The 72,089-nt window shown below is 46.8% G+C and overlaps 1 protein-coding gene across 1 annotated transcript; it reads left to right on the top strand.

The window, feature by feature from the left end:
* Positions 1-25,286: 25,286 nt before the first annotated feature.
* On the top strand, positions 25,287-69,698 carry LOC115480991 (reticulon-2-like). Its single transcript, XM_030219975.1, has 5 exons — positions 25,287-25,499; positions 31,941-31,997; positions 33,251-33,853; positions 67,644-67,853; positions 69,670-69,698. Exons 1-5 carry the CDS (start codon positions 25,469-25,471, stop codon positions 69,696-69,698), a joined length of 930 nt encoding a protein of 309 aa, XP_030075835.1. The 5' UTR covers positions 25,287-25,468.
* Positions 69,699-72,089: the final 2,391 nt, after the last annotated feature.

Here is a 72,089-nt window from a genome sequence, read left to right as displayed (position 1 = left end):
TATTCTCTTGAATTTAATGCTTATTGCTTAATTAATTTGTCCTGTGAATCTGTATTGTGGTGCACTTCTCTGTCTTCTAACCTTGCCCCCCTTCCCAAAAAAGACAAAAACAACAACAACAACAAAAATACTCTCTTTCCTTTCCTGCCTAGCTCTGATAGAGGACAGGCTTTTCCAACTGCTTCTTGTCCTGTAGCATTCTAACTTTATAGAAAGGTTCTGCCAGTCCTAGGTAAAAACAAAAACTTTGTCTCCCAACTGGTTATAAATTTGCATTTTACATTGATGAAACTGCTATAATTATTGGGAATATTTAGATTTACTAAAGGAAAGTTATATTCTAGTGGAATTTGATAGTTAAATCAATTGAAAATTGTTTGATCAGACTGTATCATTTCTGGTCATACCTAGAGAACCTTTTTTTGATACAGCACTTGGCTGACCCACTGGGACTTATAGTCCCACCCACCCTCCCCACATCCCACCCACCCACCTAGGGTTTTCCAGTCATATATAGACAAGCTAAAACTCATTAACTTCACTCCTCAGTCATACACTGGCAATCTTGCAGACTGTTAACCCTATCATAGTACACTTATTCATACCCATTTCAACCAAGATGGTTCACGGTAGGCACAGGCAGACTACGTTATGTGGCACAGAAGCATCCACCCTCACAAGTGTTGCCCCTACAAAATTCTTTTGCTCCATTACAGCACTGTGATGTCCCTGAAAATAGAACTGAGGCAGAAGAAAAAGCAATGAAGGTGGAACAAAAAGATATGAAGGTTCTCAAAGAGAAAAGACCCCCCCCCCCCAAAGCACTAATGTTGAAACTCATACCAGGAAACTGTTGCTACTAGGGGATTCCATTATCAGAGGCATTAACTTTGAAACAAAGTTCAAGGGGCCATGCAAAGTGAAATGCCTTCCAGGCTCCTCAGTCACCAGGAGTACCGAGCAAATAATCTCTATAATCAGAGAAGAAACTAAGGAGTCAACACTGATGTTGTTATCCACCTGGGAACAAATGACTTGTCCAGTAATACCCCACTTGCCATGCAGAGAGCTTTTCAGGAGCTGGGAGAGGGGTTAAAACCTTTGATACAAAAAATAGCTTTCTCTGAAGTACTACCTACCTTTGGAAAGGGAGAGAAAAAATTACAAAGTACTGAGAATTTCAATAGCTGGCTCAAAGCCTGGGGTCACCAAGAAGGATTTAGGTATATAGGAGGATGGGGCAATACATGGAAAAAACAAAAGACTATATTGTAACGATGGGCTGTAGCTCACTGTGGCAGGATAAAAAATCCTTGGGGAGAAATTCAGACAATATATTTCTAGGCATTTAAACTAGAAGGCAGGGGTAGCATATGGAGGCAGTTCACTTCAAGTGGTCCTCCCCAGCTAAAGCTAAAGACAAGATGCGACAGTAAAAAAGAAAGCAATAAAAACAACAGTCTTAGCAAATCACTTCTTACCAACACAGCAGGAAGTGAGACTAAACAAAAAAACTAAACAGAAGATAAAAATTCCATTGAAATGTAGATGGAAAGCGATGACCAGAAATGCTAGCAATCTAAGCAATAAAGTTCATGACCTGCAAGCCCTGATGTTAGAGGCAGACTTAGACATTGTTGCAATCACGGACACATGGCTCAATGGATGCAAACGTACCAGGCTATAATCTAATTAGGAAGGAGAGAGATGGTCATAAAGGTGGAGGAGTAGCTCTGTATGTGATAAATGATATCGCAGTGACTGAAATGACAGGGGCCTGGGGAAAGGAAGAAGTGGTATGGATCACCTTAAAAAGAGATTATAGAACCTGTGTCCACATGGGTGTTGTCTACAGACCTCCGAAGCAATCGGAGGAACTAGATAAAGATCTGATTGTAGGAGTGACGGCTGGATCTGGCCTGCATCGGTGCCGGATCAGGACTGATGGGACTACCTCAACACCTGTGCATATTTAATCAAGGACTTTGGCTTCTTTATACTACAGTTCAAACCAGAGCTTTTATAGAATTTTTATATTCTCTTGCACTGTGCCTTAACTACAGACTGTCAGCTGATGCTGCAATAACTGTTTCAGACAGGATGCAGGGCAGTAGATAATCGCTTGTAACATTTAGTAGCCAAGGCTTGTACACAAAATCAGCCTGCACGTAGTCGCTACATGAATAAAAGATAATCTGGGAGTGTAGCCACCCCCACCCTGCATCTCTGAGCCTTAAGCTCCATTGAGCCTTATCAACTCTGTGAAAGAAGCATTGTGTGATTATGTGTGTGTGCTAGAACGGAGAGATAAGTTTCGTTTTCCCTGCCGGTATCATTTCAGTGTTATGACGTGTGTATGTACTGTAAGAACTACAAGAACTACAAACGTTTACTGCGCATGACAACTGTGATGTATAAGGGGCCTAATGCACAGGCCTGGAGGGGAGGTATAAATGTAAGTGTCAGCTGGTTTCTGACACACAGTATTCTGAGACGAAACTCAGTGCTCTACATTGCTAGCAATAAAGCTGTCCTGCTGGAACCATTTGCCTCTTGTCTCCTGATTTACTCTGCTGAGGGTCCTGTTACATCTGGCGAGCCAGCCAGGAGTATATAGAGGGAAACGGATTATATTCTTTCCCCTCCCCTGCCGCAGTGGGTCAGGTGATCGGCTCCACCCCGAGCGGGTGGTGAGTGGCCACCGCTGAGTTCAGCGTCCACCTCCGAGAGAGGGCGGATAGACGCCGGCTGGCTGGTGGCGGGGCTGTGTGGGTCCAGCAAGACACCTTTCTAGAACTCCGGAGGAGAGCGCGCCAGCAGGCCACGTCCGAAGACGGCGGACAGGCGAGTATACTCTGGGTAGTGACCGACCCGGTAAAGGGTCGAAGAGAGGCTTGATCTCCCTCTTAGCCAGTGTCTAGTACGGACTAGGTCCCGAAACCCACTAGGCTCTGCGAAGGAACCGAACGGGAGGGTTTCTTGTGGCGTGTGAAAGTTGAGTGAGTGGGCCTGCAGTTTCGGATCGGGCGACCGCATTCCGGTCAGGCCGACTGTTGACACTTTTGTGTCCGGTGGAGCGAGACCCCTTACTCCTCCACCATCCCTTTCCCCCTCTGTCTGTCTGCTATCCTTTGGCACTCAGGTTAGGATGGGCGGGGGTGGATCTACTCCGTTAGATTTAATGACTGAACACTTTAGCGAAGTGTTCGACCAGGAACAATGCAGTAGAGCCGGGATGATACAGCGATGTCAATTTATGTGGCCCGGTTTATGGAGGTTCATCGACTGGCCACCGGAGGGCTCATTCAAATATGAGAAAGTGGCTGCAGTTATGGATGTTGTTATAGTTGAGGGAAACCCAGGCTGTCCCGAGGATATCCCATATATGGAGGGGTGGCTTAACGTGGTCCGGAACCCTCCGGCCTGGGCCCAGCGTAAGGTAGAAAAGGCCGCCCTTATGGTATTAGGCCAGAGAAAGGGTCATAAGACCAAGTTGAAAGCCCAGGCCACGGCCAAGACTTTTAAATCCCCGGTTACACTGGCCGTCACAAAGGCCGTAGGAAACACCCCTACCAGTGTAGCCACGCCCAGCACCACTAGTACCCTCCCAAGACCCTCGAAGGATAGCCGAGATAAGGCCCAGGGCTCCCTAAATACTGGAAAGGGTCAGGAGGCCCCTACACTCAGTACGGCAGAGGCCTACGAGGAGAACCCGGCACCACCTCCCTACAGTCCCATATACCCCAACCTCGCGAATTTGGCCGAGAGCCAGAGTACCGCCGGAGCCTCCGCCCCAGGGTCGGATGCTGAAGGAACTTCCGAAACTGAACCCGCAGCCCCCGGAACTTCCAGGAAAAGTCAGAGGGTTACAAAACCGGTAACTCGATTTCCCCAGTCAAGCCCGATAAGTACCCTCCCTCCAAGCCAACGAGCGGATGTCGCCGACCTGTTTCCAATCTGACAATCAACGACGTACACTCCGACCCCGGAAGGCCAGCCCATTGAATCAACAGTTTACACCCACGTTCCTTTCTCCAGTGCTGACCTGTATAACTGGAAAGTGCATGGACCTTCCTACGAACAAAAGCCTGAGCAACTTGTAGAACTGGTGGAAGTCATAATATACAGCTACAACCCAACCTGGGGTGATCTCAGACAGTTGAGTGCCCACATCCTGACCACTGAAGAACGCCGCCTGCTACAACAGAATATGGAGGAAGCAGTCAGAAGAGCCCACCCAGACGAAGCGCAGATAGAAGATCGAATAAGAAGGGAGGTGCCCACCGCACGCCCCGATTGGGATTACCGGACTGAGGACGGTCAGAACCGCAACCGCCAATATCAGCAGGCCTATCTGACGGCCTTGAAAAAGGGAAAACAGAAAATAACTAATATGGGAAAGATCCACAACGTTGTCCAGCAGAAACATGAGAGCCCAGGGGATTTCCTAGAACGCCTTATGGAAGCATTTAGAAGACACAGCCCAATAAATCCTGAGGATCCAAAGAATGTCCCCACAGTGGTTATGAGTTTCGTTAGCCAGTCGGCACCAGACATCCGAAAATAACTTCAGAAGACCGAAGGATTTGAGGGGATGAGCATAAGCCAACTGAAGGCTATAGCTGATCGCGTGTTCGGATACCGCGACCAGGAAGAGAAATCTGAGGCCCGAAAAGAGGCAAGTAGACAGATGCGTGAAAATGCGGATGTGCTGGCTGCTGTGCTGGAGGAGCGCTTGGGGTCAAGGCCACGCGGCAGGGGAAGGGGCAGAAGGGGTAGGGGAACGAGGTCCCCTATAGGACGGAACCAGTGCGCCAACTGCCGACAAGAAGGGCATTGGTGGGCGGAATGCCCGGAGAAGCCACGAGACCAGAACCGAGAGGCGGTGGATGACGACCGCCCAAGAGGCCCCAGACAGGGGCAACGAGGCCGAGGCCGGGGCCACATCGAACAACAGGAGTGGCAGATGGCCATCGATGCGGCCCAGGGCTACTCCACATGAAGTGACCGGGAGGGCAGAGTCCCCACTGACCCTCTGGTGGAAATCCGGGTGGGGACACAACAAATGAGGGCCCTATTAGATACCGGGGCCCAAAGATCTGTTATCACCACTGCCATACCCCCTCCCACGAAAGAAACCATACCGATTGTGGGAGCCTCAGGAAAGTCCCTCACAGCCCCGCTCCTCAAGGAACGACATGTCCAAGTCGGAGGAACGATGGTGTCCCACCAGTTCATACATATCCCTGAGTGTCCAGTCCCCCTGATTGGTTGGGACCTACTGTGTAAGCTCCAAGCCACCTTAAAATTCAAGGCTACGGGAGAAGTAGAAGCCCAGTTCGAAGGCCGACCAGTAACACTTGTCTACCCTGTCCGAGAAGAATGGAGACTACACGCCCCCCCTGATCGCAGGCCCCGACGACTGCCGCTATTGCCAGGATACCCCTTTCGCACAGCAGAGGAGAACCCTCATGGCCGGAGTGCCCGGCGTGTGGGCAGAATTGAACCCCGGAGGATTGGCGGTTAACGCCATCCCCATCTGGGTCGAACTCAAACCAAATGCCCAGATCGTCAACCAAGGACAGTACCACATCCCCTATGCAGCCCGACATAGTATGCAAACGCACCTACAGATACTCCTTCAACAAGGGGTCCTTAAACCAGCCAGATCTGCCTGGAACACCCCATTGTTGCCCGTCAAGAAGCCAGGAACATCAGAGTACAGACCAGTCCAGGACCTGAGGAAGGTCAACAACCAGGTGGCCGACATAGTGGCCCTCGTACCCAACCCGTATTCCATTCTAGCCCAAGTGCCAGCCCAAACCAAGTGGTACAGTGTCATTGATCTGAAGGACGCCTTCTTTTCCATCCCTCTTGCTGCTGATAGTCAACAGTTGTTTGCCTTCACGTGGGAAGACTTACAAACCGGGAGCAAGCAGCAATTTACGTGGACCCGGCTCCCTCAGGGGTTCAAGAACTCACCCACTCTCTTCGGAGATCAACTTTCCCAAGACCTGAAGTCCTACCAGTGTGAGTACGGGCCTGTCGTCCAGTATGTAGACGACCTGCTGGTGGCCCGGGAAACGTACACGGAGTGTGCAGAAGCTACCCTCTACCTTTTGAAAACCCTGGAAGCCCAAGGGTACCGAGCCAGCCGAAAGAAAGCCCAGATATGTGAGATCGAAGTCGAGTATCTGGGATTTCGCCTTCGAGAAGGAACCCGAAGGCTCGGTACACCCCGGACCCAAGCTATCCGCAACCAACCCATTCCTGCAAATAAGAAAGAATTGCGTGCGCTACTAGGAGCAGCTGGATATTGCTGGATCTGGATCATTAATTTCGCTGTTTTGACCCAGGACTTATACACCAAGCTGAAGGGACCTGAGCTCGAGGGCCAAACCCTCCAGTGGGAGAAACACGAACTGAAGGCTCTCGCGGACCTCAAAGAGGCCCTCGTGGCCCCGCCAGCGCTCGGATTGCCAGATGTGACTAAACCGTTCCACTTGTTTGTCGACGAGAAGAGGGGTTTGGCACTTGGGGTCCTCACCCAAACAGTTGGCACCTGGCAACGACCCGTAGCATACCTTTCCAAGGGCATGGACAACGTGGCACGAGGGTGGCCGGGGTGTCTCCGAAGCATTGCGGCTGCATGTCTGTTAATACACGAGGCCAACAAACTCACCTTTGGCCAGACGCTCCTCGTGACAACGCCCCATTCCATCCGTGGCCTGCTCGAGAGCCATGGGCCCCAATGGATGACTAACTCCCGACTAGTCAAGTACCAAGCCCTCCTATGCGAGAATCCGGAGGTGCGAATCCAGGACACCACCAACCTAAACCCTGCTACCCTTCTCCCGGCTCCAGAACCACCACTCCATGACTGTGAAGAGATAATGGCCACTGTACATTCTAGTAGACCCGACCTTAAAGACCAGCCCTGGCAGGGGGGAATCACTTTGTTCACTGACGGAAGTAGCCAAGTGATCGAAGGAATTCGGAGAGCTGGCTATGCCGTCGTATCCGAGGATCATGTGATCGAAGAAATGGCCCTGCCACCCAGAACATCAGCCCAGAAAGCCGAATTGATCGCCCTCACCAGGGCCCTCCTATGGGCAGAAGGGAAAATTGTGAACATTTATACTGACTCCAAATATGCTTTCCTCACCCTCCAGGTACATAGGCCTTGTACAAAGAAAGAGGATTCTTAACAGCTGAGGGAAAAGGACTCGCAAACGCCACTGAGATCTGCCAACTGCTCGAGGCTGTATGGAAGCCAAAGAAGGTAGCTGTGATGCACTGCAGGGCTCATACAGGCCGGACGGACCCCATTGCCCGGGGAAATCAGCGGGCGGATGATGCAGCCAAAAAGGCGAGTCAACTCTCTCATTCCTCTGACCCCGTGCTTTTTGTCCATCTCCCCACAGAGGCCCCCATCTATGCCCCACAAGAAACCGAATGGGCCCGGCAGGAGGGCCTGGAATCGCGCAATGGGTGGTGGCTACTACAGGATGGCCGAATATGGATACCCGAAGCCCTGGCCTGGACAGTGGTCAGGGAAGCCCACAACCGCACCCACCTGGGCAGAGACGCCTTGGGACGCCTGCTCGAGAAGACCTATTACATCAACAAACTATCCCTCTGGACCAAGAATGCTTCCAGTAGGTGCACAACTTGTGCCTGGAACAACCCGCGGACAGGACCAGGTCCTGCTCCCGGTAACATCCTCCGAGGCACCAGCCCATTTCAAGTCTGTCAAGTTGACTTCACGCACATGCCCCCGGCCTGGGGCTACAAAGCTATCCTTGTGGCAGTGTGTATGTACACCGGATGGATTGAAGCCATACCCACCAGGACGGAGATGGCTAAAGAAGTTACTTCCTTACTTATTCACCACATCCTGCCGAGATACGGCCTCCCCAAACAGATTAACTCTGATAACGGGTCTGCATTTGCCAGTGAGGTGACCCAGCAACTCAGTACTAGATTGGGCCTCAATTGGAAGCTGCATTGCGTCTGGAGACCCCAGAGCAGTGGGGCAGTGGGGCAGTGGAGAGAGCCAACCGATCCCTGAAGAACCAGCTAGCTAAACTATGCCAGGAAGCCAAAGCCAAATGGCCCGACTTGCTCCCACTAGCATTGCTGCATCTTAGGTGCATGCCCAAAGCTACTGGTCTCACCCCTTATGAAATGATGTACGCCAGGCCACCACCTCTGCCTTCCTTTCCCGACTCCTTGCAGATACAGGGTGAGAGTTCCCTAGTAAAACAGCTGAAGGCCTTACGCGATGTAGTGCAGGACATCCAACAGTACACTGAGAGTGTAGGCCCCTTAGTCCTTACTAGCCCTACACACCAGTTTCGGGTGGGAGATGAAGTGTGGGTGAAAGAATGGGACGAGTCTGATTGCTTGAAGCCCAAGTGGAAGGGGCCCTTCCTTGTCCTCTTAACCACCCCGACCGCTGTTAAAATTGCAGGCAGTCCAGCTTGGATACACTGGACCAGACTGAAGCCGGCTGCAAAAACCAACAGCCCACCCGGGAAGTGGACAGCCCATAGCCACCCAGACGCTCCGCTACGGCTAACCCTGAAGAGGCGGTGAACTACTTCCATGCCTAGCCAACAGCTCAGCCCATGGACATTCTGTGCTCTAGGCTCACTGTTTATTGGAGCAGTTATCCTCAGCCTCGTCCTCTTCTTGCTGCAGCAACTCGGATACCTCTTCTCCCAACTATGATGCTCGGCCTGCTCCTCGTTCTCAACTCCTGCCCAGTCCCAGTGGAGATGACTCCCCTTAGCTCGAATTGTTCCGAGTGTCTGCGGCTGGTACGTCACGGAACGGCTGAAGGATATAACCTTACCACCACGCTCATCCACCAGTCCCTTCCCCCGGAGAAGGGCTGTAACCCCATCGCTTCCTGCGTTATCACCACGCCGGATGGCCCTATGCAACTTCACCGGTGCCTCCAGAAGAACCTCACTATCTGCCACAGCCCGGTCAAGCCAAGATATTACAACGTCACCCTTAGTGTGGGGCTTCCCCAGTACGTCATGTCTATGGGAGTCCAGGGAGACGGTATCTTGTATTACGTAAACTCTACCCTCGTTCTTGCAGGTGGAGCTCAAACTGTGGAAGTCAAGCTTGGTGCAAGGCCTATGCAAATGACCACAAGTATGTTTGCCCCCTTACTCTAGATGGAAGATATGGTTCCCCTTGGTCTTGGCTACCCTGTGCAGCAGACACCCGGACTTCAGGATGGGAAAGGGTATGCGCTTATACGGGGGGCGGATACCCCGGGTGTACTGGTCTGGGTGAATTTTGCAGAGGTCCCGGCAACACTGTCCTCTTGGACTGGCCTATCAGAGAACATGGGGTCCCCTGGAGAGAAACCTGGGCCCTCGGCATCGATGGGGCCGGAATGGATCCGCTTACTTACATCACCATACGCCAGAGCCTCGACGCTAAGCCTCCCACGCATTACCAGACTACGATCGTGGGATTCCAGGAAGTTTATGATGAGATTGCCCGCGCTGAGCACGTGGCTACCCAGTTTCCTGTTTCACCCGAAGCCTGGAACATGTTCCTGAACCTAGCCGAGAACATAGCCCTCTCCCTTGGGATTACTGTTTTGTCTGTGGCGGCACGGATATGGGGGAGCAGTGGCCGTGGGAAGCTAAGGAGATTACCCAGCACATGTGGGATGCCCTAAATTTCACCAACATCACCTTTCCTCACCGACCCCGTCCTTATGAGTGGGCACTGAGAACGAATATCATTGGTACTCTGTGTGCCAGTCGGGCTCCCAGTAAACGATACTCCGTCCCGGTTGGCGACTCGGCCTGCACGGGAGTTATCCTATACAACGGCAGCTCAACCACCTGGTGGCACACAAATAACCAGTCTATGCCGACACCCTTATGGACTGTACCTACTCTGAACAACACCTGGACACGTGGGGGTAACACCTCCATTCGGTGGATAGCCCCAGAAGGGTACTATTATATATGCGGTCGCAGGGCCTACGAACAGCTCCCTGCCCGCTGGTTTGGTACCTGCCATCTGGGCACAGTACGACCCAGCTTCTTCCTCCTACCCCTTCGGGTGGGTAAAACGTTAGGCATCCCTCTCTATGTCGAACAGGGGTATCGGAGTCGGAGGAAGCGGGTTGCACGAGGAACCAAAGTCCAGATAGGCGATTGGAAGGACACCGAATGGCCGCCGGAACGCATCGTCCATTACTACGGGCCAGCCACCTGGGCTGAAGATGGAACATATGGATACCATACCCCCATCTATATGCTGAATCGTATCATTCGGTTGCAAGCAGTGCTCGAAATGCTCACGAATGACTCTGCAATGGCACTCAACATCTTGGCTAAACAAAACACTAAACTGATTACTGCGGTTTACCAGAACCACCTAGCTCTTGATTACCTGCTGGCACAAGAGGGGGGGGGGGGGGTTGCGGGAAGTTCAACCTCAGTAACTGCTGCCTGCAGATAGACGATCAAAGTCAGGTCATCAAAGAGATCACCGACCGTATGGTCAAGTTGGCCCATGTCCCTGTACAAACTTGGAACAGCGCTTGGGACTGGACGTCCTCCCTTACCGACTGGCTGCCCAGTTTAGGAGGACTAAAAGGCATCCTTGTCATGGTGGGCCTTTTCCTTCTGTCTTGTTTACTAATTCCCTTATCTCTTCCCTTCATTTTTAGATGTCTTCGCTCCACCATGGAGACCATTGCTGACCGCCGTGCTGCTGCTCATATCATGGCCCTACAGATGTACTCCCCCATCTCGGTAACCGACTTGGATGAGGCAGATATTTTTTCCTCTGAGGAGACCTAAGGACCAACTCCCTTGTCACAGCAAAAGTCCGGCAACAAAGGGGGGGGGGGGGGGGGCTTCCCTAGGGACCCTCCGTCTCAACCCCGGCGAAGCAACCAACGGCTGCGCAAGGGCCTAGGGTCCTCTTCTTGCCTCCTCATGCTAACTCTCCTTGTCTCTCTTCTTTTTCAGTACTCTTGAAGTTGATACTTTCCACCGCAGCGGATTTCAAGTATCAAAAGGGGGGAATTGTAGGAGTGACGGCTGGATCTGGCCTGCATCGGTGCCGGATCAGGACTGATGGGACTACCTCAACACCTGTGCATATTTAATCAAGGACTTTGGCTTCTTTATACTACAGTTCAAACCAGAGCTTTTATAGAACTTTTATATTCTCTTGCACTGTGCCTTAACTACAAACTGTCAGCTGATGCTGCAATAACTGTTTCAGACAGGATGCAGGGCAGTAGATAATCGCTTGTAACATTTAGTAGCCAAGGCTTGTACACAAAATCAGCCTGCACGTAGTCGCTACATGAATAAAAGATAATCTGGGAGTGTAGCCACTCCCACCCTGCATCTCTGAGCCTTAAGCTCCATTGAGCCTTATCAACTCTGTGAAAGAAGCATTGTGTGATTATGTGTGTGTGCTAGAACGGAGAGTTAAGTTTCGTTTTCCCTGCCAGTATCATTTCAGTGTTATGACGTGTGTATGTACTGTAAGAACTACAAGAACTACAAACGTTTACCGCGCATGACAACTGTGATGTATAAGGGGCCTAATGCGCAGGCCCGGAGGGGAGGTATAAATGTAAGTGTCAGCTGGTGTCTGACACACAGTATTCTGAGACGAAACTCAGTGCTGTACATTGCTAGCAATAAAGCTGTCCTGCTGGAACCATTTGCCTCTTGTCTCCTGATTTACTCTGCTGAGGGTCCTGTTACATGATCACAGATATTCAAAAGTTGGGAAAGAAGAGAGAGGTGCTGCTGCTGGGAGATTTCAATCTGCCGGATGTAGATTGGAAGGTTCCATCTGTGAAATCGGAAAGAAGTAAAGAGATCGTGGATGCTTTTCAAAATGCTCTGCTCAGACAAATGGTGATGGAACCCAGGAGGGAGGGAGCGACGCTGGATCTGGTGCTCAGAAATGGGGATAGTGTGTCAAATGTTCAAGTGGGTGCCCACCTGAGCAGCAGTGACCATCAAATAGTTTGATATAACAGCTGAAGTGGAGGGTGGCCACTCAAAACTCAAAGTCCTGGATTCACATTCAGTAAAATGGGGGAATACCTGAGGAAGGAGCTGATGGGCTGGGAGGACATACGAGAAGTGGAAGGACAGTGGTCCAGGCTGAAAGAAGCTATAAATATGGCCGCAAACCTTTATGTAAGGAGAGTAAATAAAAGCAAGAGAATAAGGAAACCGATATGGTTCTCCAAGCAAGTGGCTGAGAAAATAAAGGCTAAGGAGTTGGCATTCATGAAATACAGAAAAGAAGAGGAATACCGAATGAAACTGAAAGAAGCTAAGAGAGAGATACGTCTGGTGAAAGTGCAAACGGAAGAACAAAATGGTTAGAAATGTAAGAAGGGGCGACAAAAATTTCTTCAGGTATATTAGTGAAAAGAGGAAGACTAAAAATGGAAATGTGAGACTGAAAGATGCTGCGAACCGCTATGTAGATAATGATGAAGAAAAAGCTAATTTGCTAAACAGATACTTTTGTTCTGCTTTCACTGAAGAAAATCCTGGAAAAGGACCACGATTGACTGGCAAAAGTACATATGAGAATGGAGTGGATATAGCACCGTTCACTGAAGAGAGTGTGTATAAACAACTTGAAAAGGTGGACAAAGCCATGGGACCGGATGGGATCCACCCCAGGATATTGAGGGAGCTCAGAGAGGTTCTGGCGGGTCCTCTTAAAGATTTGTTTAATAAATCCTTGGAGACGGGAGAGGTTCCGAGGGATTGGAGAAGAGCGGATGTGGTCCCTCTTCACAAAAGTGGTGATAGGGAAGAAGCTGGAAACTACAGGACGGTAAGCCTCACTTCTGTAATTGGAAAAGTAATGGAAGCGATGCTGAAGGAAAGGATAGTGAATTTCCTGGAATCCAATAAGTTGCAAGATCTGAGACAACATGGTTTTACCAAAGGTAAATCTTGCCAAACGAATCTCATTGAATTATTTCATTGGGTAACCGGAGAATTGAATCAAGGATGTGCTATAGACGTAATCTACTTAGATTTCAGCAAAGCTTTTGACATGGTTCCCCACAGGAGGCTCTTGAATAAACTTGACAGGCTGAAGATAGGACCCGACGTGGTGAACTGGATTAGGAACTGGTTGACAGACAGACGCCAGAGAGTGGTGGTTAATAGAATTCACTCGGATGAGGGAAAGGTGAGTAGTGGAGTGCCTCAGGGATCGGTGCTGGGGCCGATTCTGTTCAATATATTTGTGAGTGACACTGCCGAAGGGTTAGAAGGTAAAGTTTGCCTTTTTGCGGATGATACCAAGATTTGTAACAGAGTGAACACCCGGGAGCAGAAGCTAGAAGAATGGTCTAAGGTTTGGCAATTACAATTCAATGCGAAGAAATGCAAAGTGATGCACTTAGGGAGTAGAAATCCATGGGAGACGAATGTGTTAGGTAGAGAGAGTCTAATATGTACGGACGGGGAGAGGGATCTTGGGGTGATAGTACCTGAGGATCTGAAGGCGACGAAAGTGTGACAAGGTGGTTGCCGTAGCCAGAAGGTTGCTAGGCTGTATAGAGATAGGGTTACCATTTTGTGTCCTCTGAAAAAGAGGACACATACCACGCCCCCTGCCCCGCCCCATCATGCTCCTGCCACACCCCTGCCATGCCCCTTTCAGATCCTCATTCCGCCCCTATTCCACCCCCCCCCACCGTCACATACTCCCCTCCCCTGCCCCCCCCCCCCCCCACGTCACCTACTCCCCCCCTCCCCTCACTTACTATCTAGCCCTGGTGGCTAGAGTGCCTCCAGGATCAGGTTTGGGAACTACTGAAATAGTGCAAGCCCAGTTTGCTCTGAGCATCTCCCCTGCAGAGAAAGATGCCAAATCGTACACTTGAGCTGTGACCCAGAGGATACGGTGCAGCTCTGCACCTTTAAGGTGAAAAACGTAGTAACCAGGGGTTATGACTTTTACCTAGTTCAGGTCAGAACCCTCTGCCTAACCTGAGAAAGATGGTTCTGACATTTGAAAGCTATTCAAAAATGTATTAAATTAGAACATAAAATACGATACATTTGTATTGGCCTAATTTTTATCCCATTTATGACTTCCAGAGCTACTCCACAAACTAAGAGGTAGAAAGTGAGAGGACGTAGGTGGAGTGTAGGAGGGAAGAGATGACACCTCAATACCTGCCAAAGAAAGAAAACAGGGTCCATGCATTTGGCCCCCCCTCCTCCTCCAGCTGACACGGCGAAGCAGCACACGAAACGTTTCGAGTTTATGAAAATAACGCACTCACCAAGCCCCCAATGATCTCTTCTTCTCTCAAGTACAGCTTTTTGTCATTCCTTCTCCCGTCCGAAGCTACCAGTCCACCAGGAATCAGGTTAAATATCCATAACCTCCGGGAAAATAGAAAAATAATTGCACAGCAGAAAGCCTGAGAGCACCCGCCAAAAACAAAACTAGGTGGCGCAGCCTGGAAAACACAAGCTCCAGCCACTGGAGAGAAAGCAGAGCTGGTTCCCGCGCCGCCAGGGCCGATGGGAACTGTAGTCTAAACGGGGGTAGGCAAGGGACAGGCTCGGAGGAACAGGTGCCGTCTTACGACACCCAGAACGTTCCACGGGTCGTGACGCATTGGAAAGGCAGAGAGAGGACCGTGATGATGGGAGGTAATAGGCGCTCGCCCACCCGCGCCCACGTTTGTTCAGAAATCCAGACAAACGTGCATGCAGGCAAAATCCGCCGGTCGCCCTGGACATGCCCTCAAAAAGAGGACATGTCCGGGGAAATCTGGACGAATGGTAACCCTATATAGAGAGAGGTGTGATCAGCAGAAGAAAGGAGGTGTTGATGCCCCTGTACAAGTCGTTGGTGATGCCCCACCTGGAGTATTGTGTTCAGTTTTGGAGGCCGTATCTTGCTAAGGATGTAAAAAGAATTGAAGCAGTGCAAATAAAAGCTACGAGGATGGTATGGGATTTGCGTTGCAAGACATATGAAGAGAGACTTCCTGACCTGAACATGTATACCCTGGAGGAAAGGAGAAACAGGGGTGATATGATACAGATGTTCAAATATTTGAAAAGGTATTTTCTTATATGAGCACACAGCTATGGAACGCACTTCCAACCCACCTGAGAACGATCAACGAATTAACTAACTTCCGCAAATCTCTGAAAACTTACCTCTTTGACAAAGCCTACCACGAGAACCCATAATTAACCATAACACAACACCCTTCCAACTTTAGGCAGAATGTATCTCTCTACAACTACTTGATCAAATCCTCTTGTCTTCCTTGACTTCTTTGTAACACCAAATGCATACTTCTTTCTAACACCAAATGTATACTTCATCCTGTATGGCGATGCCACAACAGGTCTTTGTAAGCCACATTGAGCCTGCAAATAGGTGGGAAAATGTGGGATACAAGTGAAATAAATAAATTAATCCGCAAATGAACCTTTTCCAGAGACGGGAAGGCGGTAGAACTAGAGGATATGAAATGAGGTTGAAGGGGGGCAGAGTCAAGAAAAATGTGAGGAAGTATTTTTTCACGGAGAGTGGTGGATACTTGGAATGCCCTCCCGCGGGAGGTGGTGAAGATGAAAACAGTAACAGAATTCAAAAATGCGTGGGATAAACATAAAGGAATTCTGTTCAGAAGGAAAGGATCCTCAGAAGCTTAGCGGAGATTGGGTGGCAGCACCGGTGGTAGGAGGCAGGGCTAGTGGTTGAGAGACAGGGCTAGTGCTGGGCAGACTTCTACGGTCTGTGCCCTGAAAATGGCAGATACAAATCAAGGTCAGGTATACACATAACGTAGCACATATGAGTTTATCTTGTTGGGCAGACTGGATGGACCATACAGGTCTTTCTCTGCCATCATCTACTATTTTACCATCAGGTGAATTTTCGAAAGAGAAGGGCGCCCATCTTTCGACACAAATCGGGAGATGGGCGTCCTTCTCCCAGGGTCGCCCAAATCGGCATAATCGAAAGCCGATTTTGGGCGTCCTCTATTGCTTTCCGTCACAGGGTCTACCAAAGGTCATGGGGGCGTGTCGGAAGTGTAGTGAAGGCGGGACTGGGGTGTGCCTAACACATGGGCGTTCTCGACTGATAATGGAAAAAAGAAGGGCGTCCCTGACGAGCACTTGAGCAACTTTAATTGGTCCTTTTTTTGTTACAACCAAGGCTCAAAAAGGTGCCCGAATTGACTAGATGACCACCGGAGGGAATCGGGGATGACCTCCTCTTACTCTCCCAGTGGTCACCAACCCCTTCCCACCCTAAAAAAAAACATTTTAAATGTTTTTTGCCAGCCTCTATGCCAGCCTCAAATGTCATACCCAGCTCCATAACAGCAGTATGCAGGTCCCTGGAGCAGTTTTAGTGGGTGCAGTGCACTTCAGGCAGGTGGACCCAGGCCCACCCCCCCCCCCACCTGTTACATTTGTGGAGGAAACAGCGAGCTCTCCAAAACTCACCAGAAACCCACTGTACCCACATCTAGGTGCCCCCTTCACCTGTAAGGGCTATGGTAGTGGTGTACAGTTGTGGGTAGTGGGTTTCGGGGGGGGGGTTGGGGGGCTCAGCACACCAGGTAAGGGAGCTATGTACCTGGGAGCAATTTCTGAAGTCCACTGCAGCGCCCCCTAGGGTGCCCGGTTGGTGTCCTTGCATGTCAGGGGGACAAGTGCACTACGAATGCTGGCTCCTCCCACAACCAAAGGGCTTGCATTTGGTCATTTCTGAGATGGGCGTCCTTGGTTTCCATTATCGCCGAAAATCAGAAACGAGCAAGTCTCTAAGGACGACCTAAATTTCAAGATTTTGGTGTCCTGGACTATTATCGAAACGAAAGATGGACGTCCATCTTGTTTTGATAATATGGGTTTCCCCACCCCTCCATCGGGAATTTTTGTGAGGATGTCCTCAGCAAAACTTGGCCGTCCCTTTCGATTATGCCCCTCTATGTTACATCCAACTTATATTATAGCCCTGGATGTTTTTGTTTTGTTCCATTATGGCAGAAAAACATCCAAGTGTTAGGAACGGCCATTTCCTGCCCTTAACATGCCCCTGACACACACCCTTGTGATTTGAATGGACTTCTGATGGACTTCATAGAAAAACATCTAAAAATTGGTTTTGAAAATACCAATTTGAATGTTTTTGTGAGAAAAACATCCAACTGCAGATTTATGCCACATTTTGGACATTTTTCTCTTTTGAAAATGAGCCCCAAAGTTATTCAAAGTTGTTAAATCACAAGAGGATTGTGAAAAATTGCAAGAGGACCTTACGAGACTGGGAGACTGGGCATCCAAATGGCAGATGACTTTTAATGGGGGCAAGTGCAAAGTGATGCATGTGGAAAAGAGGAACCCAAACCAAGGTGTGAGCAAAATCCAAAATAAATAAAATAGTTACATGATGCAAGGTTCCACATTAGAAGTCACAGCCCAGGCAAAGGATCTAGGTTTTATCATTGATGATACGTTCAAACCCTCTGCTCAATGTGCAGTGGTGGCTAAGAAAGAAAAAGAATGATAGGAATTATTAGGAAAGGAATGGAAAACTGAGAAACTTATAATACCTTTTTATCGCTCCATGGTGCGAGCGAACCTTGCATACGGTGTGCAGTTCTGGTCACCACATCTGAAAAAAGATATAGTGGAATTAGAAAAAGTACAGAGAAGGGTAACAAAAATGATAAAGGGAAAGGGATGACTTCCCTATGAAGAAAGGCTAAAGTGGCTAGGGCTCTTCAGATTGGAGAAGAGATGGCTGAGGGGAGATATGATAGAGGTATGTAAAATACTGAGTGGAATGGAATAGGTAGATGTGAATTACTTGTTTACTCTTTCCAAAAATACTAGGACTAGGGGGCACACTAAGAAGCTACTAAGTAGTAAATTTAAAACGAATTGGAGATAATATTTCTTCACTCAACGAGTAATTAATCTCTGGAATGTGGTAAAAGCAATTAGCTTAGCAGGGTTTAAAAAAGGTTCAGATAATTTCCTAAAAGTCCATAAGCTATTATTAAGATGGACTTGGAAAACTCCACTGCATATTCTAGGGTAAGCAGCACAAAATCTGTTTTACTGTTCTGGGATCTTGCTAGGTACTTGTGACCTGGATTGGCCACTGTTGGGAAACAGGACACTGGTTTTGAAGGACCTTCGGTCTGAGTATGGGAATGCTTATATGCTTAGCCTATGCTTTCATTCCCATACAGTATTAAAATAATCCTGGCATGTCTTAGCTTTCTTCTGATAGCAGCCATGATCAGAATGACCTTGTGAATAACACCACAGTCTTCAGTTTCTCATTGGTTTTAGGCAGATAAAGACCATACGGCCTATCTAGTCTGCTCATCCATACCATCTACTCTCCCTGGACACAAATTTCTGATGTCACTAGTGGCATGGTCCAAAGAAATCATACATGTATGGGGTGAAAAGACAATGCGCTATATTCCATCAGTGTCTTAAACTGATGGCAGTCTCCCGGAGTTACATCTACAAAACAAATCTTGAGCTTCATCCTCTGATTTCATTCTGCAGTAACAGAGAGACATTAGGCTGTCTCTGACTTTGTTGGCCTAACATTTATCCTTTTCCTACTCAGTAGCTAGGACTTTAAAAGGTGACTCAAGGGAAGAGACTGGAAATGTAATTATCTGGTTTTTGCATGTGTTAGGTAGGAGAAGAGAAAGAGATTTGCTCATCAGCAAAATATGGATGAAAGACAAAAAGGCATTCTTACAAAGATCTCCAGCCCCATCCAATTCTGCCCATTTTCTCTTCCTGTTGCAATACTGGAGATGCCTCTTCAGCTTTACCCACGCTCTTCCAACCATCACTGAGGATCCTACGTATATGCCTGTTCTAGGCTTTTCTTTTCACTGGCCTGTTACTTTTGGACTTCAAGCTCAACTGGAACTGACTTCCATTGGGCTATATTGCCATGAACATGAAGATTCATAACTAGCATTGGTCTTCCCCTATTTACATCTTCATCTCTAGACTCCAATCCTTGAAACAGCAATCCTTGGAGCTTAGCTAATATGTATTCTAAGTCTAGCCACTAGGTGTCACCATTGTGCAATGGTTGAAACTCTCCTTCCGATGTCTCTGCAGCAACCCCAGTCAGCATGAGTTCAGAAAATCTGCTCAAGAATCAAACCCAAGTCTTTGCATGAAAGTTAACACTGAGCCACTGGGTCAGCCTTTCCCATGTGTTTTTCAGTTCGGATACCATGTGTGTATAAGTTTCCAGGGCGAGGACCCCCTCTTGAGCCCCCACCTTAACAGGGGGATGGTGCTGCCTGAGTCACCTACATACCAGTGTGACTACCGCACAGGGAGGGGGCTAGTGTTGGGGCTACTCCTGGGTAAAATCTCTTTGCCACAATCGGTCTGTAATTTTTCAAATATCATTTGGTGTGAAATACCAGCACTGCAAGTGGCTGACTTACCGGCAGGGGAGGAGGGAAGTGGAGCTATTTTAGTCACACCCTTCCCTTTGGGGGCCAACACTCAGAATCGAATGCTGTCGTTAGAGCTAATTAGCACTGAACTAGCACTGGCATTAATATGTGCAGAATGCTCAGAGTGCTTTAGTGCGCAGGAAGCAACACGCGTGCCAGAAATGGCTGCAAATTGTATTTAAATGTATTCAAATGGATGTTAACAAGGTAATATGTTATGCCCTCCCAATGCTTGGGGAACAGTGCACAAACCCTGCACTTACTGCTGAAAAAATAATGCCAGATCAGAGCTGGCATGGGGGGGGGGGGGGGTATTGAAGAGAGGATTTCTTGTGATTTTCTCTTTAAAATATGCTGGTTTTCATTTGTTTTGGAAGCGGAAGGAAGCCTGTGTAAACACTAGTATTGAGAAACAAATGTGTGTGAGTTCGAGCAAACCTGAATGTGAAAGCACACATTGGTTCATGTTTTCTGCATTTAAATATAAAGGGAAAATAAAAGGGAATGGGACTTGATATACCGCCTTTCTGTAGTTTTTGCAACTACATTGCTTGAATGTTTTCACTTATATACACTGTCAGCTAGCACATTTGCTTATTTCCGATCTGACGAAGAAGGGCAACCTTCGAAAGCTAATCAAGAAATGTATTAAGTTATGGCCAATAAAAAGGTATCATCTTATTTTCTTTTCCATGTTTTATTTTGTTTGATTTCTATTGATAACCTTAAGAGTGGACTAACACGGCTACCACACTCTGCAACTACATTTGAAGCGGTTTACATAGTATAAGCCTTTCAAATGGGAAAAAAAATTGAAAAGCTTATATTTAAAGAGCTGCGCTTACTGCAAAACCCTTATGCGCATTTCACAGGCTTGTTTCTCCCCCTTACTTTTGGTCTCACAGCATGTATATAATTTGAATGCCATTTGCTTTGAGCATTGAAGGTATATTTTTCTATGCTGTTCCTGCAGTATGGGGCGGGTGCTGTTCACTGGAACTTTGAGCATGGGGGCCTTTATCTTCTCTAGTACATTGCTGTGGTCTGGCCACTGCTTTGGTTATCTTTAATGTTATTCTGTATGGTTATAATTGTCACACCCAGCAGGAACCCGAAACCAAGCTAATTTGGCTATTTGTGGGGTAATAAATTTCACCTGGCGGTGAAATAAAGCTATTATGTAGGTTATATTTCCCAGCTTAGTAGCAATAAGACCCTTGGTGGCTTCCTGAAGCCTCAGCTGGAATGGCGAGGCTGAAAACAACGGTAGCCTGGTAAAAAGTTCAAGTTACTTAGCTTTCATGGTGGGTAGCAATGTGTGATTTCTTCAAGTTATTTATGTTCACAATGCAATTTTATCATCGGGAGACGATACATTCATTATGTTTAACCTAAGTTCTTGACAATAAACTAAGCTGCAGCTTGTTTATCTCCATAATGCATTATTAGTTCTTGTCATTGCTTGTTGTTTTGCTTCCTGACACGGTCCTCTGGGGGTCGATGCAGTTGTTACTTCACGTTCCTTCCTAATCCCCATTCCAATTTCCCTCCTAGTCTTTGCCACATCTTTCTCACCCCCTTTTCTCTGTTCTGCTCTGCCTCATTCTTTCCCTCCTACCCCTTCCCCTTGTGATCCCTTTTCATCTTCTGCCACACCTTTCCTCCCTTCCTTTCTCTTTGTGTGTCCCAAGGAGGGTTACTAGACAGGAGTGGAAGTGACGTCAGAACGCTGAAACCAATTAGGTCAGTCTAAGTTTCCCCTTCCCAGCGCAGCTGTCATCCCCGTTCACTCAACACAAAGCAAGCAAACCTATGAGCTGCTGCATCCACCTTGTTGTTCTTTATTGTTGGTAGCATTTTTATTTAATCTCACTTATATTTTCAAACATGCCAGCTTGTGCAGCATACGGATGTACACAGAGCAAGTATAATAACGGAATAACTTTTCATAGGTAGAGTATCAATAGAAATCAAACAAAATAAAACATGGAAAAGAAAATAAGATGATACCTTTTTTATTGGACATAACTTAATACATTTCTTGATTAGCTTTCGAAGGTTGCCCTTCTTCGTCAGATTGGAAATAAGCAAATGTGCCAGCTGACAGTGTATATAAGTGAAAACATTCAAGCATTACTATGACAGTCTGACAGGGTGGGAGGAAGGGGGTGGGTCGGAGGTATGCATGGGGACATCAAAGCATATCATTGATATTCTAACAGGATGGGTGTGGATAGGTGAGGGGTGGGGTGATCAACAGAGACATACAGCTTTATGGTTTATAATGGGCTAGGAACCCCAGGTCCTTGTTAAGTCCTTTCTGTTGGGTGTTAAAATATTCAATCATTCTGACTTCAAAGGTCTTACGTTCTTGTATGGTTTTAAAGTTACCTTTCAGTATTCTCACTGTGAAATCATACCTCCGACCCACCCCCATCCTCCCACCCTGTCAGACTGCCATAGTAATGCTTGAATGTTTTCACTTATATACACTGTCAGCTAGCACATTTGCTTATTTCCAATCTGACGAAGAAGGGCAACCTTCGAAAGCTAATCAAGAAATGTATTAAATTATGTCCAATAAAAAAGGTATCATCTTATTTTCTTTTCCATGTTTTATTTTGTTTGATTTCTATTGATAACCTTAAGAGTGGACTAACACGGCTACCACACTCCTCTACATAGGTAGAGTAGTAATTTGTTATACATCTTAATCAGTGGTCAGTTGGAGGGGCAAGTTACTGGGACACCCTAGCACGTGCAGAGATTTTTGTTTCTCCTGGTAATGGGTCACTAAAACAGACATCATGTTATGAGAATCAGGTGCTCAATATTCAGAGTTTCTATCTATTTATGTATTTATGACATTCATATCCCACATTTAAGGTTGAAACAAGGGAGCATTTGAAAGCTTTTTTATTTTTTTTCCTGTGCCTAGATCAAAAGAGAAAGATGGTTTGTGAGAACTTGCTCCTTCTGATTTGAAGAATGCAGTGATATATTATAACAATGCACTTAATATTGTTTATTACTATTATTTACTATTGGTTGATATGCAGCAGAAGTTAACCAAGTCAACTTCATGCTTTGTAATATAATTTTTAATAGCATTTTCTCAGTTATTACCCAAATACAAATAAAATTATAATGTTAATTATACGACCGTGTCTGCCTCTTATGGTAGGTAGGATAACCTGGTCCTGGAATTACCCAAGGCAGTCAGGCTTGTCAGGATAATGACAATGAATATTCATGAGAGAGATCTGCATACAGTGTAGGCAGTACTTGTTATGAAATGCTTTGAGTCCTACTGATCTGTACATCTGTAGTGTTATTGTGGCGGGTGGAAACAGGTGGGCTTATAGGGAAGGAGGGAGGTACAAATGCACTCAATCTGCAGCCCCTCATTACCTCTCTACCCTTATCTCCCCTTACGCTGCTACTCGAAACCTCCGCTTACAGGACAAATCCCTCCTCTCTGTACCCTTCTCCACCACCGCCAATTCCAGGCTCTGCCCTTTCTACCTCGCCTCTCCCTATGCGTGGAATAAACTTCCTGGGCCCACATGCCAAGCCCCCTCCCTGCCCATCTTCAAATCCTTGCTCAAAGCCCACCTCTTCAATGTCGCCTTCGGCACCTAACCATTATACCTCTATTCAGGAAATCTAGACTGCCCCAATTTGATTGTCTGCACATTTTGTCCATTAGATTGTAAGCTCCTTTGAGCAGGGACTGTCCTTCTTTGTTAAACTGTACAGCGCTGCGTAACCCTAGTAGCGCTTTAGAAATGTTAAGTAGTAGTAGTAGTAGAGTATGGGAGGGGAAGGGTTCTTGGGGTATGTCCTCTGGAAAAGTTTTTATTGTGCTATGTTGGATGGTTTACTGTTTTTTTTCTTGTTCTGTATGAAGCTTATCAACCAACATGTTTTGCTTTTAATAAAGGTGATTAAAACATAAAAAATAAATTTTGGATGTTACTGAATTCTATTAGTCTCACTGTATTTCCAGTTTTGGCACAGTATAAGCCATCACAAGAACAAAATATAAGAAAACCAATGGACTGCATTAGGGGCTTATAGCCCATTTAGTTATGTTTTAACAAATGAGAGATCTGTTGACCGAAAATCTTTTTATTATTTTGACTTATAAACAAACCACTTGTCCCTGAAACATGCTCAAACAACAGAATAATCCATTTGTTTATCTAAAAGGTAAACTTCTACAAAACAGATGAAAATGTGATTCCACCTGCCCCAATGAAAGGAGAGTTTAATTCTACTTCCATTTAATTTCAATATATTCCATCATCTTTATAACACCAGGCTTCCCAATGCAGATTACAACATAGTAACATAACATAGTAGACGACGGCAGAAAAAGACCTGCACGGTCCATCCAGTCTGCCCAACAAGATAAACTCATATGTGCTACTTTTTGTGTATACCCTACCTTGATTTGTACCTGTCCTCTTCAGGGCACAGACCGTATAAGTCTGCCCAGCACTATCCCCGCCTCCCAACCACCAGTCCCGCCTCCCACCACCGGCTCTGGCACAGACCGTATAAGTCTGCTCAGCACTATCCCCGCCTCCCAACCACCAGCCCTGCCTTCCACCACCGGCTCTGCCACCCAGTGTTGCCAGGTGGGCGGTTTTACTGCCCAATTGGGCGGTTTTCCGTGACCCGCCGCGGGAAATTTTTGCCCGCAGCGGGTCGCGGTTTTTTGGGCTTCTTTTTTTTCTTTTCCGTGGTTTTTCGGGCAGTTTTTTCGGCCGCGGGGGGCGGGGTTAGTGACATTTTGGGCGGGGTTAGTGACGTTTTGGGCGGGGCTGATGATGTGGGAGGCGGGGCCGATGATGGGGGAGGCGGGGCCGGTGACGGCGGGGGCGGGGTGATGACGCGGGGGTGGGGTGTCAGGGGCGGGGTTTGAGTTTGGGCGGGTTTTGGGCTGTTTTTACGCTGGATTGGGTGGGAAAAAATTTTTCCACCTGGCAACACTGCTGCCACCCAATCTCGACTATGCTCCTGAGGATCCATTCCTTCTGAACAGGATTCCTTTATGTTTATCTTTTTTTGGCTGGCTGAAACATAACCGGCTATGTCAATATTCAGTACTGGTCGGTTAAGTTTCTAGCAGCCAAATATAGAACCTGCTAGTTAAGCAGTCCGATTTGGCTGTTGTAAATTTAGGGGCCCCTTTTACAAAGCAGCACATGTAAGATGAACCATCAGGAAACAGGATAGTGTACTTATTTAGTTTTTAGTGTAGAAAAATGAGCACAAAATAGAGTTTAAAATTGCTGTTTCTACCAGCTATAATAAATTTTAAAGCTGTTTTAGTGCTATTCAATTGTTATTTCGTGATATTTATATCTACATATGGTTATCAATAGAAATCAAACAAAATAAAACATGGAAAAGAAAATAACATGATATCTTTTTTATTGGACATAACTTAATACATTTCTTGATTAGCTTTCGAAATGTATTATTTATTTATTTATTGCATTTTTGTACCCCACATTATCCCACCTTTTGCAGGCTCAATTAATCATAGGTTTGCTTGCTTTGTTTTAGTGAATGGGGATGACGGCCGCGCTGGGAAGGGGAAACTTAGATTGTTCTAATTGGCTTCCTCGACTACAATGGACTAGATAGGCTCACTTCCACTCCTGTTTATTAAACCTCCTTGGTGTGTCCGGCGAAGTCTGCATCCCTCCCCCACGCTGGGGGCGGGGCGGGGAGGAAGCCAGGCCCCAGCCCCCAGCTTGAGCCCCTAGTGGTCCGGGAGGAGGGAATGTGAGCTGCCGCTTTTCGCTGACGCCTCCCTGCTCTCTCCTTCTCCTTTCCCGACAGGTGCTGCCAGAGGGGCCCCGAGGAGGTGCGGATAGATGGGCCGCCCCACCACCGAACACCGCAGCGGCCATGGGCCAAGTGCTGGGCTTTGCCCACTGCAGTATGTGCAACCTTTGTCTTGCCGACCGCGCGCAGCGTCTCGTGCACCTCAGCGATGCTTCCCAGTGCTTGCACGCGCAACCGCCTCCAAGTCCTTGCCTGCCCGGCCGGCTCTCTGTGTCTGTACGTGCATGTCCCCAGCCTCACTGCTAGTGTTGGGATATATGTGCGGTCTGGCGCGGGGAGGGAGGGATTCTGTGTCTGTTAGCGTGGTTGTGTTTATTTATGCATAGGTACTGATGCACAGATACAAGCGTCATCCTTAAACTTGCTATAGCAAGCTCTCTGATGAGGGACAAGTTGAGCTCTCTCCTCCTCCTCTTTATTCTGGGGCTTGTAGTTTCTGCTGTTGTTAGAGGAGTGTGGTAGCCGTGTTAGTCCACTCTTAAGGTTATCAATAGAAATCAAACAAAATAAAACATGGAAAAGAAAATAAGATGATACCTTTTTTATTGGACATAACTTAATACATTTCTTGATTAGCTTTCGAAGGTTGACGAAGAAGGGCAACCTTCGAAAGCTAATGCTGTTGTTAGAGAATCTGGAATGCCAGAGCGAGAGGGAAACCCAAGTCCCATTCAGCCTGTCCACGGTAATTCTGGAGCTGCTTTGATTAACCTGAATAACATCCCTAAAGGGTAATTCTATAAAGAGGGCAACATGAAGTCACTACTTATTTGTAGCTGTTTCTATAAAGGGAAGGGAAATGGGACTTGTTATACTGCCTTTATGTGGTATTTTGCAACTACATTCAAAGAGGTTTACATATATACAGGTACTTATTTTTGCATCTGGGGCAATGGAGGGTTAAGTGACTTGCCCACAGTCACAAGGAGCTGCTGTGGGAATCGAACCCAGTTCCCTAGGATCAAAGAACTACTGCACTAACCACTAGACTACTCCTAGTGGTTAGTAGGCCCTACATTGTGTTATAGAATACTGGCCTAGCAGCTCAAATGTGCATTTAATTTAGGTATGACCATTTACACTAGTCATACTATCACATAGAAAAAACACATGTAAATTATGGTATGCTGTTTGTACACCAATCTTCAAACTATGCACCATTGCATACTGGTGCAACTTTATTGAATAAGATATAGCTGAAATTTTGGCGTGTACTCATATGCATATGCCAGTATTCTGGTCATTTACATGTCTACTCTAGACACCTACTTCGCACCTAAATGTTTGTGCTCATTATAAACAAGTACCTTTAAGTATTTTCTGCCAGGTAAAAGGCATCAGGTTTTGTTTTCTTGGTTTTTGTTCCAAGGCCACCCCTTAAAGCCAATTAGAGTGCACCATTCCTGTGTCACCATGTTTCCAATGTTGCAAAAGAATGTCTGGTGATAGCATGGCATGTGACATACCTCAGGGTTGCTGTTGCTTCCCATTTAGACTGCACCTTAAACAAAAGCATGAATGATTCTCATACTGTCCTCCAAAACATTACATAAAAATATTCAGTGATGGAGGTGCCTATCAATGATGCCGTATGAAGGGGAAGGGATTTTGGATTTAGCTTTTTTTTTTTCCCCCAGTTGTAGCTCTAGGCAAGATAGGTATTTTCTCTGGAGGGCTTAAAATCTGTTTATACCTGAGGCAATGGAGGGGTAAGTGATTTACCCAAGATTACATGGAGCAGAAGTGGGATCTTAACCATTAGGCTATTCAACAGCTTCCTTTGCACTTTGGTGTTCTTTCACTAAGCTGCTGTAAGAATTGGCCTTAGTGTGCCTTACATGGGGTCTTTCCCATGCATTGAGGCCATTTTTACTGCAGCCATAAAAAAGACTTTTTTCTATTATTTTGATTGATTGTGCCCTAATGTTACCATTAACACACAGACGTTTACAAAAAAATTACTGAGTGAGCACTTGCAGTCACCTATTTAGGTGGCAGTAAGGGCTCCCATGTTAATCATGCGCTAACCAGATAGCACAACAATGCCCACTCTCCACCCCGACATGCTCCCTCAAAAACCAAATTCCCCCCAAATAATTACTGTGTGGTTAGCTCGTGCACATGCCTAAACGAATGCAGAACGTTTTAGCACATCCTATGTTAGGATTTTTTGTTGTTGATGTTGTGTTAGGCACGTGCTAGCACCTAATGCAGCTTAGTAAAAGGGACCCCTTTGGTTCCCAGCTTTGGATAGCCAAGTGACTGTCTCCCTCTGGCCCAATACAGGGCCCTGTGTTCCCAACGCCTGATGACTAACTTGCATATTTTAAAGTGGTACTTGAGTATTCTTTGAATCTGGGGCATGGTCTTCTTTGGGTCCACTTTTCATTTGACCATAGAGACAAATTTGAGCATTGTGATGTGTTAGTCTGACTGAATGCAGAAAAATAAAAGTTTATAAATGAAAACAAAAATATAAAAGTTAATAAATGAAAACAATCAAAAAATTTAAGATCATACTTTTTATCTCAACTAACTTTAAAACATTTCTGGGTAACTTTCTAAGGGCACTTTTACTAAGTTTAGCGCGCAGAAATGGAATTAGAAATGCTAAGAAGTCCATAGGATAAAACTGGACTTCTTAGCATTTAGCATGTGCTAATTCTATTTGTGCATTCTAAGCTTTAGTAAAAGAGTCCCTATGTGACTTAAATATGTAGAACAGCATTTTATGGGCTAACGGGAGATAGACCCTCACCCCTCAGTTTAAAACAATAACATGTAAAATCAATAATTCAGTTTAAGCATAAATAACAGACAGGCAAACCTCTGAGTTTAAAACTTAGGCCCAACTTTCTTTACCTGGGAAGGTTAGGGCCTTGTTCAAAGGACCTCTTTGAAGGCTCGCTTGGGTAACTTTCTCCCCAAGCTGCGACAAAGAAACACAACAGAAGTAGCGCAGTCAATAACATTGACAAGTCAGGGTGGGAAACCCACTACCTCCGAGGAGCAGGAAGAAGGCCTGATCCCAGAGGTGCCCCTCTGAAGGACCTCCCCTGCCCCTGAAACCACCTGACCGTGGAGGGAAGGCTCTGATTAGAGGAGCGTTCCTGCCACTGCATTCAAATTGCCTTCGCCTAACCAGGTGAGGAGGCATCAAAGGAGCACTCTAACACATTTTGCTATCCTCCCTCCTAGCCCCCCTCATTCCTCATCTGATCCCATCGCTGCAAGGCAGGCCCACCCAGGCTCATTATGACTGCAGAGCCTGACTTCGTGTGGGTGCTCACCTGTTAACTATGGGCTCCGCACAAGGCAATTGCCCTCAGGGTTCTTATCTTCATTTTTGAAAGTTTTGTTATTAGTCTTTATGTTTATTTTCCATCTTTGTAACTTGGCCTACTTCACTGAAGATGAGCTGACACCAGCATGCACCCACACTAGAAATCTGGCATCTTTTTACCAGAAATTTGAAGGGAGCATTGATTTTTGATTTCTGGCTCAGGTCAGTGACCATGGTGACTGGGCAGAGTTTGAACAGGGATGCAAAAGTAAGAGTGAAGGAACAGTCTAATGGTTACAACAGTGGGCTGCAAATTGGGGAAATCTAGGATTCAAATCCTTCTGCTGCTCATGATCTTGGATGAGCCACTTAACCCTCCATTACCTCAGGTACAAAGTTAGATTGTGAGCCCTCTGTGGACAAGAAAATACATATTGTACCTGAATATAACTAATATTGAGCTACAACTGAAAAAGGTATGAGCAAAATCCAAATCTTTACAATTGAATGCTCATAGTGCCACAGCCTAAAGGAGACCATTTGTCACTGAGCTAGAAGCCTGAAGGAAACTACTGGGTAATCTACACCCCTCCCTGGGCTGTGCTCAGTAAAGCTGGAAAGGATTAACTTGCTCTTCATTAGATAGTTTATAGCATTCCCAATCCTGCTCCAGCCTTTTCTGAATTACAGATGTTTTCAGATTAGCCCAACTTTTGCTTTGAACCTTTGTCAAGAGGCAGCTCCTGGCCAGCCAACGCCTTGATGGCTCTGTACCAGTCTCCCATTTAACCATGGTCCGAGCTTGGATTCTGCTAATCTCTGCTGGTAAATACAGATGCCGGTCCCTTCTCATTGTAGTGGGTGGCAGGGAGAGGATGGACGAGGTATAGTGATATACAGTCATAGACTGGCAGGACCTAAAGTGGCATGGAATGGAGGAGTTAGCTAATGGTTAGTGCAGTGGCCTGAGAACCAGGGGAACTGGGTTTGATTTCTACTGCAGCTCTCTGTGACTCTGGGTAAGTCACATACAGTGGTGGAAATAAGTATTTGATCCCTTGCTGATTTTGTAAGTTGCCCACTGACAAAGACATGAGCAGCCCATAATTGAAGGGTAGGTTATTAGTAACAGTGAGAGATAGCACATCACAAATTAAATCCGGAAAATCACATTGTGGAAAGTATATGAATTTATTTGCATTCTGCAGAGGGAAATAAGTATTTAATCCCTCTGGCAAACAAGACCTAATACTTGGTGGCAAAACCCTTGTTGGCAAGCACAGCGGTCAGACGTCTTCTGTAGTTGATGATGTTTGCACACATGTCAGGAGGAATTTTGGTCCACTCCTCTTTGCAGATCATCTCTAAATCATTAAGAGTTCTGGGCTGTCGCTTGGCAACTCGCAGCTTCAGCTCCCTCCATAAGTTTTCAATGGGATTAAGGTCTGGTGACTGGCTAGGCCACTCCATGACCCTAATGTGCTTCTTCCTGAGCCACTCCTTTGTTGCCTTGGCTGTATGTTTTGGGTCATTGTCGTGCTGGAAGACCCAGCCACGACCCATTTTTAAGGCCCTGGCGGAGGGAAGGAGGTTGTCACTCAGAATTGTACGGTACATGGCCCCATCCATTCTCCCATTGATGCGGTGAAGTAGTCCTGTGCCCTTAGCAGAGAAACACCCCCAAAACATAACATTTCCACCTCCATGCTTGACAGTGGGGACGGTGTTCTTTGGGTCATAGGCAGCATTTTTCTTCCTCCAAACACGGCGAGTTGAGTTCATGCCAAAGAGCTCAATTTTTGTCTCATCTGACCACAGCACCTTCTCCCAATCACTCTCGGCATCATCCAGGTGTTCACTGGCAAACTTCAGACGGGCCGTCACATGTGCCTTCCGGAGCAGGGGGACCTTGCGGGCACTGCAGGATTGCAATCCGTTATGTCGTAATGTGTTACCAATGGTTTTCGTGGTGACAGTGGTCCCAGCTGCCTTGAGATCATTGACAAGTTCCCCCCTTGTAGTTGTAGGCTGATTTCTAACCTTCCTCATGATCAAGGATACCCCACGAGGTGAGATTTTGCGTGGAGCCCCAGATCTTTGTCGATTGACAGTCATTTTGTACTTCTTCCATTTTCTTACTATGGCACCAACAGTTGTCTCCTTCTCGCCCAGCGTCTTACTGATGGTTTTGTAGCCCATTCCAGCCTTGTGCAGGTGTATGATCTTGTCCCTGACATCCTTAGACAGCTCCTTGCTCTTGGCCATTTTGTAGAGGTTAGAGTCTGACTGATTCACTGAGTCTGTGGACAGGTGTCTTTCATACAGGTGACCATTGCCGACAGCTGTCTGTCATGCAGGTAACGAGTTGATTTGGAGCATCTACCTGGTCTGTAGGGGCCAGATCTCTTACTGGTTGGTGGGGGATCAAATACTTATTTCCCTCTGCAGAATGCAAATAAATTCATATACTTTCCACAATGTGATTTTCCGGATTTAATTTGTGATGTGCTATCTCTCACTGTTACCAATAACCTACCCTTCAATTATGGGCTGCTCATGTCTTTGTCAGTGGGCAAACTTACAAAATCAGCAAGGGATCAAATACTTATTTCCACCACTGTAACCCTCCATTGCCTTGGGTACAGAATAAAGACCTGTATATAATATGTAAACTGCTTTGATTGTAACCACAGAAAGGTTTGTCAAATCCTCCTCTTCTTTCCTTTCCATGTTATACTTATACCCACAAAGCTTCCAGATTGTTCCTGGGAGCCTTCCTTGTTTGTTACCCCCTTCTTTGCAAATCTTTTCATGAGCTTCACTTTATCCATTTCTAAAGCAATCACTGGATTTTGAGGTTTAGGCATCCCTAAACCATACCTGCTGGAGCTGAAAAGGTGTGATCACCCTAAATTCATCCTGTTTTTTTTATACAGATCGTCTGAACCCCATCTGCATGCCATTGTTGGGTAGTGGGACACTGGGCTTAGCTGGACCTCTGGTCTCACCCTCTTGTATGTGTATCAGCTTTCAGATGACAGTTAAAACACCAAAACATGCATATAGAGCTTTAATAATACACAACTATGAGATCTGTGTCACTGGAAAGGATTGGTAGCTCATGCATAGAATTGATTTATGTTCATAAATTGAGCCTGAGGACAGTATTTAATAATAGATGAGTGCTTTTGTGATACTCTTTACAGTATGGTGGCCATACACAGATTCCTTGCTTTTCCATTTCTTTTGCAGAAGAAGCTCCATCCACAGCTTCCTCAACGCCTGACTCCACACCCTCTGCCACAGATGGTGAGTTCCCTCTTCAAGCCTCCTAAGGGTGTCTGATAGATTTTTGGGAGCAACCGGGATTGGTGTGGGAGGGTAGTTGGTCCTCCACATACACAAAGATATTAGACTAGCTGGAAATGTCACTGGTTATTTGAATGTGCTATGGTTTGGTCAACTGGGATTGGATGTGAACCAGTCATATTCTTTCATGTGAGGCAGCTGGTGACACTGCTCCCAGGATAGCTGGGCAGAGTTTCTCAGAAATGAATCCTAAGTGAGGATCTTAAAAGAAAAAAGAATTAGAACTTGTTTCAAAGAATACATGTTCACTGCATCAAAAGTTTCCTTTTAAGTTGACATTTAGGAAGTGTTTAAATGGTAGCAGCCAAGTCCAATACAGTCTTGCAAATTCTGGATCTGATTGGTCCCTGTTGGTTATGGTGTGATTCAGTGACAGTACCCTAGTCAGATGAAGGAGTACAAATATCTCACAGGGTCTGCTCTCATTTTCTTTCCCTCTACATCTCTAGGCCAGGCAAAGGGAAACATGTTGGGGCAAAGCTAGATTTCTGGGGATTAGAGCAGAGGGAAATCAATCCATTGCCCTAGATCAATGCTTCTCAACCCTGTTCTGGAGGCACACCTAGCCAGTCAAGTGTTCAGGGTCACCACAATGATTATGCATGAGATAAATATGCATATAATGGGTTTATGCAATATGTAAAATTGTCTTATGCATATTCATTGTGATAATCTTCAAAACCAGCAGATGTTTGAGAAGCACTGCGCTAAAGTTACACACAGGAGTTTGATAAAAGTAGAGTTGGGGAGAGGGATGTGGGTCCTATGTCCTGTAATGACCTTAATCAGGTACAGCTTTTTGGAGATGTCACAGTTGTTAGTGAACTCTGAGGGCCCTGTTTACTAAGCAGCATTATAGGTGCATTAATGTTTTTAACGCGTGTAAACCATGTACGTGCCTACATTATCCCTATAGGTGCCTGCATGGTTAGCGCACGCACTAAGTGTAGGCGTGCTAAAAACACTAATGCACCTTAGTAAACAGAGCCCTGAGTCAGGAGTGGCAAACAAGACCAGTTCTGTTTTTTCTAAAGCTCCCTTCTCCATGCTGAAATGCTTCCCGTTTAAAGCATCTGTGACTTGGGGAAATGTAAAAAGATCAATTCCCCCACACACCCTGCACCTTCTGTAGAGCTGTTCCTAGGCTTTTGATTGCAGTTTGGTTACTTGCTGCCTTTTTGTCCCATCTTCAGCTGCAATTGATGAGTCAGATTTTCCTGAGCTGCAGACTGCCCGGGAGTTCTCAGAAGACGAGGAAGAAACATCACAGGACTGGGGTACCCCTAGGGAGCTGACTTTCTCTTATATCACTTTTTCTGGTAGTGATGGAGCCTCCCCAGGGTCTTCCCTGGAGAGTGGGATCAGGCCGAAACGGGACTCATCCAGTAGGGAACTGGATGGGAGCAGTCGGCTCAGGAAGAGCAAACCCCAGCAGATGCTGGCCCTGGCCCGATCAGATACCTGTGAAACATTTTTATCAGGACTTGCCGACAGCCTGGAAAATATTCCTAGCCTGAGTCAGTCGCCGGAGACAGAGCACCAGCTTCAGACTGGCAGGGCCTTAGCATCCTTGGGCCCCTTACTTGGCTGGGACACAGATATTTCTTACATGGATTCTACAGAACTGCCAGAGGATAGAATGTCCGGACATGAGAGCCACAAGCATGAGGGTGGCAAGGTGAGCCACTTTGCTGGACTGCAGGTGAGGCCTGGCACTGAAGAGAAAGGAGGGGTCACAGCTGTTGAAGAGAATGATTTAGCATCCCCGGACAGCTGCTCAAGGATCACTTCTACAGGTAGGAATGGCCACGTGCACCCCTCAGTCTTTCTGCAGAGCTTCGCTGGTGAAGCAGGGCCGCCAAGAGACTGGGCCCGGCCTGGAGCGAGGTCGCCGTCATCGCTGCCCCCCTCCGTCCACCACCGGGCCGGGCCCCCCTGAATTCAAATCATAGCGCCTCACCTCGACCTCGCTCCTTGTGAAAGAAGCACAGCAGCGGCAGTCTGCAGCTCGCCTCCCTTCGGGCCTGCCCTCCCTATGTCCCGCCCTCGCACAAGTTACGTCAGACGAGGGCGGGACACAGGGAGGGAAGGCCCGAAAGGAGGCGAGCTGCAGACTGCCTCTGCTGCGCTTCTTTCACACGGAGCGAGGTTGAGGTGAGGCGCTATGATTTGAATTCAGGGGGGCCCGGTGGTGGACGAAGGGGGGCGGGTGGAGGGGACTGCGGCGCCGGGCCCCCCTTGGAGGCCCGGGAATTGTGTCCCCCCTGCCTTCCCCTCTCGGCGGCCCTGTGGTGAGGATCCTTATGGATCAAAGATACAAAGCTGTGAAACTGCTTCAATATGTTGGATAGTCTTAACTTCTCTACATGTATACTGTTATGCCTCTTACCCATCAAGTCCTCCATGTCATCATTTCTTACCTCCTCTATCTCCTCACAGTCCTCTTAACATAAAAAATGCTTTGTTCAATTAGATCAAAGAACCTAGCATTTCGCCTCTGACAGTGGCTAATCCAAATCATTTCGAAGTACCTGGCAGGTCCTAAAAGGCAGTTCCATTCTCTGTTTGTCAATCCCAGAAGAAAGAAGTGAGAATCTCCCAGTTCTGTGTGATTATCCCCTAGTCTGTCTTTTCCCCTTTCTTTGTTGCCCTCTAAATCTTCTCTTTTTTTGCCTCTTCATTATGGTCCTTCCTGTCCTTTTAGCTCCTTACCTAAATGTGGACTCTCTCTCCTTCCTGCCACATTCTTTGTTATGGCATGGAGGGTTGCCAGCTCTTGCTAGTCCTGTTCCTTGGCCTGATCCAAAACTCATATTATGAAGAAACAGCTTACAGTGTCACCTGGTGTGTGTTGTGTGTGTGCAAGTATATCAGTGTGTCAGATTTTTTTGTATATACAAAGCTTCATCATGACATAACTAGTATGTCCAAGATGAACTTAGCTAACTATAATAATAATACTTTGTCATGCACAGCATAGTACAGTAATACCAACTGGCATGACACTTTGATTACATTACTAGAAATATCAAATTATAGTGTAACATTGTAAGTATGTTTCAAACTGTGAATATATACACATTTACAAAATAATAGAAATAGGTTAAAACATAAGATACATGCCCAATACTGCCTACTGAACACACGCCCTGGGAAGAGCCCTATACACTGTCATAAGCTGGCTATCCATCTCCTGGGAGCAGCTAAACTGGCTTTAGCTCAAGCGTGGAGACAGAAAAAGGTCCCCAAAATGCAGATAATAAAGGGTAGATTACATCATCTCTATCAAATGTCAAAATCCGAAAACGGCAATTACAACAATTCCAAAAAATATGGCATATGTATGAACAATGGAGAGGGATTTAAAGATGCTATACACTGTACCGATGATTGGGGGGGGGAGGTGGGAAAAGGGAAGAACAGGGGAGCAAAAAGTAACTGTTGCAGTTGAATGACTTAGCTGATTATGTTATATATCTGTAGTGTTTAACATGCTAAATTGAAGAGCGTTTTTTTTTTGTATTATGATTAAAAAGAATAAAAAGATTAAAAAAAAAAAAAATTAGAGAAAGCAAGACCCCTGACGCAGATGCTGTGAGCCGAAACACGGCTTGTGTCAGGTCACTTTTGGAAGACTGTTTCTAAAGTTAAACCATTAAAAGAATTGTGTCCGAAAAAAAAAGAAATAGGTTAAATCATAAATAACAGAAAACCTGCACATGTTAAGAACCATTGGCAGTTTCTAAAACGTATTAAATGTGATGAAAAGTCATTATGAACCTGTGCAGCACTTTCTAAAAGCTTGATTAAAAAGCCAAGTGAAGAGGGCTCATTGGCATAGAATTCCAAAAAATTGCTGTTGCGTGTGAGAAAGGCCTCTGTCTAGCACTCAATAGCCTCGTGTTTTACTGATGGAACTGCCAGAGCTAATGTTAAAATAAATGTGATTTTCTACCTAGTCCTTGTGGGGGTGGGGGGGGGGGGGGTTGTTGAAAAGTCCTGCTGAAGTTTGCTTGTAGCTGTAATTCTGGAAATGTTTTTTAGCTGCTGAGGCTCCTACAATTCTAGTGTTAACAACCCAAATGACATCTTTGCCACCAGACTGAGCTGACATCTGTTGGGGTGGAGAGGGGCCTTGTGCAGTGTTAAAAGATGACATGCACATTCGATGGAGCACTTCTGTAAGCTTCTTTCCCAAAGGCAAAAATACATACTAGACATGCCTTCTAGATAATTAGGGGAAATACATTATCTCTGCTGAAACCAGTAGGGAGTGTAAGATTTCTTGCTTAGATTAGCTGAATGTACTTCCAGCTCCCAGGGGGTTTAGAGGTCTCTTGGATGGCAGCATCTCCCACATAGACTTTGTGCCACTTATCACCCTTGTCTCACAGGACAAATTCTCTTGTGAAATTTATGCTTTGTTTCCTTATCTCTCAAATTTTTATGTTGGTTTTGTAATGGAATCAACTTAGGAACATCTAGTTTGCATATATCTTCTTAGGTCAGGGAGGAGATCAAATTTATGTGTGACAAGTCATCTAAGAGGTTATTAAGCATATTTGTTAAGGATATCTTTCTGAGTTTAAGCTATACTAAAAAAAAAAACATTTTCCAGTTCTGTGGTATATATTTGTTTCTTCTTCAAGTCTTGTTTTGTTGTAAAAGGTATGTCTTTTTGTTTTATTTTGTTTTTTGGAGTGGGGGAGCTTTTGTGAGGAGGGGATGGTTAATCTGCGTCTTCCAGCTCTGTGTTTGTGTATAGATGAGTCCCTGGAATAATGATGACTAAGGGAAAGCAGCAGTAGAAAAGCTGGAGCTGAATGACATTTATGGTCATATAAAGTTAATTATTTTCAGTGGAAATTAAATGTGTTGGCTGTCTGCTATGTGAACACTCCATCACTGTTTCATTATTGCTGCCAAGTATTACATATTTAGGGCATAAACCTTCAACATAGATTGTTTAAATTCATTTATCTAGACCTTACATGCAGATGGTATTGCTTGTTAAACCCAAAGGCAAAACCTAAGGGTGGATAAACAATTTGGTATAAACTGTGTTGTTTATGACTTTACTTGTTTTGCACTGCTTTGGGTGCTACTAGAAACAGCCTGGCATTGAATATCCAGGGTCAGTGCCTATTGCAGCACTTTTGCAGGCTGCCTCCTGCAGTCTGAATATGGGGCCCACTGTGTCCCACAAGTTTTTAACATTTCATGGATATCCCGATAACTTTATTTTGGGGTAGAAAGTGATCTTGCATTCTGCTTCCTACAGTAGATAATGCATTTTTATTTTTATTTCTCCTGTGTTGTAACTGCTTATAGAGAATGTGATTTCTTAGTATTTCCTTTTCTAATTTTTGGTCCTGTAATCTGTAATTGGTGAAGATTGGTAGATGTTCTGTGAGTGAAGTAAGAGATTTTTAAAATGTCAGTGTTTCCGAAGTTTCCATAAGTATGAATGTGGCTCTGCATGAAGGTAGCTCTGCCCTCATTATTCAACACCTCTCTCAGTCAAATCTCCTTGGGCAGTGAACCGTGGTGCGTGAGCAGTGTGACGTTTGTGAGCTCTTGGCCCTGAGGTGGCCGTTTGAGAATCTTCCAACCACCTCTGGGTAGACTGAGTCCCCTCAGAACTAAGAGTACTCCAAAGCACTGGACTGGACCACAAGTGGAGATGAACTGAGGCAGTTTTAATAGTAGCAAAGCACAAGGCTAACAGGTAGCCAAACGGCAAAGAAAGAAAACAAGCAGCCTAACTACACAGTCTAACCTAGCTGGAGCAAGGCAAACATGAACATAAAATAAGGTAAAGTAGAACAGCCTAGCTGTATAGGGAAATCAAACACAAGCAGCCTAGTTATGTCTCTCAACACTCGCTGCAGCAAAGTGTACCATAAAGTAGCAAGGCCCGAGCCGATGCTCCCAGGGCTGGTGAAGTGAAGTAGCAAAACCTGAGCTGGCGCTCCCAGGGCAGGCAATGTAAAAGCTGAAGACAAAGCTTTACTCCTCAGGATGACCAGGCCTGGAAGCAGACTTGCACTTGAGCACAGCATAAGGTGAAAGCTGTAAGCAAGGCTTCACTCCTGAGGCCTACCATGCTTAAAAGCAGGCTTCACAGGAACACAGCAAAAGGTGAAAGCTGTAGGCAGAGCTTTTACGCCTCAGGACTACCAGGCTTGGAAGCAGACTTCCACTGGAACACAGCATAAGGAGAAAGGTGTAGGCAAAGCTTCAGGCCACGGCCTCGCAAAGAAATAGTAGTAGTAGTAGAAACTAGCAGAGCCCCAGGCAGGCCTGGGCTTAAGGATAAATTGCCAGAACACTGAGCACACTCAGAAGCCAGGCCTGGGCTTAAGGATAAATTGCCAGAACACTGAGCACACTCAGAAGCCAGCTAAGAAGTGCTCAGTGCTGATGACATCACCAGCTTGGCCTCCACCACTCTACAGTGACCCCCACAGGTCATTGACTGGAACTGCAGGTAATTTTAGTAGGTTTAGAAAGAGGAACAGGGCACTGACGAACAATGCACGGATGTTGGCAACGACCATGACAAGCGGCGCTGAAGACAGCTTCTTCTGGCTGCCTCGGTCCATCTCGCTGCTTCGTCCCACTCACAGGAAGTTAAAAAGGTGGGATGAAGCAGCAATGGGATCGGGTCAGCCAGAAGCAGCTGCCTTCAGTGCTGCCTGTGCTGCGGCTCACTGCTGGAAACAGGGAGGAGAGGAGAGATAGCTGGCCAAGACCCAAAAGGAGAGCTCGGTTGCCTGACCTCGGGGACAGGGAGCAGGGAGCCCGAGGAAGCAAAAAAAATGCCTGGCTGGCCACTGTTGGGGGGAGGGCTGAGACAAATGGGGGGCCTGTGCCCCTGAGGCCCCCTCTAGCTATGCCACTACCCTGATTACGTAATCTTATTCTTAATGAACTGAACTTGTGATTACCATCCATATGACTTTATATGTTGGACATCATCAGTTTAACCTTGGGGGGGGGAGGGAATGGAAGGGGGGAAAGATAGGACTGTGGGGATGGGGGGGGGGGGGGGGAGGGAATGGAAGGGGGAAAGATAGGACTGTGGGAATAGAGTATCTTGTATCTTGGTATATGTATTTTTATGGTAGAGAGAAGAAACCAAGCTTTTTCCATGCTTTTTGTTGTTCTTATGTTCTGTTGGCTGTCTGCTTTTTTTTGTTATGTACTAAAAATTAATAAAAACCATTTAGCCATGATTTTGGTGGTTTACTTCCTCTCCAGCTTAGGGATGCCTATTAGGTATGCATTAATCCCAGAAAAATATATTATTCAACGTCAAGTGAAGTGTGTCTAGAAATGCTTCATATTCTTATTGTTGTTTTCATTGATCCGCAGAATGTATGGCTTACTTAAGCACAAGAATTCTTTTTAGTACAGTAGTAACCCACTCATTGGTCCAGATATTGCCCAGGTGCGATGATATTTGCCAGGTGTCCATGAGGAGCCAAGTGTAAATTGCAGGCAGGTTGGGGGGCTGGGTGAACAAGCACAAGTGACAGAATTTGAATGCCCCATTCTAGATGGCTAAAGCAAAGATTCTGACCACTCTGCCACTTCCTTTCCTGTGTAGCAATCCCTCTTACAGTGGGAAATCCTATGTTTGTTAGGAGCCGTGCAAAATGTAGGAGCCATATCTTCTCAGAACAGCAGGTGGAACGTTCTATAACTGGAAGATACAGAGTGGAGCGTCACAAATTTGTATGAGGAGTCCTTAACAGATCCTGTCCCCCCCCTCCTACTGCTGTTTCCTTTCAGTGGCTTTCTGCTGACTCTGCCCCTGCTGCAGCAGGGGGTGGGTATTGGACCTAGCTTTCTCTACTACATGTCCTCATCTTTTGTGGCACAGAGGTTCCCATTTGGAAACACACTTACAATTGTGGGGGAGACAAAGCTGTCATGCTGCCCAATCCAGGAGGGAGACTTTTTGTCCAGTTCTGGTTTTGAACTTACATACCAAAGCAGTGTAATATTAGTAGTCTATGATTCTGTCTGCGGTGATCGGTGTAGCAGATTCCATACTGTACCAGGATGAGGTTGTGAGAAATCCAAAACTGAGCAAAAAGTCTCCCTCCTGGAATGGAACGGGTAACTTTGCTAAGAGGTGGGGAAGGGCCCATATCCATTTGTTCTCTGGGGAACCAAATCACTGTCCAAAGAAAAGTCTCTCTCTCCATTAATCTAGTTAGCTGACGTGGTTAGTGTATGTATGCTGAACTGCTGCTGCAGTGGGATTTGAACCCCCCTCAGCGGCCTCAAAAGTTGGTATGCTAGCCATTAGACTATACTACCTAGACAGCTTTTAGCCTAGTTATTGATGAGTCACCTTTCAGCACAAGTTGGAATTGTCCAGCCCGCTTTGACCTTGAAGCTCCCCCAAAATGAGAGGAGCACCCAGCTATTCCCTAGGTGGCATTTGTCTGAGGAAGTGAAAACCATGGCTGACATAATAGGAAATATATCAGAATTCAAAGTTACAGGACCATGTTAATCCATAACAAAAGTAATCTGTTCCAAAAAAAGACTAAGCCCAAGGAACCCTAAAGAGAATATGCCTAGAGCTGGGATCTGCACCATTTAGGTAGATGTGGCTATTTATGCCAACAAAAACCTGGTGTAAAGGCCAGCGCGTGAAGCAACAAATTCTATAATCATGTGCATAGAATTTAGGAATGCCTATGGCATGCCCCCTTGACACTCCCTGGAATTTACACGCACCACTTTTCGGAATACACTTAGCATGTTATGCATGTAAACTTTGGTCAGTGCCAATTAATGCCAATCAATACTTGTTAAATGGCAATTATTGGTGCTGATTAGCTTATTAGGCTAATTAAGCTGTGCGCCCTAATCAGAATATGACCTGATTAGCGCACACAGGCGCCTTCTATATAGGGCCCAGACCCTCCCCCTACACTTTTACTCCTTTTCTCCCCAATTAAACAAGTCTTTTGCTTGCAGTCTCTTTGGATGTGCCCCTTCTTTTCACATTTAAAACAAACACAATCCTTTGTCTTCCCTTCCTAGGAGACCTCGACCCTGTCTCGGATTTCCACTCCTTACTGACTCTCTTTTCATGTTCTCCTGTTTTTAGAGACTTGTGGGTGACTGGGGTCTCTTTTGGGGCTTTGCCTTTGGGCCTTCTTAAAGGGGAGTTATGTATGGCTGCTTCAAAATAATACACACCCTAATGGTCTCTTTCTCTCTCTCTCTCTCTCTCAGGGTACCGACCAGTGGTGTAGCTACGGGGGGCCCAGCCCCCCCCCCATTCCAGCCTCAGGCCACTCAACCCTGATGGCCAGTCAAGTGCCTGTGTTTTGTACTGGCTGCCCTCCCGCTCCCTCACTTCTGTCCACTGCTCCTTGCACCGCTGTCCTTCAATTTTCCAGGCTGCCAGCAGCGTCGGTATGGTTGAGAAGGTAAACACACTGCCATTGGCGACCCGGAAGCTTTCCCTCTGCTATAGTTTCCTGTCCCGCCTAGGCGGGATGCTGCAACAGAGAGAGAGCTTCCGGGGCCGCCAAAGACAATGTGTTTACCTCACTGATGCTGCCAGTGGCCCAGAAAATTGAAGAAGGGCAGTGGTGCAGGGAGCTGGAACAGGAGACGTCAAAAGATTGAAGCCAATTGGAGACCAACCTAATTGGCTTCAATCTTTTGACGTCTCCTGTTCCATCCTGTTCCAGCTCCCTGCACCACTGCCCTTCTTCAATTTTCTGGGCCACTGGCAGCATCAGTGAGGTAAACACCTGTCTCCTTTTCCCTCTCCGTGCAGCTGTCGGTCATTCCCGTTCACCCAAAACAAAGCAAGCAAACCTATGAGTTTCTCTATCCGCATTGTCTTTCTTTATTGTTGGTAACATTTTTATTTGATCGCGCTTATATTTTCAAACATGCTGGCTTTGCAGCATTCCGATGTACACAGGGGAAGTATTGAGTAATTAATTCTAAATTGTAAATCATTGTGTCATTTGGAGGGGCTGGTTATAGGGACCGCTTATATCGTAGTGATAGGGTGGATCGAATTGGTGGAGGGGTAGCGTATGTTAAGGAGAGCCTTGAATCAAATAGATTGAAAATTCTGCCGGAAACAAAACACATCTTGGAATCCCTATGGATTGAAATTCCGTGTGTAAAGGGGAAAAGGATAGTGATAGGAGTGTACTACCGTCCGCCTGGCCAGGATGAACAGACGGATGTAGAAATGTTAAAGGGAATTAGGGATGCAAACAAACTGGGCAACACAATAATAATGGGTGATTTCAATTACCCCAATATTGAAAGGTTAAATGTAACATTGGGGCATGCTAGGGAGGTAAAATTCCTTGACGAAATCAAGGACTGCTTTATGGAGCAGCTGGTTTAGGAGCCGACAAGAGAAGGAAAAATTCTAGACCTAGTCCTTAGTGGAGTGCATGATCTGGTGCTGGGGCCGCTTGATAACTTTGATATTAGCTTTGAAGTAAGTATACAAATGAAATGCAATACGTTAGCGTTTAATTTTAAAAAAGGAGACTATGATAAAATGAGAAGAAGGAACTGACTGAAAATAATAAGAAACAGCATAAGAAATGTCAAGTCAAATGCAAAGCTCTGATAAGCAAGGCAAAGAGGGACTTTGAAAAAAATATTTTTTTAGGTACATTAAAAGCAAGAAGTCGGCAAAAGAATCAGTTGGACCGCTAGATGACCGAGGGGTGAAAGGGGCAATCAGACAAAACAACGCCATAGTGGAGAGATTAAATGAATTCTTTGCTTCGGTCTTCACTGAGGAGGATTTGGGAGAGATACCGGTGCCAGAAATGGTATTCAAAGCTGACGAGTCGGAGAAACTGAATGAAATCTCTATAGTTCCTTGTCATCAACAGCAGATGAATCCATTAACTGATGGGTTGTATCCGCCTACCAGCAGGTGGAGATAGAGAACACTGAAAGACACAGTAACCTGGACGGCCAGCCCCCTTCTGCCTTCAGTATATCTCTATCTCCCAGCAGGTGTGGACGTTGCTTTAGCAGCTCCTGGATTTCTGCCTGGGGAGGCTCCTCTGCTTTGCCAGTAGAGCGGGGGTGTTGTGGCTGGTGGTGCCCACTTTGAAGGCATACTTGGTTTTTTCCCTGTCCCTGCCTTACCCCATACCCCCATCCTCCTGGAGTCCCTCTTTTGCTGCCTGCCTCCAACTTTCCTCACAGTGTAAAAAAAAAAAAAGTGTGCGCTTATACAGCGTTGCTGTTCTGAGGCTTTCTCTAGAGATTCTGGTACAGTGCAGCGTGACCGGAGCTCGTTGACTCGGTCTTCTGAGGTGAGAATGGTGCCCAGCTCCTCCCCACCACCAAGGGAGTGTACTCATTGGAAGCTAGTACTTTAGTCACACTTTTATAGAATTTCTTATCGTATTGATTCGGGGCATAGATGTTACATATGTAAACTGTGTGATGGTTAATGACAGCCTTAACCAAAATAAAATGACCTCCAGGATCTGCCCTTATGGTCTGTACCTCCTCAGCTCCGACCCTTTTAAACAAAATAGCCACTTCTTCTCTCTTCCCTTGGGCTGCCGCTGCCACACAATCTCCCACCCACCATGTGTTTAACTTAGCATGCTCCATCGCATTGAGATGTGTCTCCTGTAGCAGGGCAACATCCACTTTATGCCTATGTAAATGTTGTAATATTTTAGACCTTTTAATTGGTGAATGTATCCCCTCCCCCCACATTCCAAGTCACCAGTTTTACCATGTCATACTGAAAAATACAGCCTCCATCTTAGCTTCTTTTATAGTGTTCAATTCAATGGCGAGGGACGTCCCAGCCTCTATCTCCCCCCCCCCCCCCCACCAGACAGCACTACACTGATCCATCTCCCCACATCCTTCAAACACCTCAACCTTAACCCCAAAGTTCCAAACAACTTCTGAAGCCTAAAACCCAATCCCCCAGACCCCGAACCTCAACATAGTGTTCCTCCCATAGGAACAATCACTTCAAACGCCTCCCCAACAACCCCTATTACAGGCTTAATCAAAACTGACCGCATCTTGCAGAAGATTAAAAAACAAAAACCCCCCACACACCCATCCACACCCCCTCGCACCCATCAGCTGGAACATTCCCGAACCCTACCCATACAAAACTCACCTTGCAGCCTCCATGAACCAATGTCCAACAGGCTAGGGGCCATTGACCACCGTCAGATGGACGTCAACGAGCGCCCTAAAAAAAAAAAAAGTGACCACAGTCCTTTTTTCGATTGCGTTCCTCCTTCTATATTCTCCCTTCTCAATGTCAATGTGCTGAATTTACCCGTGAAATTAAGCTTCCCAGTGAGAGTCACAAAGCCCCCCATGTGTAAGTCTGAGATTTGTTAGGAACTGGGCAACATTCTGGGGAAGGGGGAGCCTATTCCGAAAGGATGGGCTCCACCTTAACCAGGGTGGGACCAGGCTGCTGGCATCGGCATTTAAAAAGGAAATAGAACAGCTTTTAAACTAGAAATGGGGGGAAGGCAGACAGTCGCTCAAAAGCACATGGTTCGGGATAAGGTATCTTTCAAAGATATCACCAAAACAGGGAAGATAGGGTAACCTGATAGTGAGGTTGCAAAAGAGACCGTAGTAGATCAGGTGTCCTTAAATAAAAATAAAAATCAGACAAAAGATTGCAAATTAATACTGTCAAGTACTGAGCATGATGTAAATAGGAACAGCAGACATAGTTTGATATGTCTATATGCGAATGCCAGGAGCCTAAGAAATAAGATGGGAGAGTTAGAATATATTGCACTAAATGAAAAATTAGATATAATAGGCATCTCTGAGACCTGGTGGAAGGAGGATAACCAGTGGGACACTGTCATAATGGGGTACAAATTATATCGTAGTGATAGGGTGGATCGAATTGGTGGAGGGGTAGCATTGTATATTAACGAGAGCCTTGAATCAAATAGATTGAAAATTCTGCAGGAAACAAAACAGATCTTGGAATCACTGTGGGTTGAAATTCCATGTGTAAAGGAGAAAAGAATAGTGATAGGAGTGTACTACCGTCCGCCTGGCCAGGATGAACAGACGGATGCAGAAATGTTAAAGGAAATTAGGGACGCAAACAAACTGGGCAACACAATAATAATGGGTGATTTCAATTACCCCGATATTGACTGGGTAAATGTAACATCGGAGCACGCTAGGGAGGTAAAATTCCTTGATGAAAACAAGGACTGCTTTATGGAGCAGCTGGTACAGGAGCCGACGAGAGAAGGAAAAATTCTAGACCTAGTCCTTAGTGGAGCGCATGATCTGGTGCGGGAGGTAGTGGTGCTGGGGTCGCTTGATAACAATGATCATAATATGATCGAATTTGATATAAGCTTTGAAGTAAGTATACCTAGGAAATCAAATACGTTAGTGTTTAACTTTAAAAAAGGAGACTATGATAAAATGAGAAGAACGGTGAAAAGAAAACTTAGAGGAGCGACTGTGAGGGTCAAAATTTTAATCAGGCGTGGATGCTGTTCAAAAACACCATCCTGGAAGCCCAGGCCAAATATATTCCGCGTATTAAAAAAGGAGGACGGAAGACCAAACAGCCGGCATGGTTAAAAAGTGAGGTGAAGGAAGCTATTAGAGTTAAAAGAAAATCCTTCATAAAATGGAAGAAGGAACCGACTGAAAATAATAAGAAGCGGCATGAAGAATGTCAAGTCAAATGCAAAGCGCTGATTGTGTTCAATTCTGGTCGCCGTATCTCAAAAAAGATATAGTGGAATTAGAAAAGGTGCAGAGAAGGGCGACGAAAATGATAAAGGGTATGGGACGACATCCCTATGAGGAAAGGCTAAAGGGGCTAGGGCTCTTCAGCTTGGAGAAAAGGCGGCTGAGGGGAGGTATGATAGAGGTCTATAAAATGATGAGTGGAGTTGAACGGGTAGATGTGAAGCGTCTGTTTACGCTTTCCAAAAGTACTAGGACTAGGGGGCATGTGATGAAGCTACAATGTAGTAAATTTAAAACGAATCGGAGAAAAGTTTTCTTCACTCAACGTGTAATTAAACTCTGGAATTCATTGCCAGAGAATGTGGTAAAGGCGGTTATCTTAGTGGAGTTTAAAAAAGGTTTGAACGGCTTCCTAAAGGAAAAGTCCATAGACCGTTATTAAATGGACTTGGGGGAAATCCACTATTTCTGGGATAAGCAGTATAAAATGTTTTGTACTTTTTTGGGATCTTGCCAGGTATTTGTGATCTGGATTGGCCACTGTTGAAAACAGGATGCTGTGCTTGATGGACCTTTGGTCTTTCCCAGTATGGCAATACTTATGTAGGGTATAGCCTGGTATATCAATGCAAATTTAATGTTGAGGGCGAACAACTTAGACCAAATGGGGGAGAAGGCTCTGCCCTGCGCCGTCACCACCCCTACGGAGTAATCTTGGAAGCAAAGAATTTTCTGGTTGTCATGTTACAATGTCTTCCCCGCTCGGAGTGCCTGTAGTATCTCTTGTTTACGAACAAAATTCAAAATCCTAAGGATAACCACTCTGGGTCTGTGTGGCGCCTGTGCCCTTGGACCCAGCCTGTGAGCCCTCTCAGTTCGCAAAGGACCATTACCTTCTGTAAGCTGAAGCTCCTTGAAAAGCCACTGTTCCAGAAAGCCATGTAAGTTTTTGTCTTGTATTGAGTCTGGCAGTCCCACCAACCTCAAGTTGTTCCTTCGCAACCTATTTTCTAGGCCCTCCACTTTGGCCTCTAGATCCGTTACTCTCTTCTGTAATGCGCTCTGTTCTTCCTCTACCATTGTGACCCTATCCTTCACCGCTGCTGTTCGGGTCTGAAAGGCCATACAGTTTTTAGAGAGTTCTTCCATTTGGGCATGCAAACGTTCCAATTTGGTATCTATGGAAGCTAATCGCCTCTCCAGCAGATCCTCCAAGACCACTGTCATCTCTGACGTAATCTCCACAATTCACATTGATGAAATTGTAGGGCCAACTGGGCTCGAAGGCGCTGCCATTTTGTCCTCCGCCGCTTTATCCGAGTTTTTTCTTTGTGAGCCGGTCTCTTTGCCATGATCTCGCCACCGAACCGAGCAAACAGCTGTAGAACTTGTCTGGCCCGGAGAGACTTAAACTGACATCTTCCCTCAAGCATAGCGTCATGTAATCTCTGGTAGAGACTATTATAAAGAACAAAATTACAGAACATATTCAAAAGCATGGATTATTGAGACAAAGCCAACATGGATTTAGTGAAGGGAAATCTTGCCTCACCAATCTATTACATTTCTTTGAAGGGGTGAACAAACATGTGGATAAAGGTGAGCCAGTTGATATTGTGTATCTGGATTTTCAGAAGGTGTTTGACAAAGTACCTCATGAAAGACTCCAGAGGAAATTGGAGAGTCATGGGATAGGAGGTAGTGTCCTATTGTGGATTAAAAACTGGTTAAAAGATAGAAAACAGAGAGTAGGGTTAAATAGTCAGTATTCTCAATGGAGAAAGGTAGTTAGTGGGGTTCCCCAGGGGTCTGTGCTGGGACCACTTCTTTTTAGCATATTTATAAATGATCTAGAGATGGGGGTAACTAGTGAAGTAATTAAATTTGCTGAGTACACAAAGTTATTCGAAGTTGTTAAATCGCAAGAGGATTGTGAAAAATTACGAGACTGGGAGACTGGGCATCCAACTGGCAGATGACATTCAATGTCAGCAAGTGCAAAGTGATGCATGTGGGAAAGGGGAACCCGAATTATAGCTACATAGTGCAAGATTCTACGTTAGGAGTCACCGACCAAGAAAGGGATCTAGGTGTCATCGTTGATGATACGTTGAAACCTTCTGCTCAGTGTGCTTCGGTGGCTAAGAAAGCAAATAGAATGTTAGGTATTATTAGGAAAGGAATGGAAAACAAAAATGAGGACGTTCTAATGCCTTTGTATCGCTCCATGGTGTGACCACACCTCAAATATTGTGTTCAATTCTAGTCGCTGCATCTCAAAAAAGATATAGTGGAATTAGAAAAGGTGCAGAGAAGGGCTACAAAAATGGTTAAGGAGATGGGACGACTTCCCTATGAGGAAAAGCTAAAGCGGCTGTGGCTCTTCAGCTTGGAGAAAAGACGGCTGAGGGGAGATATGATAGAGGTCTATAAAATAATGAGTGAAGTGGAATGGGTAGACGTGAAGTGTCTGTTTACGCGTTCCAAAAATACTAGGTCTAGGGGGCATGTGATGAAGCTACAAAGTAGTACATTTAAAACGAATCAGAGAAAATATTTCTTCACTCAACGTGTAATTCAACTCTGGAATTCATTGCCAGAAAATGTGGTAAAGGTGGTTAGCTTAGCAGAGTTTAAAAAAGGTTTGGATGGCTTCCTAAAGGAAAAGTCCATAGACCATTATTAAATTGGATGGGGAAAATCCACTATTTCTGCGACAAACAGTATAAAATGTTTTGTACTTTTTTGGGATCTTGCCAGGTATTTGTGACCTGGATTGGCCACTGTTGGAAACAGGATGCTGGGCTTGATGGACCTTTGGTCTTTCCCAGTATGGCAATACTTATGTACTTATGATGTTTTTACCTAGTAAAGAGCCACCAAAACAGACATCATGTTATGAGAATCAGGTGCTTAACCCATTAGAGCCCAATGTTCTCATAATAAAATCCCATATCGGAACATTGGGCATTAATGGGTTAACAATCAGACTTACTATTTATAAGTACAATTAAAAAAAAACATTAGGTTGAAACCTGGGAGCATTTAAAATCTTTTTTTCCTGTGCTTACATCAAAAGAAAAAGATGGCATGTGGGAGCTTGCTCTTTTTGTTTTGTGGATTGCAGTGGTATATTATAAAAATGCACTTGCCTTTTTTATTACTACTATTTCACAGAGAGGTATTGAATAATGAGGGAAGGGCTTCCTTCATGCAGACATTCTGTTCACAGTCAGTCTGAATGTGGGAACATTGTCCAGTTCAGCACAGTTAGCCACCAAGTTCATACAAAGTTAATTATGTTCAGTGGAAAATAAATTTGTTGGCTCAAGCTGCTTGCTATGTGAATATTCCATCACTGTTTCATTATTGCTACCAAGTATTACATATTAAAGGCATTTGTTTTACTTCATTTATCCAGTCCTTACACACGTGGCTTTGCATGCTGCTGGATTGCTCTTTAAAAATGGCCGCCGAGACTTCTGCTAGTCTTAGAGGCCGCCCTTGTAAGTCTCGGCGGCCATTTTGAAGAGCGATGCAGTAGCGCCGCGGGAGAGTCAGCTCCGGCAGCGGGCAGGAAAGACTGGGGATCTTTCCTGCCTGCCCCGAAGAATACACTCAACAACCAACAGTCGCTGGGTATGGGTGGCTGGAGGGGGGGCAGGGGAGAGAGAACAATTGCTAGGTATGGGTGGTTGGAGGGGGGCAGGGGAGAGAGGACAGTCCCTGGCATGGGTGGCTGGAGGGGGGGCAGGGGAGAGAGGACAATCGCTGGGTATGGGTGGCTGGAGGGGGGCAGGGGAGAGAGGACAGTCGCTGGGTATGGGTGGCTGGAGGAGGGGCAGGGGAGAGAGGACAGTCGCTGGCATGGGTGGCTGGAGGGGGGCAGGGGAAGAGAGTACAGTCACTGGGTGTGGGTGGCTGGAGGGGGGCAGGGGAGAGAGGGCAATCGCTGGGTATGGGTGGCTGGAGGGGGGGCAGGGGAGAGAGGGCAATCGCTGGGTATGGGTGGCTGGAGGGGGGGCAGGGGAGAGAAGACAATCGCTGGGTATGGGTGGTTGAAGTGGGGGCAGGGGAGAGAGGACAGTCGGGTATGGGTGGCTGGAGGGGGGCAGGGGAGAGAGGACAGTCGCTGGCATGGGTGGCTGGAGGGGGGCAGGGGAAGAGAGTACAGTCACTGGGTGTGGGTGGCTGGAGGGGGGCAGGGGAGAGAGGGCAATCGCTGGGTATGGGTGGTTGGAGGGGGGGGCAGGGGAGAGAGGGCAATCGCTGGGTATGGGTGGCTGGAGGGGGGGCAGGGGAGAGAAGACAATCGCTGGGTATGGGTGGTTGAAGTGGGGGCAGGGGAGAGAGGACAGTCGGGTATGGGTGGCTGGAGGGGGGCAGGGGAGAGAGGGCAGTCGCTGGGTATGGGTGGTTGGAGAGGGGCAGGGGAGAGAGGACATTCACTGGGTATGGGTGGGTGGAGGGGGGCAGGGGAGAGAGGACAGTCGCTGGGTATGGGTGGCTGGAGGGGGCAGGAGAGAGAGGACAGTCACTGGGTATGGATGGCTGGAGGGGGGGCAGGGGAGAGAGGGCAATTGCTGGGTATGGGTGACTGGAGGGGGGCAGGGGAGAGAGGGCAATCACTGGGTATGGGTGGTTGGAGGGGGCAGGGGAGAGAGGGCAATCGCTGGGTATGGGTGGCTGGAGGGGGGCAGGGGAGAGAAGACCATCGTTGGGTATGGGTGGTTGGAGGGGGCAGGGGAGAGAGGACAGTCACTGGGTATGGATGGCTGGAGGGGGGGCAGGGGTGAGAGGGCAATCGCTGGGCATGGGTGGTTGGAGTGGGGCAGGGGAGAGAGGACATTCACTGGGTATGGGTGGGTGGAGGGGGGCAGGGGAGAGAGGACAGTCGCTGGGTATGGGTGGCTGGAGGGGGCAGGAGAGAGAGGACAGTCACTGGGTATGGATGGCTGGAGGGGGGGCAGGGGTGAGAGGGCAATCGCTGGGCATGGGTGGTTGGAGTGGGGGCAGGGGAGAGAGGACATTCACTGGGTATGGGTGGCTGGAGGGGGGCAGGGGAGAGAGGACAATCGCTGGGCATGGGTGGTTGGAGTGGGGGCAGGGGAGAGAGGACATTCACTGGGTATGGGTGGCTGGAGGGGGGCAGGGGAGAGAGGACAATCGCTGGGCATGGGTGGTTGGAGTGGGGGCAGGGGAGAGAGGACATTCACTGGGTATGGGTGGCTGGAGGGGGGCAGGGGAGAGAGGACAATCGCTGGGCATGGGTGGTTGGAGTGGGGGCAGGGGAGAGAGGACATTCACTGGGTATGGGTGGCTGGAGGGGGGCAGGGGAGAGAGGACAATCGCTGGCATGGGTGGCTGGAGGGGGCAGGAGAGAGAGGACAGTCACTGGGTATGGATGGCTGGAGGGGGGCAGGGGAGAGAGGACAGTCGCTGGGTATGGGTGGCTGGAGGGGGCAGGAGAGAGAGGACAGTCACTGGGTATGGATGGCTGGAGGGGGGGCAGGGGTGAGAGGGCAATCGCTGGGCATGGGTGGTTGGAGTGGGGGCAGGGGAGAGAGGACATTCACTGGGTATGGGTGGCTGGAGGGGGGCAGGGGAGAGAGGACAATCACTGGCATGGGTGGCTGGAGGGGGGGGGGCAGGGGAGAGAGGACAGTCAGTGGGTATGGATGGCTGGAGGGGGGCAGGGGAGAGAGGACAGTCGCTGGGTATGGATGGCTGGAGGGGGGCAGGGGAGAGAGGACAATCGCTGGGTATGGGTGGCTGGAGGGGGGGCAGGGGAGAGAGGGCAATCGCTGGGTATGGGTGGCTGGAGGGGGGCAGGGGAGAGAGGGCAATCGCTGGGTATGGGTGGCTGGAGGGGGCAGGGGAGAAAGGACAATCGCTGGGTATGGGTGGCTTGAGGGCAGGGGGAGAGGAGCGTTGCTGGACTTGGGGTGGATGGAGGGGAGGGCAGGCGGGAGAGGAGGGTAGGGAAGGGAGAGAAGAAATGCTGGACATGGATGGAGGAGAGGAAAGAGTGAGGAAGGAGATGAGGGATAAGGAAGAGAGGAGAAAAACTGCCCATGGATGAAGAAAATAGGCAGAAGCTGGATCCACTGGACAGTCAAGTCTGCAGAGGACCCAGCTTTTACTTACAGATGTAGGGCAAAAAATGAAGAAGAAAGGTGGAGAGTAAAGAAATAAATGGAAAGGAAGCCCTGGAAACGGAGTTAAGAGGACAGAACAGCAGAATCGGATACTGGGCCAGCATGATCAGAAAAAAAAAGGCATCAGACAACAAAGGTAGAAAAAATAATTTTATTTTCATTATAGTGTTTGGAATATGTCCACTTTGAGAATCAGGTGCTCAACATTAAAAGTTTATGTTTATTTACTTATTTATGGCATTTTATCCCACATTAAACATGAATTAGATTGGAATCTGGGATCGTTTAATTTTTTTTTTTCTTGGAGTAATGCATTGCCACCCCCCCCCCCAGGCTCTCTTCCCGGCTATAGCCAGCTCTGCAATTTGGGGGGGAGGGCGCAGAGGTGGAAGGGGGGGCACAGAGGTGGACCGGGGAGAGAGCCTGTTGTTAAAAACTTACCAGCCCTCCATTGACTCTACCTATGAAAAGTTATTTCGTTATACTTCCTCTCTGTTCATCTGTATGCTGCACAAGCCAGCATGTTTAAAAATATAAGTGAGATTAAATAAAAAATGCTACCAAAATAAAGAATGACAACTCGGATGCAGCAGCTGATAGGTTTGCTTGCTTTTTTTTTTTTGAATGGGAATGGAAACAGAGACTGACCTATTCGCTTCAACTTTTTGACTTCATACCATCTCCTGTTTTCATCCCGAACACCATCTGCTCCCTGTCCCCAGTGGCTATGACGAAAAAAAAAAAGCGCTGGGCTGCAGCAGCCTTCAAGCCATGCGCTGTCAGCTCTGCTGGTCCTCTGCTCCCGCTGACATCAACTTCCAGTTCCAGGGGCAGAGAACTGGCAGAACTGACAGCACATGCTTGAAGGCTGCTGCAGCCCTGGCTTGCTTTTTGTTTTTCTGCCGCTGCTGTCTGTAGTAGCAGTTTGTCCGCATGGGTTCTGTCTGTGCCCCGACCCCATGGGCTCTGTCCTCATCTGCAGAAGCCATGAAAAATTATGATTTTATATTTAAATCTTTTTATTAAAGTATAAAAAGGAACAATTAGCCGTGCAATTATTGTGTATAAATTACAAATAGAAAACAATAATAACAGCAAGCAGCTATAATAACCCTCCTCACCACCACCTTCCAGCTCCAACAATAGCTGATTTCTACTACCCCAAGGAATCCTAATCCACCCTGTTAAAATGTCCAGGGGTGCAAAATACAACCCATTTTGTATGCCCTAGAGGGGAGAAATATGCCCTCTGAACTGTTATGATCTTTTAATCTGTGGATGAATAAGAAGTCATCAACAATTTCAGGATTCAGTCTAGCTCTCCTGTGTTCCACAGTCTTTCCTGAAATAGAAGAAGTCTTCTTAGAAGATGTGCTGGTAGCAGGATGTATAGGATCCCCCATGCAAATTTTGCTAGTTGTGGCCAGCATGTTTGCTTGTTTTTCCAAAAAATCAAAATATTGTTGTAGGCATCACTCAAACATAAATAACAGTCCAGTTCATTAACAGGCTTCAAAGTAGAAAATGACACAGGGACAAAGTTTGTCCCCGTCCCCGTGGGCTCTGTCCCCATCTCCGACCTGTCCCCACCCCGTACCTGCCCCATCCCTGTGGTTACTGCGGGTCCCTGTTCCCGTGTCATTCTCTAAGTAGCAGTTTGGGTGGGAGGGAGGTCGGGATTTGCTGTAGCACCTCGAGAGTTTGCTGCGGCGCACCAGGGTGCCGCAGTGCACAGTTTGGAAATGCTGTTCTAAATGCTTTGAAAATACAGCTCACTGTGGTCCCTCAAGTTTTTAACTTGGGTATCCAGATAATTTATTTGTGGGTTTTATTTTAGGGTAGAAAGTGATCTTGTATTTTGCTCCCTACAGTAGATAATCCCTTTTTATTTTTACTTTCCTGTGCTGTACTGTTTACAGAGAATATGATTTGTCAGGGTTTTAGTCTTTTATTCTGTAATTGGTGAGGATTGGTCTGTGTTCTGTGAGTGATCAAGGTGAGAGATTCTGCTGACATGTAATTTGTGTGTAGATCCATAGGAATCTGATTTGTCTGACTTTTCCAATAGTAACGTGGAGGGGCATAATCGAACGGGGATGACCATCTCTAAGAGCGCCCATCTCTAAGGACGGCGCCACGAAGGGGCGGGGAAACCCGTATTATCGAAACAAGATGGATGTCCATCTTTCATTTTGATAATACGGTCGGGGACGGCCAAATCTCAACATTTAGGTTGACCTTAGAGATGGGCGGCCTCGGTTTTCGGCAATAATGGAAACCAAAGACGTCTATCTCAAAAACGTCCAAATCCTTTGGTCGTGGGAGGAGCTAGCATTTGTAGTGCACTGGTCCCCCTCACATGCCAGGACACCAACCAGGCACCCTAGAGGGCACTGCAGTGGACTTCACAAATTGCTCCCAGGTGCATAGCTCCCTTACCTTGAGTGCTGAGCCCCCCCAACCCCCCCCCCCCCCCAGGTTCGCCTGCCTGAAGTACACTGTACCCACTACAACTGCTCCAGGGACCTGTATACTGCTGCGATGGACCTGAGTATGGCATTTGAGGCTGGCATAGAGGCTGACAAAAAAGTAATCCCCGATTCCCTCCAGTGGTCATCTGTTCAGGTTGGGCACCTTTTTGAGGCTTGGTTGCAAGAAAAAATGGACCAAGTAAAGTCAGCCAAATGCTCGTCAGGGACGCCCTTCTTTTTTCCGTTATCGGCCGAAGACGCCCATCTCAACCACGCCCCAGTCCCGCCTTCGCTATGCTTCCAATACGCCCCTGCAAACTTTGGTCGTCCCCGCGACAGAAAGCAGTTGAGGATGCCCAAAATCGGCTTTCGATTATGCCGATTTGGGCGCCCCTGGGAGAAGGACGCCCTCCCAACCACTAGCCCCAGCTCCCAACCACCGGTGCTGCCACCCAATCTCCGCTAAGCTTCTGAGGAGGATTCCTTTATGTTTATCCCATGCATTTTTGAATTCCGTTACCGTTTTCATCTCCACCACCTCCCACGGGAGGGCATTCCAAGTATCCACCACTCTCTCTGTGAAAAAACTACTTCCTGACATTTTTCTCGAGTCTGCCCCTCTTCAACCTCATTTCATGTCCTCTAGTTCTACCGCCTTCATGTCTCCGGAAAATGTTCGTTTGTGGTAGGAAGCATATTGCGGTTCTGTATATTCAGTGCTGCCTTTTTAAAGGTATAGTGGAAAATGTGGGATACAAATGCAATAAATAAAATAAATAAAATATTTGTGTGTTCAGAATTGGTGCTGTTAAGCTACATAGGGACCTTGCAGGATTTAGTATTACTTCACAAAGTAATTTGGCTGATAATCCTTTATTTGTCTGCTCCCGTCGTAAGGAGAAGGGGGTGGAAAGAGCACTGTCAGGAACTCCACGGACTTGAAGTAGTTAATGTCAGCTTCAGAAAGGAGAGAAAGATAGAATCAGAGGAAAGGGACAAGAAGATTTATTTTATTAATACAACTTAATAAGGCATTTTATATTTGTTATAAAGTTGAGGGATATGTGTCACTGCAGTAATTATTTTCCAGGATACCATGATGTGTGTTCAGAAGTTGACCAGACTCAAGTCTACTATAATGGTAAAGTTTAAGTTATGGGATAATGCAACTTCATTTAAAAATGTCAGTGCTTCCAAGGTTTCCATAAGTGTACATGTTTTTTTAGATGATGCAGGACAAACCTTTTACTTAGAAATCTGTTATCAATTGCACTGTAAGGCATTATTTAGGAGTATACCAATCACTGCTCACGCCTATATGTCTAGTGCCCCCCCCCCCCCCCCCAAATAAATGTTGTGCCCCTGGTACTGACTCCTTGCTTCAGGAGCCAGTCTCTTAGCTCCACTGAGACTGCCCTTAAGTATTGTTCCAGGGCTATTTTGGTAGCGCTATAGAAATGATTTGTAGTAGTAGTAGCATTTTGGCAGCACTGTTTTCCCTTGTTGCTTTAGCCATTTATTGACTAGATTCTGGAGGCATTGTATTAGGTCTTTCTTTAGTCTGAAGACAAGCAGCTCTAAAGGTATGGCTATAGTAGTGTTTGGTCAGGCCTAACCAATCCTTGATGGCTGTTTTGACGTAGAGTAGTCCTGGGCTTGCTCAAGGCCCTATAAATTGCTAAGGACTCTCCAGTAAGACAGGGGGCCAGTCTGAAGGCCCACTGATTCTCTGGCTAACCCACAGATTGGGCTGCTGTTTCAAATGCTACTAAAAAGGCTTCTGGATCATCAGTCTCAGTCATTTTACTCAGAAAGTAATGGGGCCCTATCAGAGTTCCAGTGGCTTCTGCTCCCCGAGAATCAAGATACTGCAGACGCTTTGTCTCAAAGTTAACTAGCCTCCAGTTGGCACTCCAATAGTTCCATTTGAGCAGCTTCTGCTGATTGTTGTAGAAACTTCTTGTTTTCTTCCTGCAGCCGCTGCATCACTTCCATTATCCAATGTAGGGATTCAGCTGGATCCGTCTTGCAGCAACTGAAAGCAAACAAACACAAAAAAACCCTTTACTCACAGAGTAGCTGTTGGATTACTCCCCAGCTTTTCTAGAGGCATTTAAAATTTCCATCTCCTCACCTTCCTCAGAGGGTATAGGGATGGGCTGATGATCAGAAGCAAAAGCAGATGCTAGAGGCTGTTAGCGCCATACTAATGCCTCTGTTTGCTACCGCCCCATGATCAGAGTCCCCAAGTGCATGAAACAATGCGCTCGCAGGCTATGACCGCAACTAGCATGCAGATGCATGCTAAACATATTCCTCCCCAATGATCAGCGGGCAGTCCCCCTGATCCCCCCCGACACAAGTTCACGGGGGGCTGGAGATCTGTTGGATCTCCAGCCCCCCTAACCTCCCGCACATCCCCCCCCCAAAATCCTGGTGGCCCAGTGGGCCGCAAATCAAGCTCTCCCAACCTGGTGATCTAGTGGCCCTCTTCCCCGCCCCCTCATACCTTTGTTGGAGGAGGGAGGCAATACACTCCCTCCTCTTCCAGCACTGCCTTGAAAATGGTGGCACCCAGCCCTCCCCAGTGCATCTTGGGATGCTCTGGACAGAACTTCACACCATATAAGGAAGAGGAGAGAGTGTACTACCTTCCTCCTCCAACAAAGGTACGGGGGGTGGGGAATAGGGCCTCTAGAACACAAGGTGGGGGGGGGGGGGGGGTTGATTTGCAGCCCGCTAGGCCACCAGGGCTTTTTGGAGGGAGATGCGAGGGTGGGTGTGGGTTTGGTGGGGTCACCAGGATCTTGCTGTTTGGGGTCTGGAGGTCCCACGGACCCCCATCCCCTGGACCTGTCAAACAAGTGCGGGAGGATTTTTGCTCAGGCACAATCCTCCCGCACTTTACCCTATGATCAGAGATAATAGACCGCATAAATTTGCATTCTGTTATCTCTGATCATAGGGGTGGTAAAGCCCTGTGCTGTTCCAGCGCTATTTTTAGAGCTCTGTTTGGAATAGCGTGGGGCTTTCGATCATCTAGGCATGAGCCCTTCAACTCCATGGGCTCTTCCCTGACTTCATCTAGAGCATTGGAGTTTTCCACTTCCATGGGTTGGGGAACCTGTTCTTTCTCCTCCCAGTCCCAGGTGTTAGGAGTTTTGAAGTTCCCTCCTCATTGGTCTGAATAACCAGGATTTTTCCTGAACCACCTTTTCTTTTCTTTGGGTGCCTTGCAACCATTAATTAAAAGACCTGGGGTGCCCTCTTTTGGCCACAAGTTAATTTGCAACTGGTTTCTTTGCCTATCTTTATTTCAGAGAGTAGTAAGTAGGAGGGTATTGAGCTTGAGATGGCAGTGCCCTTACAAAACCTTTCCTCCCCCCCAACTCACAACACGTATGTATAAATGATAGAATTCTATAATTTATGTATGTACTTTTGCACTCTGCCCAAACCCCACCTATGCGCATGTCCACCGACAAAGTATGTGCTGTCAAGTATGTACAAGAAATTTTTGTGAGGCTAATATTTATGCACAGAGCAATATTTCTTCACTCAATGTGTAATTCAACTCTGGAATTTGTTGCCAGAGAATGTGGTAAAAGCAGTTAGCTTAGGGTTTAAAAATAGTTTGGATAAATTCGTAGAAGAAAAGTCAATAAGCCATTATTATGATGGACAGGAAAATCCACTGCTTATTTCTAGGATAAGCAGCATAAAATGTTTTACTGTTCTGGTATCTTGCCAGGTCTTGTGATCTGGATTGGCCACTGTTGGAAATGGGATACTGGGCTTGATTGACCTTCGGTCTGTCTCAGTATGGCAATGCTTATTCTCTTATGTGTTATGGTACTTTCATTTTCTTCAGACCAGTGGCGTAGCTATGTGGGGCCATGGGGGCCTGGACCCCCCCCCAGATTTCCTCTGGGCCCTTGGCTTGGCTGGCGGGGATCCCCAACCTCCGCCAGCTGAAGCATTGTCCAGTGCCGGTCTCCGGTGCTGCCGCATTGCCTGCCCCTCACGTCCTGCACACTTCATTTAGTGAAACTGAACATGCTTGCCGGAGACCGGCGCTGGACAACACTTCAGCTGGCGGAGGTTGGGGACTCCTGCCACCCAAGGTATTTGCTGTGGCAGTGGGTGGGGAGCGGCAGGGTGGCGGGGGAGGCGGTGAGGTGGCAGGGGGGTGGCAGCAGACCAATATGTGCCCCCCCACCTCGGGCTCTGCCCCCCCCCCCCCCCCCACCGCGAGGTCTGGCTATGCCCCTGCTTCACACATGTGTGCTCAGTGAAGCTACTCTTCCCGCAAAACTTTTGTGTCCATGTGTCTGGCAGTCTTTCCCTGATTAATGCACAGGTTCTGTGCACTTTCAATTTGCATCTCATTAGCTCACTGCATATTTTCTCTTTAATCTTGCCGTAGAAGCTGCATACTCAGCCATTGGCGCACAGCTCTACCACATGGCTTTCTGCATTGACCTTTGAGCCTTACTTCACGGGCATGAAGGAGTTTTCTTGTTCATATATCCAGTTTTTCAAGATCTTTAAGAGATTAGTCTACAGTTTCAAAGCTGTATGAGAGTACAGTAATTGCAAACTGATTGATGGCTTGCATTTTATTCTGTGCTGTTAAAGCACTTTTCAGTATCCATTTCAGTCTCCTGTAATGTTTTTGCTGATCTTCAATATTTTGTGCTGGGTTGTTGCATCTTCCTCTACTTCTAGATATTTATGATATGCCAGTGGAGTCCAGCATGCGGCCTCATGGCCAAATGCAACCCTCATGACCTCTGGTCTGGATGTGGCCCACTTGAGATTTTTAGCAAAAGTTTTTTTTTTTGTTTTGTTTTCTTATGCATCACATATGATTTTGAAGCAATGCATAGCTATTTGGTGGCTATGAAGTCACAATTTCAAAAGAGATTCACAGATTTCGATGAGAATTAATCATAGTAGGTTAAAATATTCTTGTAGCCTGCACACACATGGATTTCTGACAGAACTGTCATGTGGCCCACTATAAAAAATCCGTGCAGCCCACACATACGGTGATTTCTGATCATGCAGCCCACTGTTAAAAAAAAAAAAAATGTCTCTGTAATATGCCTTCTTGCTGATTTATGTCATAATCATCAATCAGAGATATTTTTTTGGTTTTGCTCAATTTTCTCTATGGAAGGTTACCTTATCACATTTGTCCAGGGCAAAACTCATCCTGATATTTCCTGAAAAATATTCAAAAGTGTTCTAATAAGTGTTGATCACAGGAGCTTTAGAGCTTCAAATAATCTGCGATCAGTAAGACTGATGTTATCTTGGATCATAAATGTCTTTAGGATTAAGGCTATATCCACTGCCCAAGGAATAGCTTCTCTTCCTACTCCTTATAGGCCATATCGTTCACTCATATTCTCCGAGGACAAGCAGGCTGCTTGTTCTCACGACTGGGGTGACGTCCGCGGCAGCCCCCACCAACCGGAAGAAGCTTTGCGGGCGGTCCGCACGCAGGGCACGCCCACCGCGCATGCGCGGCCGTCTTCCCGCCTGTGCGCGACCGTTCCCGCCAGTCTTGTTTTTTCCGCGCTGGAGAGAGTCGTGCGTCGCCGCTCTCTCTTGTCAGCCCCGGAAAACCGTCGCGTTGTTCGCGAATTTCTTATTTCTTATTTTTTGTTTCTGGTTCCCGCGCGTTCCGGACCTTTTCTTTTCTTGTTAAAAAAAAAAAAAAAAGAGTGAACGCGCTTGTTTTTTCCCTCGTTTTCTAGCGGGGGCGTCGCGTTGCGGCCTTGTGGCCGCGCGGTCGATTTATTTTTTGAGGTGTGATTTACCGCCACCATTGACGACTTTAATTTCGCCGACGCGATTTTTCCGTCGATGTCCTCGAAGGTCCCGAGTGGATTTAAGAAGTGTGGTCGGTGCGGCCGGCCTATCTCGCAGACCAACACCCACGCTTGGTGCCTCCAGTGCCTCGGGCCGGAGCACAATATCAAGTCGTGTTCTTTGTGTCTTGGTCTCCGGAAACGGACTCAGGTTGCGAGGCAAGTTCTTCGGGACCGTCTTTTTTGGAACTTGCGCCGGCCCCTCGACGTCGACCTCGATGGCATCGGTATCGACGGCCGGTTCTTCGGTACCGGTATCGATGTCCGCAAAATCGGCACCGATGGCATCGACCCCAGGAGCACAGGTCCCGTCGGCCCGCCGGTCCTCCGGTGATGGTAGGGGTGAGAGGCCGCGTGGGCAATCGGCCCCGGTCACTCCCTCTGCCCATGGCCCTCGGGACCGAACCCTGTCTGACCCGACCCCTCGAGACCGAGGGGGATCGACCTCCTCCTCCTCCGTTCCACCGGGTGCCGATGACGGGCACCGTAAAAAACAGAAAAAGCACCATCATCGGTCCCCATCTGTGCGCCCGGCTCTCGGTGCTGGCGAGGAGTCGACGCTGAAGCGTCCGCGTCGAGAGGAGAGGTCCCCCTCGGTAGTGGAGGTACCGACGCGTCAGGGTCCCAGCACTTCGGTGCAGTCTCCTGGACCCGAGCAGCTTCCGGCACCGACACCTCTACCGGCCCCCCCGTCTTTCCCGACAGCGGGCCTGGACGAGTGCCTCCGAGCCATCCTTCCGGGGATCCTGGAAGGGCTGATGCGCCAGGCTGTGCCGGCGCCGGGGGTGCTTGCGCCCTCGGCGCCGTTGACTGTGGCGCCGGCGAGCTCTAGCCCGGTGCCGAGGCCTTCGACACCACCGCCGCTTGCGGCGCCGGTCTCGACCGTCACGCAGGTGGAGTCCCCGTCGATGTCGATGGAGGGAGCTTCGTCCCCGCCGGCGCGGGAGTCCACCGCTCGACGACACCGAGGCCTCGGTGCCTCGACGTCGAGCCGGGCCCGGTTAAGGACTCGGTTACATGAGCTTATGTCCGATACCGAGGAAGAGGCCTCGTGGGGGGAAGAGGAGGACCCCAGATATTTCTCCTCAGAGGAGTCTGTGGGCCTTCCCTCTGACCCCACGCCTTCACCAGAGAGGAAGCTCTCGCCTCCTGAGAGCCTCTCCTTTGCCTCCTTTGTAAGGGACATGTCCATTTGCATTCCCTTCCCCGTGGTCTCTGTGGATGAGCCGAGGGCTGAGATGCTCGAGGTCCTCGACTATCCATCACCACCTAGAGAGTCCTCCACGGTGCCGTTGCACAATGTCCTCAAGGAGACACTGCTTCGGAACTGGATGAGACCATTATCTAACCCCACCATTCCCAAGAAAGCAGAGTCCCAGTACAGAATCCACTCGGACCCAGAGTTAATGCGGCTCCAATTGCCCCATGACTCGGCGGTCGTGGATTCTGCTCTCAAGAGGGCACGGAGTTCGAGGGATACCACCTCGGCGCCCCCGGGGCAGGAGTCTCGCACTCTGGACTCGTTTGGGAAGAAGGCCTACCAATCTTCCATGCTCGTGACCCGCATCCAATCTTACCAGCTCTACACGAGCATCCACATGCGGAACACTGTGAAGCAACTGGCGGACCTGGTTGATAAGCTCCCGCCGGAGCAGTCCAGGCCTTATCAGGAGGCGGTCAGGCAGCTGAAGGCGTGCAGAAAGTTCCTGTCCAGGGGTATCTATGACACCTGTGACGTGGCATCTCGTGCTGCGGCCCAAGGTATAGTGATGCGCAGGCTCTCGTGGCTGCGTGCCTCTGACCTGGACAACCGCACCCAGCAGAGACTGGCCGACGTCCCTTGCCGGGGGGATAATATTTTTGGCGAGAAGGTCGAGCAGCTGGTGGACCAACTGCATCAGCGGGAAACCGCCCTCGACAAGCTCTCCCACCGGGCGCCTTCAGCATCCACCTCAGCAGGTGGACGTTTTTCCCGGGCCCGGCAGGCTGCACCCTATGCTTTTGCCAAGCGTAGGTACACCCAGCCGGCCCGAAGGCCTCGACAGGCACAGGGACAGCCCCAGCGCGCTCGTTCTCGTCAACAGCGTGCGCCTAAGCAGCCCCCTGCGCCTCCACAGCAAAAGCCGGGGACGGGCTTTTGACTGGATCCACGGGAACATAGCCGCCCTCAAAGTGTCCGTGTCGGACGATCTGCCGGTCGGAGGGAGGTTAAAATTTTTTCACCAAAGGTGGCCTCTCATAACTTCCGACCAGTGGGTTCTCCAAATAGTGCGGTGCGGATACGCCCTAAATTTGGCCTCCCTTCCACCAAATTGTCCTCCGGGAGCTCAATCCTTCAGCTCCCACCACAAGCAGGTACTTGCAGAGGAACTCTCCGCCCTTCTCAGCGCCAATGCGGTCGAGCCCGTACCACCCGGGCAGGAAGGGCAGGGATTCTATTCCAGGTACTTCCTTGTGGAAAAGAAAACAGGGGGGATGCGCCCCATCCTAGACCTGAGAGGCCTGAACAAATTCCTGGTCAAAGAAAAGTTCAGGATGCTTTCCTTGGGCACCCTTCTGCCAATGATTCAGAAAAACGATTGGCTATGTTCCCTGGATTTAAAGGACGCATACACTCACATCCCGATACTGCCAGCTCACAGACAGTATCTCAGATTCCGCCTGGGCGCACGGCATTTTCAGTATTATGTGCTGCCCTTTGGGCTCACCTGTGCCCCACGGGTGTTTACAAAGTGCCTCGTGGTGGTGGCGGCGTATCTACGCAAGCTGGGAGTGCACGTGTTCCCATATCTCGACGATTGGCTGGTCAAAAACACCTCGGAGGCAGGAGCCCTCCGGTCCATGCAGTTCACTATTCAACTCCTGGAGCTGCTGGGGTTTGTGATAAATTACCCAAAGTCCCATCTCCAGCCAACCCAGTCTCTGGAATTCATAGGAGCTCTGCTGAATACCCAGACGGCTCAGGCCTTCCTTCCCGAAGCGAGGGCCAACAACCTCCTGTCCCTGGCTTCGCAGACCAGAGCGTCTCAGCAGGTCACAGCTCGGCAGATGTTGAGACTTCTGGGTCATATGGCCTCCACAGTCCATGTGACTCCCATGGCTCGTCTTCACATGAGATCTGCTCAATGGACCCTAGCTTCCCATTGGTTCCAAGCCACCGGGAATCTAGAGGATGTCATCCGCCTCTCCACCAGTTGCCGCACTTCACTGCTCTGGTGGACCATTCAGACCAATTTGACCCTGGGACGTCCATTCCAAATTCCACAGCCCACGAAAGTGCTGACGACGGATGCATCTCGCCTGGGGTGGGGAGCTCATGTCGATGGGCTCCACACCCAGGGTCTGTGGTCCCTCCAGGAAAAGAATCTGCAGATCAACCTCCTGGAGCTCCGAGCGATCTGGAACGCACTGAAGGCTTTCAGAGATCGGCTGCCCTGCCAAATTATCCAAATTCGGACAGACAATCAGGTTGCAATGTATTACACCAACAAGCAGGAAGCCGTCAGGATGTGGCGTTGGGCTTGCCAGTTCGGCATGCTCCTCCAAGCCACATACCTGGCAGGTGTAAACAAGAGTCTGGCCGACAGGCTGAGCAGAGTCATGCAACCGCACGAGTGGTCGCTTCATTCCAGAGTGGTACGCAAGATCTTCCGAGAGTGGGGCACCCCCTCGGTGGACCTTTTCGCTTCTCAGACCAACCACAAGCTGCCTCTGTTCTGTTCCAGACTTCAGGCACACGGCAGGCTAGCGTCGGACGCCTTTCTCCTTCATTGGGGGACCGGCCTCCTGTATGCTTATCCTCCCATACCTTTGGTGGGGAAGACCTTACTGAAGCTCAAGCAAGACCACGGCACCATGATTCTGATAGCGCCCTTTTGGCCCCGTCAGATCTGGTTCCCTCTTCTTCTGGAGTTGTCCTCAGAAGAACCGTGGAGATTGGAGTGTTTTCCGACTCTCATTTCGCAGAACGACGGAGCGTTGCTGCACCCCAACCTTCAGTCCCTGGCTCTCACGGCCTGGATGTTGAGGGCGTAGACTTCACTGCGTTGGGTCTGTCTGAGGGTGTCTCCCGTGTCTTGCTTGCCTCTAGGAAGGATTCCACTAAAAAGAGTTACTTTTTCAAGTGGAGGAGGTTTGTCGTTTGGTGTGAGAGCAAGGCCCTAGAACCTCGTTCTTGCCCTGCACAGAACCTGCTTGAATACCTTCTGCACTTATCAGAGTCTGGCCTCAAGACCAACTCAGTAAGGAATCACCTTAGTGCGATTAGTGCTTACCATTATCGTGTGGAAGGTAAAGCCATCTCTGGAGAGCCTTTAGTCGTTCGATTCATGAGAGGCTTGCTTTTGTCAAAGCCCCCTATCAAGCCTCCTACAGTGTCATGGGATCTCAACGTCGTCCTCACCCAGCTGATGAAACCTCCTTTTGAGCCACTGAATACCTGCCATCTGAAATACTTGACCTGGAAGGTCATTTTCTTGGTGGCAGTTACTTCAGCTCGTAGGGTCAGTGAGCTTCAAGCCCTGGTAGCTCATGCTCCATATACCAAATTTCATCACAACAGAGTAGTGCTCCGCACCCACCCAAAGTTCCTACCGAAGGTGGTGTCGGAGTTCCATCTTAACCAGTCAATTGTCTTGCCAACATTCTTTCCCAGGCCTCATACCCGCCCTGCTGAACGTCAGTTGCACACATTGGACTGCAAGAGAGCATTGGTCTTCTACTTGGAGCGGACACAGCCCCACAGACAGTCCGCCCAATTGTTTGTTTCTTTCGACCCTAACAGGCTAGGGGTCGCTGTCGGGAAACGCACCATCTCCAATTGGCTAGCAGATTGCATTTCCTTCACTTACGCCCAGGCTGGGCTGACTCTTGAGGGTCATGTCACGGCTCATAGTGTTAGAGCCATGGCAGCGTCAGTGGCCCACTTGAAGTCAGCCACTATTGAAGAGATTTGCAAGGCTGCGACGTGGTCATCTGTCCACACATTCACATCACATTACTGCCTCCAGCAGGATACCTGACGCGACAGTCGGTTCGGGCAGTCGGTGCTGCAGAATCTGTTTGGGGTGTAAATCCAACTCCACCCTCCAGGACCCGCATTTATTCTGGTCAGGCTGCACTCTCAGTTAGTTGTTCTTCGTAGGTCAATTTTCTGTTTTATCCTCGCCGTTGCGAGGTTCAATTGACCTGGGTTCTTGTTTTGAGTGAGCCTGAGAGCTAGGGATACCCCAGTCGTGAGAACAAGCAGCCTGCTTGTCCTCGGAGAAAGTGAATGATACATACCTGTAGCAGGTGTTCTCCGAGGACAGCAGGCTGATTGTTCTCACCTACCCTCCCTCCTCCCCTTTGGAGTTGCGTTTTCATCATTTTTGCTTGTCATTCAACTGGCGGGAACGGTCGCGCACGGGCGGGAAGACGGCCGCGCATGCGCGGTGGGCGTGCCCTGCGAGCGGACTGCCCGCGAAGCTTCTTCCGGTTGGTGGGGGCTGCCGCGGACGTCACCCCAGTCGTGAGAACAATCAGCCTGCTGTCCTCGGAGAACACCTGCTACAGGTATGTATCATTCACTTTCTGGAACCAACTGTTTGGTTGTTCCCTTAATCGCCCAAGCTCATTTCGTAACTTCTTGAAAGAGAGTTTACTGTTGTGCTCCGTCACTCTAGAATAATCTTCCCCCTGACCTGCGATCTAGTCCTTCTAGGCCTAAGTTCAAGACTGCCTTAAAGAGTTCGCTTTTTAGACAGGCTTTTCAATCTTTAGCTAGCTGAGTACTATTTTCCTATCCCCCCACCCTCCAGATTTTATCTTCTCTTCATTCTTTTCCTTTCCAAGTCCCTACTGTGTTCAATTGTTTGGTTTTCATACCATTTAATTCTAGATGCTATTTTTTTGTTGTACTTTTCTCTCCCCTTCCCTCATGTTTATTGTCTCTTCTTGAATCTGTTTGTAATAAATATAAAAGAAAACAATAAAAACAGTTTACTTATGCCTTTTTTGGTAAACTGCCTTGATATCCATTGGATCATTTGTCGGTTTAACAAATATTCAAATAAAATTAATTAATTAATTAATTAAGTGTACATAGATACACTCCAGTGATCAAGTGTGCATTAATTAATTAAGTGTAAATAGATTTAATGGCATACAAAACAAGAGTGGTGATAGTGAATCTTCCTGAAATATTCTCTGCTGGATTTTGATGATAGGGATGTCAAATTATTCAGTGCCATAATATAGATTACTTACAATTCTTCACATTTTCATGATGCACTTATTATGCTTATCTTGTTTTTGATTTGTTTTTTATGATCGTGCTTGTTGCTGTAAATGTTTTTTTTTAACCAAGTAAGTTTAATATGGTAAAGGGCTGTGCCACCAGAGTTTCACTTGGGTAGGGTTTTACATGGCTCCAGGTCACTTTGGATAGTCTGAGTCAGTCCTGCTTTTATATTTACGTACCTGCATATGGGATTATCCTTCTTTTTCTAGAGCAGTGGTGCTTAAACTGATCCTTGCACATTGCCCCAAGTGTGTATAAATTTGGCTCATACATATTGATTAGGGATATTCTGAAAACCCAACTGGTTAGGGGTGGTGGATGAATTATAATTCAGAGGGAAGCCATGAGTGGAATGGAACAGGTAGACATATATCACTTGTTTCTAAAAGTACAAGGACCAGAGGGCACACAATGAATTACTAAGTAGTACATTTAGAACAAATTGGAGGCAATATTTCTTCACTCAACTTGTAATTAAGCTCTGGAATTTGTTGCCAGAGAATGTGGTAAAAGCTGTTAGCGTAGCGGCTAGCGGGGTTTAAAAAAGGTTTGGACAAGTTCCTAAAAGAAAAGTCTATAAACTGTTGTTAGGGTGGTTATTCATTAGATAAAAGCATGAAATCTGTTTTACTCTTCTGGGATTACCAGGTACTTGTTGACATGGACTGGCCACTGTTGGAAACAGGATTCTGGGCATGATGGACCTTTGGTCTGTTCCAGTACGGAAATGCATATATACTTATGCTTATATATGTACTTGTGACCTGGAGGAAAATCTAGCAATCAGCTAAGCGTACATAGAGACTTTAATAGGAGACAACTGCATGTGTTTGTTTCCTGTCCTTTAGGACAGGCCAATCCAGTCCTGGTTTTACTCCACGGCATACTTGTAGATGTAATTCCTAATTTTCTTAAGAAATCGCAACTATATTGCCAGCGAGGATAAAACTAGGGCTGAATGGATAGGAATCCATCTGTGACTAAGGGTCCTAGTCCCTGGCCGTAGGCTCCATATTTCCAATGTATTCTTGTGTTTCTATTTGGCATAGGTGCTAAACAGAAGCTCATACCATGTACGTTTATGCAACATCTGGGAGCAACTGTACCCAGCCCAGTCAGCCATGCACTTGAAGGCTGGCAGCCACTTCCAACTTCAGCAATTGATCAGGAGGAGGACAAGAGAGCCAGTGGACTAACCATGACACTGCACAGGGAGGAAGCTGACAATTCAGGGATAAAACTGGGAATATTCATTAATGGTAGGTGTCTAGTAATTTATTTTAGAGGTGTAGGAGCAGTTGTCTACTTTATTCTACTACTACTAATCATTTTTATGGTACTACTAGGCATACATAGTGCTATGCACATTATACATATGTGCTTTCTCTGTCCCTAGAGGGCTCACAATCTAAGTTTTTGTACATGGGCAATGGAAGGTTAAGTGACTTTACCAAGGTCACAAGCAGCTACAGTGGGAATTGAACCCAGATTATCAGGATCAAAGTTCATTGCACTAGTCATTAAGCTATTCCTCCACTCCAAGTAGTGGCCCTAAGTTGTCTCTGAAAATAATGAAACAAGCAGCTGCATGAGGCAAGGTAAGAGGTTGGGAAAATACATTTTTAGTCAGTTTTGGTACCATACAGGCATCAGAAACAGCAGTATAAGCTTACCCTGTACACTGTCACACCACAGAACAAGTACAATACTGGGTGCTGCACTGAAGGCTTCCCACACATTACTTCCCCCTCTAGAAGGATCATCAGAGGGGAGATACAAACCTCCAAAAGAATTATGGGACAAACCAAATTATGTACATTTTAGGAAAAAACTAAGGGCATGTTTTTTTGGAAGATTTAAAGAATGAGATTTAAGGGGAAGGGTTTAGACAAAGATGACGTTGCTTGTTTTTATTATGTAAAGATTTTAGGGGTTTATTTATAAATTGTTGTATTATATATGTGCTTGTATTGTAATCTGCTGGAATGCCATTGGCAAATGTTGAAATATCAAATAAATCAATCAAATCATCTCATGCATTCGCATTGCCCCCTCTAGAAGGAGCACTTGAAGGGATAAGGGGGGGTTGAGTCCTCCCACAGATCCACACTACTGCCTTGGGTGGGTATAAGTCTCCTCCTGTGTATTCACACTGTTCTCTGTAGAAGTGCGTATGTGATAAGGATTGAGTTGCCTCCTCCTACACTAAACCGTTCTAGAAGGACCATCCTAAGGGGTAGGGGATTGATTTGCCTCCCATGCATCCATACTGCTGTCTATACAAGGAGCATCTCAACACCTATCTCGGCCCATCATTCTGGGTGCAACCGTTATTCCTCAATTACCAAGTATAACAATTTTAGGTGTTATTCTAGATGAATCACTTTCCTTTCAGCCTCAAATTACTAATGTAATTAAGCATTGTTTCTATAGACTTCGGCAAATTTGTTCAATTCACTTCCTTATTGACCCACTAACATTAAATATACTTACTCCTTTGTCATTAGCAAACTTGATTACTGTAACTCATTCTACATGGGTCTCAAAACAACTGATGTAGATGCCTACAAATAATTCAAAATACTGCTATCAAACTTATTACTGGAAAAAAGTTCAACCACCTTACACTCCTGAAAGCGCCTATTGGCTTCCTTTGCCTCGCCATAATTATCTACAAGATTTTGCTTTTGGTCTATAAAACCCATCTGTACAGTCACCATCATATCTCTCTTGTATGTTAACCCCATACTCAAGTTCAAGAATATTGTGATCATCATTTCGAGAAATAGTTCATCAACACACTAGAAAGGCAATCTTTTCAGTTCAGGGCCCTGAACACTGGAATAAACTACCTCAGGCTCTTTGGTATCAGACATATCTCCAAAACTTTAAAACAGAACTCAAAACATTCCTTTTCTCCAATGCATATTCCTAGTTTCTCCTTTGCAATCCATGGAAGTTGGACCAGATAGATCTCTCCCTTTTCTATCCCCTCTTCTTTCGTATTAAAATTGTAGTTCTGCCCCACCCTTCCTCTTTCATAATATTATTCTCTTTCTTTCCTATAATTCTTAGATAGTAAGCTGCCTAGACATGCTTTTTGATGGGCAGGACAGTAAATCCTGAATAAACTTGAAACTTGTGGGGGCTAAGTCTTGTTCTTGTTCCAGAGCACCCTATGTAGAAGTACCTGAGGGGAGCATGGGAAATTTAGTTTCTCTGTCCATTCATTCCTTGGTCTTTTTAACATGATTTTTTCTGTGACACTTGGTTACCAGTAACTAGACTGACTCCATCATAGAACTGCCAGTAGGGGGGGGCGTGTCAAGATGGTGGTGCACCCGGTCGTGTTGTGAGAACGCTGATCCCTTTTCGTTATATTTTACGTCTAGAAAGTTTATATTTTGTTTGAGATGCCGCAAACGAAAAGGAAAGGTTTGAGGAGGGTGGGGATCCAGCCTACCTCCTCCTCGTTGCCGCTTCAGCCTACCTTAGAGCGCTTCCCCGATGTTACTAAATCCACACAGCAAAGAAGAAACATTTTCCTTGAAATGAAACAGAAAACCCTGGACTTGGGTGGAACTTTCTGGCCTATCCTTGTAAGTGTATAATCCGTTTAGGAATGACAAAATACGTTTTCTTCTCCCCAGACCATTTAAAATCCTTTCTAGATTCTAAGAAAGTGAAGCCAAAAGAATAGGATTGGGGGATAGCATTAAGTCTTGCTTTATATGCTTATATGTTAAAAAATCTTCTCTAATATGTATGCGCCCCCCCCCCCCCTTTGATAGTGGTCTAAGGAAGTAATTACTCTTATTTTTCCTGATGTTAGGGATGTAGTTTCTTTTGTCTTTATATAAATTTCTCTTTTTTCTAGATATTATGGTTAATCCTTGTATTTTCATGTACTATTACTGCTGTATTGCCTTGACAATGTATAATGAAACTTGTCATTTATTTTTTGAAAATTATTTAAAAAAAAGAACTACCAGTAAATGGTCAACTCTAACGTACTACCCCAACTAATTATTTCTGTAGTGCCACAATTCTGTTAATCAGGCCACCCTCAAATGCCAATTCAGCTGGCACTATTTCTTCTCTCTTCAGGCTCCCTTTCTTCCATCCTGTTGGTTCTTTTATGACAGTTCCTCAGATTGAAGGGGAGGGGGGAGGGAAGGTGTGTGAAACCCACATACTCCCTCTTCTGGTACATAGCCCAGAAATGACTCCCTTTATCTGTTTTCTTGTTTTTCTTTTTTCTTCTTTTTTTTTTTTTAATGTTTCCGAACTTTATTCAGTACGTTGTGTCTCTTGGCTAAATTCTTTCTCCTGTGGTCTCAGTATAGTGTGATGGGTCCTACCTCCTAATTCTATAAAAGTTGCCAAAAGTTACGCATGCCCAATTTGCGTGTGTAGTTTAATTGAATAATGAGCTAATTAGCTCCAGTAATTGGCTTTTTAATAAGCAATTATTGGCACTAATTAGGTTTAATTAGAATTTGCATTCGTAAATTTAGGCGAGGGATTCGCTTCTAAATTTTGTGTGAGTAAAAAAAAAAAAGGCTCAGAAATGGGAGGGTCATAGGCAGAATAAGGGTATTCCTAGCATTTACATGTGTTGTTATAGAATAAGGGGGGAATATGCACCCAATTTAGGTGCGTATATTTGTACCACATTTCAGTTGGTGCTAGTAGCCACGCCTAAAGTTAGGTGTGATTCCCGAGCATAAATGCTATTCTATAAATTATTCTAATTGAAACCCACCAAAAATAGAAGGTGTGGGGACTAACGTCTAAATGTAATTTTGCCAAGTGTCCCAAACATCCAAAACGTCATCACAAATTTCTTACAACTGCAATGACAAATAATTTTTTGTTTTTTATGGGGATCATCAGATCTAACTGCAGCTCACACCATATGAACAGTCCTGTTCTTTCTTCTCTGATAAATGGTTGTGGTGCAAATCTTCATAAGATCACCCTTATTTTCTAATTTTCTATTTCCTTCTTTTCTTATTTTACATCTCTCAGTATACCATAGCTGTGCAGCGTACCAGCATTCTTTAAATATAAGAAACGTGCATTCTAGCACAAACATATCTTTGTAAGGCGGCAAAGAACAGGACTGTTCATATGGTGTGAGCTGCAGTTAGATCTGATGATCCCCATAAAAAACAAAAAATAATTTGTCATTGCAGTTATAAGAAATTTGTGATGAAGTTTTGGATGTTTGGGACACTTGGCAAAATTACATTCTATAAACTAAGCCTAACTTTAAGTGCGGCTTATAGAATATCGCTTTTTTGACGCCTTATATAGAATTCACCCCTTATGGCTAGGTTCTGTAAATGGCATTAAAAGAAATCAGTGCTGATTAAAAAAAAAATACCGCTGAGTGCTTTTTCTATAAGCCGCACCTAAAGTTAGGTGCACTTTATAGAACAGCACTTAAGTCCTGGGGATCAATCTTAAATTTAGGCACATCCATTTGCACC

This window comes from Microcaecilia unicolor, chromosome 11 (genome assembly GCF_901765095.1).
Source record: "Microcaecilia unicolor chromosome 11, aMicUni1.1, whole genome shotgun sequence".
Classification (NCBI taxonomy): Eukaryota; Metazoa; Chordata; class Amphibia; order Gymnophiona; family Siphonopidae; genus Microcaecilia; species Microcaecilia unicolor.
The sequence above is the reverse complement of the archived record's forward strand: the minus strand, read 5'-3'. Positions and strand labels throughout refer to the sequence as shown.

Excerpts from the sequence above, each read along its gene's own strand:
- LOC115480991 (XM_030219975.1), top strand. The coding sequence starts at position 25,469 with ATGGGCCAAGTGCTGGGCTTTGCCCACTGCA. Across the intron at positions 25,500-31,940 it reads GCTGGGCTTTGCCCACTGCA|AAGAAGCTCCATCCACAGCT; the intron begins GTATGTGCAACC and ends TTTCTTTTGCAG. Across the intron at positions 33,854-67,643 it reads CTCAAGGATCACTTCTACAG|GTGCTAAACAGAAGCTCATA; the intron begins GTAGGAATGGCC and ends TATTTGGCATAG.